We start from the raw sequence: 72,089 nt of genomic DNA on the forward strand, positions 1-72,089 counted from the left end.
TGGTCCAGCCCATGGAGCTTCTAGTTTAGTGACGTCGCCGACCGACTTCACCTTCTTCCACATGAGGTCACCGACCTAGAACGACCTCGGGATCACTCGTCGATTGTAGTTCTGTCTCATCATCTGCCTATAAGCCATTAGCTGTACAGCTGCTTTGTCGCGCGTCTCATCCATAAAGTCCAACTCCAAAAGCCTCCACTCAGCGTTGTCTTCGCTGTATTGTTGTATTCAATTGGATTCGACTTCGACCTCGACCGGGACGACTGCTTCACCACCATACACCAGGTGGAACGGGGTTACCCCCGTGCCTTCCTCGCGCGGATTGCCCATAACACGCCGAGGAGCTCGTCCACCCTGCTCCCTCCTATGTGGTCAAGCCGAACTCGCAAAATCCTCAAGATCTCCCGATTGGCGACTTTAGCCTGTCCGTTACTCTGAGGGTATGCTACGGTGGTGAAGGCCTGCTGGATGCCATACTCCTCGCACCACTCTTTGAGTTTCCGTCCGGCGAGCTGTCTACCATTGTCTAAGACAAGTCGACGTGGAATACCGAACCGACAGATGATATGCTGCCAGATGAATTTTTGGACCATCCACTCAGTTATTTTTGCTAGCGTCTCGACCTCAACCCACTTGGAGAAGTAGTCTACCATGACGAGCAAAAACTTTCGCTGCCTGGTCGCCATGGGGAAGGGTCCCACAATATCCATGCCCCATTGATCGAACAGGCACGACACAATGGGCGCCTTCATTTCTTCAGTCGGCCAGTGAGAGATGTGGTGGTATTTCTGGTAGGACAAGCAGTTGGCTACTGTCCGAGCGGCATCCTCCTGTAGAGTTGGCCAAAAGTACCCGGCCAACAGAATCTTCCTTGCTAGTGACCGACCGCCTGGATGCCCTCCACAGGAGCCTTGGTGTACTTCTTACAGTATATAGTCGGTGCCCTCCGATCCGATGCATTTAAGCAATGGCCTGGAGAAGTCCTTCTTGTAGAGTTGGTCCCCGAGTAGGGTGAAACGACTGGCTCTCCTTAATAAGCGAGCTTCCTCCCGATTGGTCGGCGTAGTTCCTGATCGTAGAAACTCTACTATGGTCATTCTCCAATCGCTAGGGAAAGTGAGCCCTTCCATCCGATCGACGTGCGCCACCAAAGATACTTGCTCAATCGGCTGAGTAATGGCGATCGGTGAGAGTGAGCTAGCCAATTTGGCCAGCTCGTCCACCGCTTGGTTCTCTACTCGGGGGATCTTCTGGATGATTACCTCCTGAAAGTTTGCCTTCAACTTTTCAAAGGCCTCGGCGTACAACTTGAGCCGCGTGTTACTGATCTCGAATACTCTACTCAGCTGCTGAGCAGCTAATTGGGAATCAGAGTGGATAGGAACCTTGTCGGTGCCGACATGCCGAGCGGCTTGTAGGCCGGCTATAAGCGCCTCGTATTCAGCTTCGTTGTTAGTTGCTCGGTATTCTAGCTGAACTGACAACTGCACCTGCTCTTCTTGTGGGTAGATAAGCAGTATGCTGATCCCACTACCCTGCCGAGCGGACAACCCATCCACATATACTTTCTAGATCGAGTCGGGTTCAGGGTTTTGTACCTCCGTGACAAAATCTGCCAAGGACTGCACCTTGATGGCCGTTCAGGGTTGATATTGGATATCGAACTCGCTGAGTTCTGTTGTCCATTTGATCAACCGGTCAGATGCCTCTGGGTTGAGCATGACTCTTCCCAGAGGGTTGTTGGTCATCACAATGATAGTGTGAGTGAGGAAATAAGGATGGAGCCTTCGAGCGGTGAGCACCAATGCAAATGCAAGTTTCTCAAGATCGGTGTAGCGAGATTCAGCATCCTTTAATATATGACTCAAGAAGGGCACTGGTTGTTCTTCACCGTTCTGTCGAACCAGCGCCGAGCCGACAACGTGCTCGGTCGAAGACAGATAGATCCGGAGTGGTTCACCAGTAGTAGGCTTAGCTAGTACAGGTAGTGAGTTTAGATATGCCTTGAGTTCCTCAAAGGCCTGGTCACACTCCTTGTCCCACTAAAACTTGGCGGCTCGGCGTAGAATCTTGAAGAAAGGAAGGCTCCGGTTGGATGACTTGGAGATGAACCGTGATAATGCTGTTATCCGGCCGATGAGACGCTGAGCTTCCATCAAGTTTCTTGGTGGTGGCATATCTTGAAGTGCCTTCACCTTGCTGGGGTTTGCCTCAATGCCCCACTCGGTGATGATATGTCCCAGGAAGCGCCCACTCTTTGCGTTGAACAGACACTTTTGAGGATTTAACTTGATTCCGTACGCCCGGAGGGTCTTGCAGGTCTCCTTGATATCTACACAGAGATCGGCGGCTCAGAGGAATTTAATTAATATGTCATCGACATATACCTCCATGTTGCGGCCTATGTACCGTCGGAACACTTTGTTCATCAGCCTCTGGTAGGTGGCTCCGGCATTCTTTAGGTCGAATGACATTACGTTATAGCAGTATGTACCATCAGCAGTGATGAAGCTGACTTTCTCTTGGTCTTCACGGGCGAGCAGCGCTTGATGATACCCTTGATATGCGTCCGACATGCATATCAGCTCGCACCCGACCGTGGAATCTACCATCTGATCTATTCTAGGCAAGGGATAGAAGTCCTTTGGGCATGCCTTGTTAAGATCCTGGAAGTCGATGTAGACCCTCTATTTATTGCCCGTCTTGGAGACCAACACCACATTGACGAGCCAGCTTGGAAACTAAACCTCGCGTATGTGTCCAGCTTCCAGTAACTTCTCAAGCTCCACTCGGATAATCAGATTCTGCTCTGCGCTAAAGTCCCTCTTCCTTTGCTTCACCGGCCGAGCGTCTGGTCGGACGTGGAGCTCATGTTGCGCGATGCTTGGGGAAATGCCGGGTAGCTCATGCGTTGACCATGCAAAGACATCATGATTCTGCCGAAGGCATCTGATCAGCTCGGCCTTCTGCTTGGCCTCCAGGTCGGATGCTATGAAGGGCGTCGCCTCTGCTCGGCCTGGATGTATCTGTACTTCTTCCTTTTCTTCATAAATAAATGTAGGAGGCTTCTCGGTTATGGCACTTACCTCCAGCCAGGGCATCTTCTGAGCGGACTTTGCTTCCGTTTTGACCATTTCGGCATAGCAGCACCGAGCAACCGATTGATCTCCTCTTACTTCTCCGACCCGATCCTCCACTGGGAACTTGATTTTCTGGCAGAAGGTCGAGACGACCGCTCGAAATTCATTGAGGGCTGATCGGCCCAGAATGACATTGTAGGCGGAGGGGGCGTTTACCACGTGAAGTTCGTGGTCCTCGTCCTTCTGAGGGGCTCCTCCCCAAGTGATATGACCAACTTAATTTGGCCGCTCGGTTGGACCTCATTACCGGTGAACCCGTATAGTGGGGTGGTTATCAGCAGCAGCTCTCCGTGATCAATTTAGAGTTGATCGAATGCCTTTTTGAAGATGATGTTGACCGAGCTGCCAGTGTCAACAAATACACGATGAATGGTATAGTTGGCGATTACCGCTCAGATAATGAGGGTGTCATCGTGCGACACTTCAACTCCTTCCAGATCCCTGGGGCCAAAGCTGATCTCTAGTCCGCTCGTCTTTTCCCTGCTGCAACCTACAGTATGGATCTCCAACCGCCGAGCATATGACTTTCGGGCCCAGTTGGAGTCTCCGCTGGTCGGCCCACCAACGATGATGTTGATTTCACCTCGTGCGGTGTTACTTCTATTTTCTTCCTCCCGAGCAGACGACCTGCTTTGGTCGCGTGCAGCTCTGGTCGAATTGGCGCTTCTCCGATGAGGTTGCTGCGGAGATCTCCTTGTGTCTTCTCGGCGATCGGAATGATGATGCTCGTGTCGTCGGTCAGGAGAGGGGGACCGACGATGATAACTCCTAGATGCCAGTTGGGCGATCGGGTTGAATCCGCGATAGTCGCGGGTGTTGTGAGTTGCAGACTGATGGAATGAGCAGAACAAAGGGGTCCATACCTTCCCCTTGGGTCTCAGTCGCACGGCGGCAAAATGTTGGATGGCGTGTGGCCTTGCTTCCTGGTGTGGGCGTACTCCTTCGGCTAGGGCCCTTTCGGAGGTTGGTGGCTGATCGGCAGCCTTCGCTTGATCACCGAGGGCGGCTTGGACGGTGCCTCCTTCCTTCTTGCTGCCTGATCTTCCTCGACATTGATGTATTCGTTGACCTTCTTCAGCATGTGGTCGTAATCGCGGGGAGGCTTCCTAACGAGTGATCGGAAGAAGTCCCCGTCCATGAGCCCTTGCATGAATGCATTCATCATAGTCTCGGACGAGACCAAGGGGATATCCATTGCCACCTGGTTGAAGCGCTGGATGTAGGTTCGGAGAGTCTACCTCTGGCCCTGCTTCATGGAGAACAGGTTGACGCTTGTTTTCTGATAGCATCTGCTGCTCGCAAAGTGGTGAAGGAAAGTCATTCGGAAGTCTTTAAAGCTTCTAATCGACCCGTCCAACAACCTCCGCCACTACTGTTGCGCCGAGCTAGAGAGAGTGGTGAGGAAAAATCGACACTTGACTCCATCTGTGTGCTGATGAAGAGTAGCGGCATTATCAAACTTACCGAGATAGTCGTCCGTCGGTCGACCCGTTATATTCTCCGATCGCTAAGGGAGCGTAGTGCCTCGGTAGCGGATCCTGCAGAATGGCCTCAGAGAATTGTCGGTTGATCCGTTCGAGCGACGAGTCAACTCGGGGCACTTTGCCCTTTCTTGCATCCCACATGGGAGTCTCGTTTGAAGAAAAACCCCTGTCCTGGTTGGCCTGAGCAATTTCTGAGGGCGTCTAAAATAACGCCCGGTGAATCGGAATGGGTGCCGGTGGAACCTCTCCCGGAGTGTCGATCGGCATCTTGTTCTGCCCCCATATGGAGAGTTGCTCCGGCCGGTCTTTGTGCACCGCCCGGCCTCCCGAGGCCGACGTCGCTTGTTGCGCCAACCGATCGGCTAGTGCCTTTTGCTGATGCTGCTTAGCTATCTTTGTCGCTCGTACCTGAATGAGCGCATCGAGCTCCTCTGGGGTGAGCGTCACAGTGTGGAAAGCTTGGATTCAGGTGCATTCCCACAGACGGCGCCAAATTTGATCCTGTCCGAGAGTGAGTCGACGGACGTTGGGGAGGTGGCTCTCACGCTGACTGGATGTCGACTGAAGATGGCATGGGCCTCCAACGAGCTAATCCTGCAACCACAAGTCATAGTGCCGAGCCAGGGAGGGGTTCCCCGGCGATGGCCCTCCGATGCTCAAGTCAGTTACCTGCGACAAACGAATGAAGTAGAGAAGAAATGAGCAACAGCGTAACTGTAGTTACAGTAGTGAAGCTACCTCCGTCTAAGTATGGGGATCCTTATATTGGGCTCCCAGGAGGCGCGTGCATGCTTCTCGAGGCACACACGCTTCTCAAAGCATATCTGGAAAGGATGTGTCAAGAAAGCGTGTCTGACGTCATACCTTAATAGCCCGAGCATATCCCTGACGTGACAGTGGAAGCTTCCACCGTACGATTCTCTGTCTGACCATGCCGCCGACCATGCCACCTGTCGATGACACTGGCCCCTAGGAAGCTATCGTCAACTGCCCTTTTTGTCTTTTATTGGGTCGGGCGAGAGAGCCGCTCGACCAGTCTATCGCCTAGGTGATATAATGGTTGGGTCGAGCGTCTGCTCGGCCAATGATCTGCTATCTGGCTCCGCCCGGCTGAACGAGGGAGCCCTGTCTGCCGGGTTGAGGCCGCGTCCACTGCTTAGTTGAGCAGGATGGTCACTCGGCCTTCGTCCCTCTCTGCTTTGAGCTTTATGAGCGTCGGAAGCTTGGTGTCTGACCGAGCTGTTGAAGTGTTGAACCGGTTACTCTTCCTGCTGATCGGGAAGGTAGTTCGCCCGATCGGACTCCTGCCTAGGACGTTGAACACTTTGACCTTCTGTCGGACGAGCCCCACCTTACCACCGGATCAATGTGATTCACCCCTCTCACGTGTGCACCGATCTACAAGTGGTATCAAAGCCCTGTTAGCTCTGAATTGGTGCAACCACCAATCAAGTAGGGGGTTTATTTTCTGTTGTTTTTCTTCTGCTTCACTTTTTTGGTTTTAAGTTTTTCGAATTTGTCTGAATTGGTATAATTACCTTTTATGATAATTTTGTCGTTGTGATTTCCTCAAACTACTCAAAATTAGTGTAACACCATTCGAGCCTAAACTTTATTTTCTCCAGCACTACTAATCCCAAGACAAAGTCTTGGAAATTGTTTAGTGTCTATATCTCTTGTGAGTATATCGATATCTTATTAAGAAGGACAAAGGATTTATGAATATCCACCATACGAAACAAACTACTTCAAAATATGGAAGTGTTAGATGGAGTGCTTCATTATGATGGGCGACTTCGACTGCGGCATGGTGTTGAAGAGATTTACCTAAAATTCGGAAGCAAACTAAAATATAATTAGTTTAATTTTAAAATTATTACCTAATAAAATTTTATGTAGAATTGGAGAGTTCAAATACGCCTTCGACTTTTGGACCTAGCTAAATAAACATCTCAAGGATCTATCACAACTGGAAGATCAAGTCAAACTCAAGCTCAAGTCTGAGTTTGAATCCCTGGAGTCATCCTTAGAATTAGACTTAGGAGAATCAGACCAGCTTCATGGTATTAATGGCTAAGGAGGAGGTAGAAGGATTTATATTTGAATCAGAACAAAAGTCCAAATCTGATACAATGATGGACAAGGAAGACAATCCTAATGAGGATTCAAAAAGTAAATTAGTAAAGTTAATAGTTAAAGATCATATAACATGTTTTAAATGTAGTGAAAGAGGACATTACAACAGTAAGTGATCTACTTGTAAGACTCAAACCACACAACCAGAGGTAAAGGAGAAATCGGTATCAAAAGTCTAGAAAGGGAAAGAGCACATCCAATACTTCAAGTGCAGAAAAATGGTCACTATAAACATCAATGTCCAAAAAGAAGACCCAAGGATCCAGAAGAGCAAAAGTTTGTAAGTTTACAGTACATGAAAACCTTTTTTTTCAATGCATATTAATAACTTAGATAATCATTATTGTTCTAGTTTAGATTTTCCTCAACAATTAGATATGCATGCTCAACCAAATAAATTAACTAATTGAAACCAAAACACAATTTAGAAAATAATTCTTTAATCTTTAAAAATTCATATTCAAGATTTAGAAAATTAAAAAAATAAAATAATCTTTTGAAAAATAAAATTTATAAACTAGAAAAGATAATTAATAATCTTACCAACTCACTAAATCTAGACTTGATTACAAATCTAAGCCAAATCTAAATAAAAAACCAAGATATAATCAAATATATTTTATTATAAAATTAATCAATAAAAATAATAACAAACCTAATCTAAATCAGAAACATAAATTAAAATTCATTAAATCTAGATTTAACTCAATTAAAATACTTAAAACTTAAAATAGAGATTCTATGATTCAGGTAGAGGCATGATAAGCTATGAATGGAGACATTACTTTTGGGTTAATTTATGGTGATCTTTATATATTTGCGTATTTTAATTTCTAATTTTGGTCATGTTTACCAAACAAAGTCTTCACGAGCTTTATGATGTTTTTCCTTTTAATGCATGATTTATTCCTCATTATTTGAAGTTGATTTTGTAGAGTACCAAAGGGGTCATTATTCAAATGAAGAATTGGTCTATTTAACCAAGTGAAGTTGTGCCAAACCACATGTGGGCTTAACCGAAACTAGACCCCAACTGACCTCAACTGAACCTGAACCCAAGTCACACCTCAATTTGAGCCAAAATCCTAAGTATTTAATCAAAAATCTGGCATGATGAACAGTGAGCTTGCGCTACTGTTCATCATGCCGTTTCTCTCGGCGTTCGATCGCTCGCTCCTCTCTGCATCCAGATCTGCGGATCAACTCTTCTTTATCGGCGTGGAGGTCCTCAGCATCTGGCGACCAGCTTCCGACCATCGGGCGTCTCCAGCGAGCCAATTCTGTGGGTGGAACACTGTAGCTGTGGATCACGATTTTCTCATCAGACCGGCGGTGTTCTTCTGGTTTGAGTTCCCATTCCTTCACAGAATCATCGGCGGCGTTCCTCCGGTGATCCTGGTCCATTTCCGATAGCGATTCATCCTTCGTAGCACTCCTTCCAGCCTTGCAATTCTGGCGCTAGTGAACCGGAGTCCAACAGTGTGCGATTTCAAAGTTCACAGTTTCGTTGAAGATTTCTATGGTTAATTGAGTGAATCTGCGTTGAGCTTGGAGCTAGAGGGTGCCATTTCGACACTAGTTGGAGCATTCTCTGTGGTTCCTTGTGCGGCGGCAAGGAGGAGAAGATTTGGTCTAAGATTTGGATTGTAGGGATGTTTAGTTTAATTGCAGCTTGATTCTTTAGAATAGATCTTAATGTTTTTGCAATTGAATCTGAATTTTTCACTTCATAGTATAGATTCGCTGTTAATTCTTTTTTACTGCACAATTTTGTTCTTCCCTGCTCTGTTCTATTCTGTATAGTTTAGTAGAAATTTCTGCAAATTCCGGATTCTAAGTTCTTGTTAGTGATTTCTGTTTTAGCAAACCATTAGATGATAAGTTAGTCAGTAATAGATTTTAGTTAGTTTAATAGATTTATTAATTTCTAATGCAATTAATTAGGCGTAGTGTTAAGCTTTTGTGGAGTTGTGTTCTGCAATGTGTAAGCAGCAATTCTATTCTTAGGTTTTCAGTAGGTAAGTTTAGTGGGTTAAGTAGAAGTAGTTTTATAATAATTTCTAGTAGCTAAAAATCCATTCTCTAGTTGTTTTAGATTAATTCAGTCGTTGATAAGTTTTATCACTGGAATTAGGTTGATTTGTGCTCATTTTCAATTCAGTTAGTAGAGTCATATTCTTGTTTGTTTAGAATTCAAGTTTGCAGCAGAATAGATTTTGGTTTATTGAATTAATTCATTTGTTTGTAATTTAATTTTAAATTCAAGAGTTTCTTCAAACGTCAAATCACATTTTGATAACTAGAAAACCCAAAAATAGTATTCTAAATCCAAGACAATCATATTTCTAGTATGATCCTCGAAAAATTCGACTTGGCCCTTATACTAAAACATTTCCTTGTGTAGTTGTGGGTTTTCAATCATTACATTAATTTGAGAGTCTATTTGTGACACACATTTGGATAGCTACCAAATTTTGGCGTCGTTGCCGGGGAACATACCTTGTTAGAATTTTTTTGTTTTGGATTGTGAATGATTTTCTTTTTCTCAGCTTAAGTTTCATTGATTTTGTTGACTATCAACTAAAATTTTTATTGTGGATTTGCTTGCATGACTAGGTCTTCCTTTGCAACATTGCTTGAACTTGACCCGGAGATTGAGAGGACCTTTTGGGCCTTGAGGAGACAAGCTAGATCAACAAGAATTCTTGAAAGTAGTTCTTTAAACATGGATAATCAAATAACAGAAAGCAATCGAACCATGAAAGAGATTGCAGCTCCAGATGTGGCATATGAGTATTCATGCATCACTTATCCAGATTTGGCAGGAGATTTTGAACTCAGATCAGGACTTATCCATCTGCTTCCCAAATTTCAAGGTTTATCAGGAGAAGATCCCAACCGACATCTACATGAATTCCATGTTGTTTGTTCGACCATGAAACCACAGGGGATTTCAGAAGAAGACATTAAGTTGAGGGCTTTTCCATTCTCTTTGACGGGAGCAGCTAAAGATTGGCTATACTACCTTCTAGTTGGATACATTACAAGTTGGATTGATATGAAGAGAGCATTTTTGGAGAAATTTTTCCCAACTTCTAGGACTACAACTAGGAAGAGTATTTATGGAATTCAGCAAGTAGTGGGAGAGACTCTTTATGATTATTGGGAGAGATTCAAGAAGCTGTGTTCGAGTTGTCCACAACATCAAATCAGTGATCAACTTCTTATTCAATATTTTTATGAGGGACTACTTCTCATGGATAGAACTATGATAGATGCAGTAGCTGGAGGAGCTTTGGTGAATAAGACTCCAAATCAAGCAAGAGAGCTTATTTCAAATATGGCGGAAAATTCACAGCAATTTGGGAGTAGAGCTCTTGGAACTAGAGTGGTTAATGAAACTCATTTGGTTTCAACTAAGCAATAAGAAATAAGAAACAATCTGCAAGAGTTGACCTCTCTAGTGAAGCAAATGGCATTGCAAAATTCTTATCAAGTTTCAAATTTTCCTTTACCAATGATGAAAGTATGTGGAATTTGTTCAAGCCAAGATCACTCTTCGGATTATTATCCTAACCTACATCAAGATGAATATGTTGCAGTCATTTCAAGACCTCAATATCAACAACACAAATATGATCCCAATTCTTCAACTTACAATCCGGGATGAAGGGATCACCCTAATTTAAGGTATGGGAACACATTTTATCAACAACCACCACAAAGTCAGTTTAATCAGTCATCATTCCATCATCAACAGAATCAACATCAACATAATCAGCATCATTTTCAGAATCATCCAGTAGTTCATTCTCAATAGTTTTAGCAATTTCAGCAACCACAATTTCAGTAAAATTTCAACCAATCTCAGCAATTACAACCATTTCAGAATTTTCAGTAGTCTAATGTTGCAATTCAACTACAATTTCAGAACCCACAGAATCAACAAACCAATTTTTAGCAGCTTCAACAACCTGGGCAGAATTTTCAGCAACCAAATAATGCAAACCAGCACCAATTTCAGCAGCCATTGGCATCTTCTTCAAGCTCAAGATCAATGCAATTTCAGAATAGCTATAGAAGTTCAAAAATAGAGGATTTGATGCAGCAAATGTTGCAACAGCAGCAACAAATGTTGCAACAGCAGCAACACCAGCAGAGGACTAATACAACATTGCAAAACATTGAAAGACAGATTGGGCAGCTGGCTAGTAACATTAATCAGATGCAGAACCAAGGATCTAGGTAATTACCTTCACAACCTACTCCAAATCCTAAGGGAAATGTAAGTGCATTAACTCTTCGAAGTGGTAAAACAATTTCAGATCTGACTCAGAATTTATTAGCTAGATCCCAGCAGATTTCACCCAGTCTAGCTGCAGATTCAACCTCACAAAAGTTCCAGAATTTTCCAGCAATTCAAGAGCAAATAGATTCTGCATAGAATGGAATTTCTGGAGCTGATCGGCTACATTTTACTCAACCTGCAACTTCAGAACTTACTTAATCTGATAGAGCAGATTTCGGCTTGGAATTTAATTCAACAGCAGTTACCCATTCAGCTTCAACTTAGTACAGAATTTGGACAAGAATCTTCACCAGTAAGTAGCCGAGCCCTCTATTCCTCTACCCTTCCCTCGAAGAAGTATACAACCAAAAAAAGATATAGAGGAAGAAAAGGCTAGAGAATATCAAGATTTGGTGAAGTTATTCAGCAAGGTTGAAGTGAATGTGCCTTTGCTAACCATGATCAAACAAATTCCAAAATATGCCAAATTCCTCAAGGATCTTTGTGTGCACAAGAAGAAATTGAAGAGAAATGAATTGATTAGTATGGGGAAAAACGTCTCAGCATTACTTCAGCCAGTTCCTCAGAAATGTGAAGATCCAGGAGTTTTCACAGTACCTTGTGTTATAGGAGATTGTATTTTTGAGGATGCAATGTTAGATCTTGGAGCCTCTATAAATGTGATGCTGAAATCAGTTTTTCAATCATTAAGAATTGGACCTCTGCAACCTATAGGTGCAGTGATTCAATTAGCTAATCGAAGTCAAGCACACCCAATTGGTTTGGTAGAGGATGTATTGGTGAAAGTGAAGGAGTTAATTTTTCCTGCAGATTTTTATATCTTAGATATGGAGGGTGATGTGCTTGCAAGCAGGTCTCCACTTATTCTTGGACATCCATTCTTGAAGATTGTGAGAACAAACATTAATGTACATGCAGGAACTCTGTCCATGAACTACAGTGATTTGTTTCAGCATTTTTGAGGCTATGAAGCATCCTAAAGAGGATCATTCTATACTTAGCTTGGATATCTCAGAGGAGCTGAATGGCATGGATTTCTCTTTGGAAACTGATTCAGATATTATTGAAGTTGATCAAGGGAATGAATTTCTGCATTGTTGGAGGATATCTTGGATGTGGGAGCAGATGTTAGCTCAAGTGAATGCGTAGGGGATTGCTTAGGAGAAGCATTACCCCTAGAATTGCTCAGGGAAGAAGAATTATGCGTAGGGGATTGCTTAGGAGAAGCTCTACCCCTAGGATCACCTTCTGTTGACCAGAAATAGGAAGAGTTGAAGTCATTGCCTCAACATTTGAAATATGCTTATTTAGGAGAGAATCAGTAGCTACCTGTCATTATAGCTCATAATTTGAAATCAGATCAAGAGGAAAGATTGTTAAAGATTCTGAGACAACATAGAAAGGTCATTGGATGGACTCTGGCAGACATTCCTGGGATTAGTCCTTCTATTTGCATGAATAGGATTTATTTGGAGGAGGATGTGAAACCAGTGAGACAGCCACAGAGGCGACTTAACCCTTTGATCTTGGGCGTCGTAAAGAAAGAGGTGACTAGACTCTTACAGGCAAATATTATTTATCCAATTTCTGACAGTAAATGGATAAGTCCCATCCATGTGGTTCCAAAGAAATCAGGGGTGACATTGGTAACTAATGAAGAGAATGAATTGGTGCCCACGAGAGTGAACAATTCTTGGAGAGTTTGTGTGAACTACAGGAAGCTGAACCAAGTGAGTTGAAAGGACCATTACCCCTTGCCCTTTATTGATCAGATGTTAGAATGGCTAGCAGGCAAGTCACATTATTGCTTCCTCGATGGTTATACTGGTTATTTTCATATTTACATTGACCCAGAGGACCAGGAGAAGACTACCTTCACTTGCCCTTTTGGTACATTCGCATATCGTCGGATGTCATTCGGACTATGCAATGCTCCAGGAACTTTTCAGCGATGCATGGTGAGTATTTTTGGTGATTTATTAAAGCATTGCATGGAAGTATTCATGGATGATTTTTCTGTTTATGGCTCATCTTTTGATGCATGTTTGGAAAATTTATCTCGAGTCTTGAGTAGATGTATTGACACTAATTTGGTTCTAAATTTTGAAAAGTGTCACTTTATGGTAAAGCATGACATTGTTTTAGGTCATATAGTCTCTAGTAAGGGCATTGAGGTAGATCCTACTAAAATTAGCACTATATCTTCTTTATCTTACCCCGCATGCGTGCGGGATGTTTGAGCTTTTCTTGGCCATGCAGGATTCTATAGGAGATTTATTAGGGACTTCAGTAAGATTACTTTGTCATTGTCTCAGTTGCTTCAGAAGGGTGTTATGTTTCATTTTGATCAGAGTTGTTAAGAGGCTTTTGACAGATTAAAGGAAGCTCTTATTTCAACACCTATTATTAGACCCTCAGATTGGTCCCAAACTTTTGAGTTGATGTGCGATGCTTTAGACTATGCAGTGGGAGCTGTACTGGCACAGAGAGTGGAGGGAGCACCACACATTATTTACTATGCTTCCAAGACCTTAGATTCAGCTCAAGCAAACTACACCATGACAGAAAAAGAGCTTCTTTCTATTGTTTTTGCTTTAGACAAGTTCAGATCATTTCTACTTTGTTCTCATGTGATTGTATTTTCTGATCATGCAGCTTTGAAATACCTCCTCAAGAAGCCAGATGCAAAGCCTAGGTTAATCAGATGGATGCTTCTGCTTCAAGAATTTGACGTAGAGATACGTAATAGAAGTGGGAAGGAGAACTTGGTCGCAGATCACTTGAGTAGAATTGAAGGAGACTTGGATCATACGACTATTGATGATGATTTCAGGGATGAGCAGCTTCTATAGCTGCATGGTTTGGAGTACCCAGGGCGATCATAAGTGATCAAGGGTCTCATTTTTGTAACAGACACATGAAAGCTTTGCTACATAAGTATGGGGTTACACACAAAATTTCTACATCTTATCACCCTCGGACAAATGGGCAAGCAGAGGTGTCTAACAGGGAAGTCAAAGTAATTCTTGAAAAGACTGTGGGACCAGATAGAAAGAACTGGAGCAAAAGACTTGATGATGCACTGTGGGCTTATAGGACTGCTTTCAAGACCCCTATAGGAATGCCTCCTTACATGATTGTGTATGGAAAAGCTTGTCATCTACCAGTGGAGATTGAGCATAGGGCATATTGGCCAGTTAAAGCATGCAACTTTGATAATAGTACGGTTGGAGAAGAAAGGAAATTGCAACTTCAAGAACTGGAAGAGATTAGGTTGGAAGACTATGAAAACTCACGGATTTATAAGGAAAAGACCAAAAGATTTCATGATAAACAAATTGAGGTGAAGGAATTCCAAATTGGTGACAAAGTACTTCTATATAGGTCTCGTCTCGAATTGATAAAAGGTAAGTTGAGATCTAGATGGGAAGGGTCTTTTTGTGTTACTAACGTTTTCTCTTATGGAGTGGTTGAGATTTAGGAAATGTCTACTGGCCGGATTTTTAAAGTGAATGGGCATAGGCTTAATAAGTTTCATGAAGGAGTTAATGGTTTGGTGGTGGAGGAAATGGACCATATGGATGCTATCTACCTGAGTTAAAGGGGAGCCTCACTCTATCTTTTTTTTTTTACTTTGAAAATGAATAAATTTTAGTATTCTAGTGGTCTTCTTATTTCTTTAGATAAAGTTCGGTTTCATTTTGAATTCTCTTTTTACATTAATAAATTTTTAGTCTCATTAGTAGTTTTTATGCTTACATGATCATTATTTCGGACTTTAAGTTTTATGCTCATTGTAATTACCATTTCCTTAAGTTTGGTATTCTTTATTTTAGGAATAAATGGTACTTCCTCCTTTTGACAATTCCTTGTATCATTTTTAGAGATTTGGAAAGGAATGTTAAATTTGATTATTGAGTTTAGAGACTTTGTGACATGAATGAACTCTAGGATTGCATGAGGTTAATACTAAGTGATGGATTCTTGATTGATGGAATGATATGATAACTTTTATTTACCTAGTGAGGTTTGAGCCTATTTGAGTGATGCACTTGTGGCTTATTTCATTCTAGAACTTGCTTTAAATCTGTTTAATACCACTGGAACAGTATTGAGTCATCTTTATGAAGTTTACTCCATTATCATATTGCCCACAACTATCTTTGCTATTTTTCTTGTCATGAATCATCATATCCTTATTCTTTTCTCATGTCTTATTTCTTTGGATGTGGTTACCTTGGATATTATGTGATGATTTTATTTTGGCCAGGATGGACAAAAGATTAAGTGTGGGGGAGGTGTTTAGTCTTTGATTGAGTTTTTTTTTTGTTTTGGTGGAGGAAGTGAATTCTGCAGGGATAGAGGAAGCTCAGTGGAAGTTGTTGGTTGTGTGTGTGTCTTATTCCAATAATTGATACATTTGAATTATGATTAGAAGTATTGTGAACAACTTGGAATTTTGGAAACTGATACTATGATGGTCTTTTATAGAGCTTTGGAAATCTACAGAATTGAAGTGCAAAGCTGGAATATGAAGGTATTATTTCATCAATGAAGCACTTGAACATAGTATCAAGTGTTGTTTCCATTTCTTTACAAATCTGCTGGACAGGATTTTGATAGTACCAAGTTGTTGGAATTCTGAAATTATAGTAAGCTTTTTAATTGACCTACTAAAGCTGAAACAAGATGGAAATCAAGCTATCATTTGATTTAATGATTGAAAAGTTCTATGGAAATGAATTGTTGAAGCTTGAAGTGAGGAAGTAGTAATTTCATAATTCTGTGAGATAAATGCATAACTGGGCAATTCTGAAAAAAATTGAAGTTGTGCAAATTCAGAGAATTTGGAATGAATGGAGTATCAAAAATTCAGAAATGATTTCAGGAAAAGGAGAAGCTTACATGAAGTTTTGTAACGTGAAGCAACAAAAGGAATTCTGGTATCATTAACTTCTACAAGTTGTATTCTATTGAAATGATGGAAGAGCAATGATATTTGATAGCAGTGAAGGATGATATCGGATGATGAGAAGACTAAAAGAAGGCAGAGATGGATTTCAAGTTGTGAGTAATACTTCATTCAAAATTGTAATCTAAACTTTGAATGGAACAAATGAAAACAAAAAGGAATATTTGCTGAGATGACAAAAATAGACAAAGAGTCAGAATTCAGAAAATGCAGAATTACACAGCACAAGTAATGTCGCATTTCTGTGCCAATTTGGGAAGAGAATTGTGATGAGTTAGAGCTGCTGGAAACTGGAAAGCTCTCGGATATGCATTGTAAAGGGTCTTAAGAGACAAGATGAAGAAGTATTGAAGTTTTCTGGGAATAAACAGTGATAAATTGATACAAAGTCCAGAATATGAAGAAACTGAAATCAGCAATTTGCTGTGCAAATTGGAGTTCAAGAGTTTACAAGACTTTTAGACAAGAAATTTGATACCAAACAGGAAAATAAAGTTGGAAACTGAAGATTGAACTAAATCTGCAGCTTTGGTATTGGACTGTAATTGAAGCAGTAGGAAGTTAAAGTACAAGCTGAATTTTTGTGTCATTGCAGGAAAAGAGCTTAAGACTTACTATCGGTCAAATGCAGAAGAGGAAGTTAAAAAAAATGAAAGAAAGAAATATGCAGCTACAAGTGGAAGTGAATTCTGATTCTAATAAAGTCCAGTTTTGTGCCATAGGTAATTGCTGATTTGTGCAAAGTTTTCTTGCTATTCTAATCTGAAATGAATGAAATTAAATCAAACTTGATTCATTATTTAATGAATTTTCTTCCAAGGTTTACTCGCTAGGAAAATTTGGCTGAAATGTATTGAAATAGAATCAGCAAACTAAAGGACAGAATCATATCATCATTGTGCAGTAGCTATAAGTTATCAGGATTTTAAAGTGTTGATGAGGAATGGATGTAATTCAGAGCATGTGATGAACCAAATCAAAGAATTTCATATTCAATTGAGGACTTTGAAGAATCTATAGCTAAGAATTTGCAGAAACATAATTTTAGTTGCTAACTGAAACAAGAGGAAGAGAGATTGGTGTTGTAAATTAAGGATTTGAAGATAAGAAAAAAAATATAAGGCTATCTAATCTACACTGAATGGATAAGCTAAATGCTAGAAATGAAGTGGGAATTATAGGATGAGTGCAGATTGGTATGTTTTCATATCAAATCAGCAACAAGATACAGTGAAAGAAGAAATGCAGAATTTCATGCTGGACCGGAATGCATCATTACATAACATCTTGGTTCCATGTCTTCTACTTATCCTTTGAAAATTTGTCTTTTTATTTTCCTTCTCAGCATTAATTCTTTCATTCACATCTTACTTTGTTCTCCTATACAAAGTTTGTAAATTTCATAATTTTGCATCTTGACATCTATGATGGAGGTAAAAATTAGATGAGAAGCAAGCTTATGGTAGTGGTTTTGCTATGAGTAGTTTGAGTGATCTCTACCATAGCAAGAATTGAGATTAGGATGAGAGCCACTTCAAATTACATTGTGAGAATTAGAAATGTTATCATTATCATTCTATTCATGATGGATGAAATTATTAAGTGTTGAACAAAGGTAAGAATAGAGTGCAGGAATGTTTGAGTTTATGAAACTTGATAATTTCAGGTAACTTCCTTTCTTTATTTTTTGGAACATGATTTAGAATAGTTAAGAGAAGGAGGTACCATCTTAGTTGTTACTTTAGTTAGCTCACTTGCACGAGGCGTGTAAGAATAAGTGTGGGGAATTTGATAAGCTATGAATGGAGACATTACTTTTGGGTTAATTTGTGGTGATCTTTATATATTTGCACATTTTAATTTTCAATTTTGATCATGTTTACCAAACAAAGTCTTCATGAGCTTTATGATGTTTTTCCTTCTAATGCATGATTTATTCCTCATTATTTGAAGTTAATTTTGTAGGGTACTAAAGGGGTCATTATTCAAATGAAGAATTGGTCTATTTAACCAAGTGAAGTTGTGCAAAACCACTTGTGGGCTTAACCAAACCTAGAACCCAACTGAACCTGAACCCAAGTCACACCTCAATTTGAGCCAAAACCCTAAGTATTTAATCAAAAATCTGGCACGATGAACAGTGAACTTGCGCTACTGTTCATCATACCGTTTCTCTCGGCGTTCAATCGCTCGCTCCTCTCTGCATCCAAATCTGCGGATCAACTCTTCTTCATTGGCGTGGAGGTCCTCAGCATCCGACGACCAACTTCCGACCATTGGACGTCTCCAGTGAGCCAATTCTGTGGGCGGAACACTGTAGCTACGGATCACGATTTTCTCATCAGACCGGCGGCGTTCTTCTGGTTTGAGTTCCCACTTCTTCACAGAATCATCGGCGGCGTTCCTCCAGTGATCCTGGTCCATTTCTGACAGCGATTCATCCTTCGTAGCACTCCTTCCAGCCTTGCGATTCCGACGCCAGTGAACCAGAGTCCAACAATGCGCGATTTCAGAGTTCATGGTTTCGTTGAAGATTTCTATGGTTAATTGAGTGAATCTACATTGAGCTTGGAGCTAGAGGGCGCCATTCCGACAATAGTTGGAGTGTTCTCTGCGGTTCCTTGTGCGATGGCAAGGAGGAGAAGATTTGGTCTGAGATTTAGATTGTATGGATGTTTAGTTTAATTGCAACTTGATTCTTTAGAATAGATCTTTCTGTTTTTGCAATTGAATCTGAATTTGTCACTTCATAGTATAGATTCGCTGTTAATTCTTTTTACCGCACAATTTTGTTCTTCACTGCTCTGTTCTGTTCTGTTTAGTTCAGTAGAAATTTCTGCAAATTCTGTATTCTAAGTTCTTGTTAGTGATTTCTATTTTAGCAAACCATTAGATGATAAGTTAGTCAGTTTAATAGATTTTAGTTAGTTTAATAGATTTATTAATTTCTAATTCAATTAATTAGGCGTAGTGTTAAGCTTTTGTGGAGTTGTGTTATGCAATGCGTAAGCAGCAATTCTGTTCTTAGGTTTTCAGTAGGTAAGTTTAGTGGGTTAAGTAGAAGTTGTTTTATAATAATTTCTGGTAGCTAAAAATCCGTTCTCTAGTTGTTTTAGATTAATTCAGTCATTGATAAGTTTTATCACTGGAATTAGGTTGATTTTTGCTCATTTTCAATTCAGTTAGTAGAGTCAGATTCTTGTTTGTTTAGAATTCAAGTTTGCAGCAAAATAGATTTTGGTTTATTGAACTAATTCATTTGTTTGCAATTTAATTTTAAATTCAAGAGTTTCTTCAAACTTCAAACCACATTTTGATAACTAGAAAACCCAAAAATAGTGTTCTAAATCCAAGACAATCATATTTCTAGCATGATCCTCGAAAAATTTAACTCGGCTCTTATACTAAAATATTTTCTTGTGTAGTTGTGGGTTTTCGATCATTCCATTAATTTGGGAGTCTATTTGTGACACATATTTGGATAGCTACCAAGGCACCAAATTAATTGTCACCTCAAAAATACAGTCTACCCAATTGGATAATTAGGACTAGGTTAAAAAGATAATTTGACTCTTGTCCAACCTAGTACCAGGGTGGGGTGAGATATTAGTACATTAAGGAAGCTTGGTCTAAGAAGTCAAGTAGGGTAAGACGTACCCTTTTTGGTCTACTTAGTTAAGTGAAACCAACTAAAATTACCTCGTCATATCTTAAACTAATTAGACTAAGGTTTATCAATAAAAAAAAATAAATGGCCAATTTCTTAAAAAAAAATTGTCTATAAGTGGTCATTGCTCTGATAGAACCATGTGCTTCGTCACAGCCTGGAAGTTAATTTTTGAAATATACATTTAATTAATTACAGTTAATCCTGAATCTAACATTAAGTCAAACTATCTTTAAAATAAAATTTAAAATATAAATCATCTCATAAAAGTATAGGACGCCCTTAATTAAAAACATAGATCGAGTGAGATGATTAAGGTTAAATTAAAATTAAATTAAAATTAAAATTAAATTTAAATTTAATTAAACTAAATTAAATTGAGTTAAGATTAAATTTAAATTTAATTAAACTAAAATTAAATTTAATTAAAATTTAAATTAAATTAAATTTTGAATTAAATTAAACTTTAAATTAAATTAAAATTTAATAAAAAAATTAACTAAACATTAAACATCATTAAAACTTAACTAAACTTTAACTTAACTAAAACATTAAATAAAACATAAATTTAAACATAAATTAAATATGAAATTCAATAATTATTTATTTTAAATTAATTATTTCAAAATTTATTTAATAGATCCTAATGGATCTCAATTAACTTTATCAAATCTGAATTAATTAATTCAATTAAGTAATAATTCAAAATTGATAATTAATTAACTTAAATTAATAAATAATTAATTGATCGTAATTTAATAATTTATTTAATAATACGAATTTAATCATTCTGAAATCAACAATTAATTAATCAAATCAATACTAAGTAAATTAATCAACAATAAAGTTAATATTAATTAATTAATAATTAATCCAATGATTATTTTACTTCAAAAATTAATCTAAAAATAATTGTAACTTATTTATTAATCCAAATTTAATTATATTCACTTAAGTTTAAACCAAATTAAATTGGAAATTAAGACATTACTTTAAAACATAAAACTTTAATTACAAAGTTTAATTAAACTCAAATTAAATCATAAATTGAAACTTAAATTAGAAACTTTAATTAAAACCCAAATTAAAGATTAATTACACTTCAATTAAAACTTAAAATTGATTTAAATTAAAATTTAATTAAATGAAATTACAGTTAATCCTAATTAATAATTTAATCAAAAATTCAACAATTAACTCAATCTTAACCTAATACATTAATAATTAATAAGGTCATTTCATCTAAAATTAATTAAACTAAATCATTTAATATGAAAATAATCTTCAACTTAACTTAAATATAACTCAAGATTAATTTAAATTTTCACTTCAAAATCCAAGAATAATTAATTATTCCATAATTAATTAATAATTTATTTAAGCAATTTTATTAATCAAACTTGATTAAAGATTCTTGGTTAATTTTGGATTATTTAAGTTAGAATTTTTATCCCAAAATTAATTAAAAATCAAATTATGTCTACCTTTGATAATACATGTTAAGCATATTTTTAACACATAAGGTTTTCATGTTTAAAAATCTAGAATGATTGAGATGTTAGCAGAAAATTTATGATTATAATTACTTGTATAGTTTTCAAAAGTTTATACTTTTGAAAATGATTATTGACCAATACTTAATGTCTAGATTCATTAGGTCAACCATAAACTTCTAGACCCCCATACATACAAGTATATAATCCTTACGGTTAATAAGAGTTTCCTAAAGGAAGTGTTAGGTTAAGGAGGCGACTATTTGAAAGACAAATTTAATCACATAAAATATTTTAGAAAATATTCTGAAAATTTATCTTTAAACTTTTGATGAAATAGTTTCAACATAATTTTTCAAAATCCTTGTGAAAACTTATTTTTGAAAATTACTATGGAAATACATGTTTTCTTTAACAAAAATATTTTGAAAATTCTTTAACAGAAATGTTTGAAAAATACTTTTGAAATTATTCTGATTTTTTTAAAAAATATTTTTAAAATAGTTTAGGTATTCTTTAGATTTGGACAAACCCCTAAGACACATACGAAGTTTTCCTTGTGGTTAACAAGGATTCCTAAGGGTGTGTTAAGTTGAGAGGGAGTCCTAATTGAAAGATTAAATATAATTTTCAAAATTAGTTTTGTAAATTTTTGAAACTGTGTTTGAAAACTCTTTGAAAAATCTTGCAAAATATTTTGAAAATATTTGAAAAATCAACTTGCCAAAACTTTGAAATAATTTTTCAATACCCTTTATAAATGTTGGTAGACAATTACTCAAAAATGTATATGTTTTGAAAAATCTTTGAAAGTTCCTTGAAAGTTTTTAAAAATCTTTTGGAAATTCTTTATGAAAATTATTCATGTACTTAACATCCTTTTTTAAATCCTTAATGTACTTTAAAATTTTTTGCAAATAATGACTTATCTCAAATACTCTAAATGCTTTCAAAAATATTGTTTTTTTTTATGTCTTTCCAAAGTTATTGTTGGTACCAAACCTAATGGAGAGTGACCTTAAGTTTATGATTTTTTGATGTATGCTAAAGGAGGAGAGTGACCTTAAGTTAGAAATATTATTTCGAAATATTATTTCGAATCTTCCAAGCTTTGGTATAAAACCTTTAAGACCCAAGCCTAATTTAAGAAACTTGTCAAATATTAAAAGGGGAGAGATTATTGAAGCAATCAACCTCTACGGTTTCGATATTTGACAATATACTAATATATGGTCAGGTTGACTAAGGGTTAATCTAAACATAACTTGATGTTTCGAAGAAAGAAGTCTAGTCAGGACTAGATGACTAGCAAGGGTAAGTCTTAATAGAAGATTAGGCAGGTGAGAAGTTTACTGAGTGACTAGTCCTAACTGGAGGATAAGTAAGGGAAAGTCCTGGTGAGTGAAGTCAAACCCTAGTAAGTGAAGCTAGGTGGTAGAAATTCTAGTAAGTGAAGTTAGGTCCTAGTAAGTGAAGCTAGATAGTAAAAGTCCTGGTGAGTGAAGTCAGACCCTAGTCAGTGAAGCCAGGTGGTGAAAGTCCTGGTGATTGAAGCTTGGCCCTAGTGAGTGAAGTTAGGTGGATAAAGTCCTGGTGAGTGAAACCAGGCAATGGAAGTTCTAGTGAGTGAAGCTAGCCAACCCTAGGGGAGGTAGGTAAAGAGAAGTCTTGGAGGAGTAGACTCCAAGTATGTGTGATTGACGCGTGGTTAACTGAACCAACTAATTCTTAATACTGCTAACATTGTTCTACCTTACTATTTTATATATATTGTGCTAACTCAGTGCTGCAGGAAGCCTTAGTAGATCAGGTTAATGGGACACTAAATAGGACCAAAGAAAGTTCAAACAGGTCTGAAGGACCAGATGTTTGGCAGGTGATCCAGTTTATGTCCATTTTGAATGACTAAACTGAGACCATGACTAGATCATGGTTGTAACGCCCGCCCTCCCTGCTACTCAAAGGGACGGGGCTACTGACTTACTTAACTATTCCAGGATACATACATATTCAAAAATTCTTTCTTATAACATAAAGCAGCGGAAATGTCATAGAGTTATACTAGAATGTAACATAATTACAATGGTTCATGTCAAACATAACAAAATATTATAGCAGGTCTTATTTGTCGTAGCCGAGCCACTGCCACACACACCTCCTTGTCTCTCCTGCAGCTTCCTTAGGTCATCCATCCCTTGCCTTTATCTGTGGTACAAGGAAGTAAGCTATGAGCACACGAGCTCAGTAAGATTCTTTCCTACTCACAAAATTCGTATCTCAAGCATAATCATACAAGCATATCATCAATGAAAAATCATAATCATCCATAGGTGAGCATAGTTTCTTATCATAACATATTCTTATGAATCATGTTTCTAACATATCATAAACAAAGTAATCATATGAGGTAAATCATGAGAAGCACAACATATCATGAAACATAGAAAGGAACATATCATATAAGCATGGGTGCATTATGCAAAATGCCTTTTTAAAACATATGTCATGTTGAGTGCAAAATGTCTTTATACATATCTTTTAATACTTGAACATAATATCATCATCATGAGGGCCCGGCTTGTACCACATACATAAATAAATGTGCGCAATCCCTAGGACAGGGTAGCTAGCCCCGAACCTACTAGGGATCTAGACCCGTTCATAGTCCGTCGGTCTAGGGGCGTACTAAGGAGCCCATCCCTTTTTACTAGACCCGTTCATAGTCCGTCGGTCTAGGGGCGCTTATGGAGCCCACCCTTGGTACAAGCCATACAAAGTAAAGTACATGTCATGCATATCATATCATCATAATTGTCATATCATATCATCATAAATGTCATGCTCTTGTCTTAATCATGAAGGGTGCTCTTAATCCCAACTTAAGGGAAGCAACTCCTTGCCATTTTCTTATCATATCATAAGGCATGCATTCTTGGCACATGACCATCATATAAAACCATTATCATGCTTGGTTCATAAGCTTACATGGATGAGCATGCAACATATTAAAATCATACATGCTTGAGTACATAATCATCATAAGGATCATCTCATGCATAATTCATAACATACATAATCAACATGTTACTGATCTTATCATAAAGCATGCACACTTAAACATAAAACATATCATAAACAAATTCATGGCTTGCTAAGTTTAAGTTTAAAACTTTCTTGAATTCTAAGTTATAGTCATGGCCGAAAGTTCATAACAAAAGAATACTCCTAAGCCACATACAACATGAATACTTAGCAAATCTCATAACATATCATAAGAAGTCTATGAACATACTAAATTAGGTTTTGAGTTTCATGAACCCTAGCACCTTATCATAGCCGAAACATCATATAACCAGAAGTAAACTTCTAAGCAACACATGAACATAAATACTTAGCCAAATTGCTAACATATCATAAGGAAGTCTATGAGCATGCTAGATTAGGTTTTGAGCTTTATGAAACCCTAAATTCTTATCATGGCCGAAACTTCATAAGCCAAGAATTTACACTTCTAAACAACATGTAACATGAACACCTAGCTAATTCCATCATATAACATAAAGAAGTCTATAAGCACACTAAATTAGGTTTGGAGCTTCATGAACCCTAAGGATTCATCATGGCCGAAACTCCATCATGTAGGAAATGAACTTCTAAGCAACATATAAGTACAAGTTTCTATCCCATTTTATAACATATCATCAAGAAACCTATGAGCATACTAACTTAGGTTTTGAGCTTCATGAACCCTAAAAATTATCATAGCCGAAACATCATGCAACAAGAAGTAGACTTCTAATAAATCTTTTAACATGAATACCTAGCCAATTTGATAACATATCACAAGGAAGCCTATGAACATGCTAAATTAGGTTTAGAGCTTTATGAAACTCTAAATCACTATCATGGCCGAAACTTCACAACTAAGACATGAACTTATGAACAACATGTAAACATAAATCTTCTTAGTAAATTTCATAACATATCACATGGAGGTCTATGATCATACTAAATTAGGTTTTGAGTTTCATGAACCCTAATATTTCCATCATGGCCGAAACTTCCTCAAGCAAAAACATAGCTTCTAAACAACATATGAACATGAATCTCTAACAAATTTCATAACACATCATAAATAGATCTATGAGCAAGTTAGATTAGGTTTTAAGCCTCATGAACCCTATATTTTTATCATGGCCGAAACTTTCTTCAAGCAAGAACATAAATTCTATATAACATATGAACATGAATCTCTAGCAAATTTCATAACACATCATAAATAAATCTATGAGCAAGTTAGATTAGGTTTTAAGCCTCATGAACCCTATATTTTTATCATGGCCGAAACTTTCTTCAAGCAAGAACATAAATTCTAGATAACATATGAACATGAATCTCTAGAAAATTTCATAACACATCATAAATAAATCTATGAGCAAGTTAGATTAGGTTTTAAGCCTCATGAACCCTATATTTTTATCATGGCCGAAACTTTCTTCAAGCAAGAACATAAATTCTAGATAACATATGAACATGAATCTCTAGCAAATTTCATAACACATCATAAATAAATCTATGAGCAAGTTAGATTAGGTTTTAAGCCTCATGAACCCTATATTTTTATCATGGCCGAAACTTATAAAAAAAGAGAGAAGGTTAATAAACATCTTAATAAGAAGATCAAGCTTAACATCACACACATAATTTCCTTTCTAACTAAATTCATATCATAACCTACTAAAGTTCATAAGCATGGTTTCTTCTCTTCTTTTTATTTCTAATTCTAAGAGTTCAAATCTTTCGAGAAATACCGTAAGCAACTTGTACCACAGGTGAGGGAATACTTATATCCTTATTCGCTTAAGGAAAAGGGATTTTGCTTGTGGAGCCTTCCTAGAGAGGGGTCTTCTTTGTTTTTGGGTTTCGACAAGGAGAGGTAGGGGAAGGTCCTTGGTCACGGTGAGGAAGAGGAGGGAGGAGGAAGAGAAGAAAATGAGTTTTCTTCTTAAATTCCCCTTTTATTCATCATGAGAGGAGGAGGGGAAAATGTACTTTTCCTTCTCCTTTCTTTTACTTCTCCTTAATGAAAAAGAGGAAGTAAAAATCCTCTTTTCTTTTGAGAGGGAGAAGGCAACTCTAACTTCTCCTTTTCAATGAAAAAAAATCTCTTTTCTTACCCTTTAACTATATTGTCACTTCTTTCTTTAACAATAATTTCTCTTGGTCTATTGGTTAACACATGCATATATCTAGTAAGAGATCCAAGGTTCAAGCCTTGGTCATCTCTCTTTTTGGTTTTTTTTTTATTTTTATTATTTTTGCAAATTCCACATAAGGCCTATTTTTATACATGATAAAAATATCTAAAATCTCGCTAAGTACTTTATGGGTGTTACAATGGTCTTATACAAATAGGATCTAATTAATAATATTATTTTATTATTATGCTAACTCTATTTTACAGGATATAATCTGTTATTGGGACTAACGTATTTTGTAGGGGGGAAAAGCACCTCAAGCCTCGGATGGAGGTGCCTCTGTTATTAGGACTAACGATCTGAGGTGCCTCTTGTTCGAGTGGAGGTGCCTCGGCTGCTTTGGCCGAGGACTCGCGCAAAAAGGTACAAAGGCGCCTCTCATGTGGTTGGAGGCGCCCTGGAGCTTGACATGGAGGCACCTTCTGCATGGTTGGAGGTGGATAATGGCGAAGGATTCATCGATGATAAGAGGTCGAGTCTTCGAGGATAAAGTTCAAGGTTGGAGGCGCCTTGAGTGGCATTGGAGGCGCCTCGAGTGCTCTATATAAGGCATATTCGGCCAAGGCTTATTACAGAACTTCTATATAAGTTTGGACGATCCTTCTGTTACTTCGACTGCATTGAATCTACTATTCTACTGTAGCGCTACCACTCTGCTACTTCCGACCACTACCGACAGACCGACACCAACACCAACACTCGAACTCTCGACTTTGATAAACCTTGTGTTGGTAATAATTTTGTTTAAGTTGTTTATTTTTGTTGCTAGGGCAGTGTATGTTGTTACACTATCCTTTACATTGTTCTTGCATTCGATTCCCTCTTTCGGCAGTTTTAGAAGAGGTTTATAGTAAATTACCCATCGATACAATCTGAGAGATCGTGAATCTTGGAGTAAGAGTCACCAGAGGCTCCGAACCAAGTAACCGATCGCATACTTATGCTTTTCATTTATGTTTTGGTTTGATTCTGCTGCATACTTTATTTTTAAAAAAGAAAAGGATAAGTTTTCAAAATACACGTGATTCACCCCTCCCCCTCTCACGTGTACATCGATCTTACACAAGATACTTTTGTAAATAATCTGGTCCATTAACTTCATTGGTATAAGACTAAAGAGATCATAACTACTATATATGATCGTAACAAGCCCCAACAGTAATCAGAATACCAATGTCATTAATGACATAAATCAAGATGTGGATGTGTAGAGTAGAAATGACATGAAATATGATCAATATATGTCAATTTTCAACTGGTTCTAAGTAATCCAAAAGGATCTTATTATATTTATAAATACTATATGCTAAACTGCAGTAGCAAATCATGATCTAAACCTTATGATTCCTAAATGGAATCTATATTATATTTACAAACATCAAATGCTAATTAACAGTAGTAAATCATATTGTTGTATTTCAGAGTGTGCAACAAACAAATAAAATACCATGAATATTTTAAACTTTAAGTACGTAAAATAATCAAAATAAAATATTTATCTTTATTATCAAATATAGAGTAATAAAATAAATACAAAATCATACTAGATGAGTTCTTCTTCCATAAGAAGGACTCCCATATTCACAACATGTGTATGAAATATCTTAGGCACTAAGCCTTTGGTGAGTAGATCTGCCAATATAGAATCTGTGTTGATATTCTCTATCATGATCCGACAACTCTGAACTCTTTCTTTAACTGCTAGAAACTTGATGTCGATGTACTTGGACTTCAACGAATTACGGTTGTTCTTGGCATAAGTTCTATGTGTTATTATCACAGTAAATTTTCAGTGGACTGTTAATGCCATCAATGATTTGCAATGTTGTGATGAAGTTCTGCAACCAAATCCCGTGATTAGATGCTTCATAGCATGCTACCAACTCTGCATCCATAGTAGAAGTGGCTACTAGCATCTGCTTGATGCTCTTCCAAGATCTAGCTCCTCTAGCAAGCATGAAAATATAGCCCAAAGTTGACATCCTACTATCTAAGCATCCAACAAAATCAAAGTCTAAATATCTAATCACCTCCAAATGATCTGATCTTTGATACGTGAGCATGTATCCTTTAGTTCTTTGCAAATATTGCATCACTCTCTTTACCGCTTTCTAGTGTGACAGTCCTAGGTTACTAACATATCTGCCTAACATCCTCACTATAAATGTTATATTTGGTCAAGTATAAACTTGTGCATACATGAGACTTTCCACTACTGACGCATATGAGAATTGTTCCATCTCCTTTATTTCAAGTTCAAGTTATGGACATTGCTGCAAGCTAAACTTATCATCTCTTGACACAGGAGTGCCACCAGGTGTATAATTTTGAATATCATATCTTATAAGCATATTTTCAATATAGCCATGTTGTGAAAGTCCAAGAATACCTCTTGAATGATCATGATAGATCTATATGCCTAAAATAAAGGATGATTCACCAAGATCTTTCATTTTAAAATTACCAGATAAAAATAACTTGGTTTCATGCAGCAGATCCTTATTATTACTCGCAAGTAATATATCATCCATATACAAAACAAGTATAACAAACTTGCTATCACTAAACTTGACATATATGAATTGATCAATGGAGTTCTCTTTAAATCCAAATGAGATAACCACTTGATCAAATTTTCGGTACCATTGACGGGATGCCTGCTTCTAACCTTAAATGGACTTCTTTATCTACATACTAGGTGCTTTAAGTCCTTAGACTCAAAGTTCTCTAATTGCACCATATATATAGATTCATTTGTCTCCATTAAGGAATGTAGTTTTTATGTCCATTTGTAAAAGAATTAATAAACTAATTGATGAAAAAAATGCACAGAATTTACTTGGTTTGCAATCAAAGAATTGTTAATCAAAGACTATAAAAAGCTCACTAGAATTCTTCTTTGGGCGGAGTAGCCTCTTACAGTATTGAAAACTCACAATCAAAGTAGTAGAATAGAAAAGAAAATAAATTCGTGTACAAGTGTTGTTGTCTACTACTGAGACTAGGGCTCTATTTATAGCCTACTGGTCAAATCTAATCGTTTGTTGATGTGGCAGCTTCGGTTGCCTGGAATGGCTCTGGGCATCTGGGAATGGATAAAACTTTATCCATGTCACAACGATTTGTAAAAGATAGACTTATCCTAGTCCGGTGCTCGGACTGGTCCGAGCACCTGGACGTCCTTGCCCAACCTCACGTCGAGGACCCCTGGGGGTGCCGAGGGGGTCTGGAAGCTTAAACTAGTCCAGGCATCTGAACGGTCCAAGCGTCTGGACTTGGTCCAAGCTCCCGGATAGTCAACACTATGTTGACCATCCTATTTCTTCTCCGTTCCAGCTTCGTTTGCTTGGATGATTTTGGCCATCCAGAATTAGGCTCACTCAAACCCATCTTCCGATCTTCTCCTTGAGCAATCTTTCACTCCGACTTCTCGTCCCTCAAAAATGCCGCACACTTCCTTCTTGTCCACCAATGTACTCTCCCGTAGCACCTCGTCCCTCGAACATACCAAGCTCGTCGACTCTTTTCCGTGTCATCACTGTTGGAGCAATCCCAATGGTCCGCAGGACCATATGTTTTGGTGTTTGGGCAAAGGGTTTAAGTTAGATTTACCCTTGTTATTTGATATGTGTACTTGAGTTGTCAGGACTGCAGGTGACACATATGACTCAGGTTGACAGCTTCGGGTCCGGTGAAGGATGGAGCATCCGAGGGACCGTGGACAAGGCAGCGAGGACAAGGGCCGAGGGAAGCGACTTCGAGGCATACGCGAAGGATGGCATTGGAGACGAGCCGCGGGCTCGGATGCATCCGAGGGACGAGAGCCAAAGGAAGTAGGCTTGAAGGCAAGAGGTCAAGGCTGTAAAGAAGAGTCAAATGAGTCGTGAGGGTACGAGTGCATGAGAGATTGTACCCGGAGTAAAATCATAGTTTTAGGGTTTTACTGTAGCGGCACTGTAGCAGTTACTGTAGCGTACTGTAGCAGTCGACTGGTGTATGGACTAGTCGACTGATGCACTGTAGCAGAGAGCCGTTGAGATAGCCGTTGGGCTGGCATCAGTCGACTGGTGCAAGGACCAGTCGACTGGTAACGGGCAAATCAGGTTCTGATTTGTTCCAAGCTCTATAAGAAGGAGCTTGGTATGGTCGGCCAAGGCGACGAAATTAGACTTGGTTAAAGCCTAATTAGTAGTCACCAAAGTGCTCAAGGTTCCCTTGTGTCCAAGTGTTGTTGGTGAGTGTTGTGGTGAGGTTTCTCCACCCACAAGGAGGTTGAGCTAGCCGGAGTTTCCGGGGACTAATCCACCGACGGATTGAGGGATCGTCCACCTTACGGACAGCCGTGGAGTAGGAGCATCATCTCCGAACCACGTTACATCGAACGTGTTAGCGGTTTGGTTTGCATTTCCTTTCTTTGTCTTGTATTTAGTTTAGCTTGTTTGTTTTTATTTGTATTCCGCTGCGCAAGCTAACAATAGTGTAGGAAGCTAACGATTTGGGGGTGCCGTCTATCCAACCCCCCTTCAAGCCGGCCACCGATCCTCCAACAAGTGGTATCAGAGCGAGGACGCTCTTCGTTGGACTAACCGCCAAGGAAGCATAAGATGGCCGGGTTGATTGTCCCTCCAAAATTTGAAGGAGGAAGCCTTGGGGACATCACCTATTGGATGAAGAAAATGGAGATCTTCTTCAACACGGATTGGGACACCATGATGGTGGTAAATGAACCATTCAAAGTCCCAAAGGACAAGAAAGGAAAGAAGCTCCGAACACGACATTGGACGGAGGAGCAAACCTCACGATCGGAGGCAAACTCAAAGGTAATAGCAATTTTAATTGATTTATTGCCTCCCAATGTGATAAGTGGTGTAGGTAAATATGAGAACGCCCATGAATTGTGGAGCAAAGTGAAGAAATTTCCATGGGAGGAATTTTTGCCTACACAAGAAGAAAAAGAAAAATCCGAAGAAAGTGATGGAGTGGTCCAAGAGGAGAAGAAGGACCAATCGGATGTGGAGCCCAAGGAGATGGTTTTAATGGCTCAAGAAGAGGAGGAGGAGCAACCGGAAGTTAACTCATGCTCAACTTCCGAGGAGGAGAAGGAGGATGAAGAAGCATCGTTAACATCCTCAAGGGTTGAAGAAGAATCCAAGACGGAGGAAGAAGAGATCTTGGAGGTCAACCTAGTGAGCACCTCCACCGAAGCAATGTCAAAAGATCACATAGTATGCTTCGGTTGCAATGAGAAGGGACACTACAAGAGTAGGTGTCCATTGGGTAAGAAGAAGGTAACTTCTAAACCCAATCAAGTTATTTTGAATACTAACATGGGTTGTAGGAATAAAGAAACCCAAAAGAAGAGGATGCACATTGTATGCTTCACATGTGGAATGAAGGGTCACTTCCACACCAAATGCCCAAAGAAGAAGGAGCTTAAGAAGCTTGCACATTTAAAGAAATGGGAGAAGAAGAAGAGGAGCTCAAATCAAGGGGGAGCTTCAAGGGTAAGGGAGGTATACCCTAACTTGAATCGTAATTCAAATTCTTATATTCCCATGCATGCTAGGATAAATAATGATAATCATTATGTAGCAATGCAAAATTTTGGATTTAAGTATCATGATAGGAATAGGGTTAATGTAGATCATAACCCTAGGAGACCTATACATGATAGACCTAGACACGTTAAATTCTCATTACCTAAGGAGAAGAAGGTAATGGAGAACCAAGGCATTAATCCCAAAAAGGGGAGACACATGCCTAGAAAGGGTAGGTCTAGGAATGTCCAAGGTGGACATGTTGACTCTAAGGTTAGGAACCTAGAAAGGGAGAATCAAGCTTTGAAGGCAAAGCTTGATGGTTTAGAGAAATTCCTTAAGAGATTCACTATTGGATCTAAGGAATTAAGGATGGTGTTGGGTACCCAAAGACCCAACAATGATAGATCGGGTCTAGGATACCAATCTAGGGTCTCCAAGGCTAAGGGAAAGTCTTATGCTAGGGTTGCATATGACTATAGCAAGGAGAAGTCAATAAATGGCAAGGGAAAGCCATTTAATGGTAAGAAGAAATTAACCAAGGACAAGGTGTCCAAAGTTAAGAAAGTTACGTTTGTAGGCCAAGTGTCACCGGAGGTGCACCGATGTGGCCTAGTCACAATAGATGAGTCACCTAGGGAGGTGGCTAAGGCTAAGAGCTCTAGGGGGAGCTCTAAGAGTCAATTTGGGACTCATGGCCAATGGATCTCAGGTGGGTACTACTTGGGAGTCTAGAGGAGCTATGGAGTGTGCCAAAAGGTTTGGAGATGGATTTGAGTCTCAAACCTAGGGATTTGGCACACATGGTTTGTGTTTCATGCAAGAAATATGACATTTGGGGTCATATAGCGTGATAATTGGTTTTGGATGTATAAATTCCATATAAACCAATGCTAGGGATGCATTGTGGGTTGGTATGGGCAAATACATCAAGAGGAAGCCAAAACTAGGACTTTAGGTCAAGGTTCAATTGAACTTTTTAGCTAGTTTTGTGTTTTGTGTCAATCTTGGGATTGGTGATAGATATATTTTTTAATATATTTTTCCTAGGTAGACAAGGGTACAATAGACCTCTCCACAAAATTTGAGGATTTTTGGAGGTATAAGGAATTACTGGTACATTTCTGAAGTTGGCCTGAAAAGACTGATTTTTTCAGAAATAGGGTACCAGTCGACTGGTACAGATACCAGTCGACTGGTATCAATGTTTTTGAGCACAGAATGTCTCTGTAAGCTCATTTTGTCGATACCAGTCGACTGGTGCCGATACCAGTCGACTGGTAACAGTGTTTTTCGACCACAGAATGGTTCTGTAAGGTTGTGTCGAAGGGGGCAGTCGACTGTCACTTAGGGCAGTCGACTGATACCAGTCTGAAATTGTTTTCAGCATTGGTTTGTGACCATGTCAACTCGCTTAGATGTATGGGATCCAAGGGGGATTAATACATGAGTTTAAGGTCAATTTAGATGACAAGTTTTCAACAATTGAGATATTGTTGGAGAACTTTTTAGATGTTAGGCAAAGGGGGAGAAGTAAGGTTTAGTTGGGAAAACCTGAAAGTGCCTTTGAGTAGGGGGAGCCTTGGGATAGGTTCTTAAAAAGCCCTGTGGGAAAATCCTATCTCAATGGGGAGCTTAGGTGTAGGGGGAGCCTTGTGATAGGTTCCAATGCTTGGTGCATTGTTTCGGCGGTTGCCAAGTGTGTAGCCTTGGCAATGTAAGTCCATTCGGCGGAGTAAGTCCAAGTGTGTAGCCTTGGCATCGTAAGTCCATTGTTTTAGCATGTTTATTTGCTATTTGTTTTCCCTAACTTAATCGTATTGCCAAACACCAAAAAGGGGGAGATTGTTGGAGCAATCCCAATGGTCCGCAGGACCATATGTTTTGGTGTTTGGGCAAAGGGTTTAAGTTAGATTTACCCTTGTTATTTGATATGTGTACTTGAGTTGTCAGGACTGCAGGTGACACATATGACTCAGGTTGACAGCTTCGGGTCCGGTGAAGGATGGAGCATCCGAGGGACCGTGGACAAGGCAGCGAGGACAAGGGCCGAGGGAAGCGACTTCGAGGCATACGCGAAGGATGGCATTGGAGACGAGCCGCGGGCTCGGATGCATCCGAGGGACGAGAGCCAAAGGAAGTAGGCTTGAAGGCAAGAGGTCAAGGCTGCAAAGAAGAGTCAAATGAGTCGTGAGGGTACGAGTGCATGAGAGATTGTACCCGGAGTAAAATCATAGTTTTAGGGTTTTACTGTAGCGGCACTGTAGCAGTTACTGTAGCGTACTGTAGCAGTCGACTGGTGTATGGACTAGTCGACTGATGCACTGTAGCAGAGAGCGTTGAGATAGCCGTTGGGCTGGCATCAGTCGACTGGTGCAAGGACCAGTCGACTAGTAACGGGCAAATCAGGTTCTGATTTGTTCCAAGCTCTATAAGAAGGAGCTTGGTATGGTCGGCCAAGGCGACGAAATTAGACTTGGTTAAAGCCTAATTAGTAGTCACCAAAGTGCTCAAGGTTCCCTTGTGTCCAAGTGTTGTTGGTGAGTGTTGTGGTGAGGTTTCTCCACCCACAAGGAGGTTGAGCTAGCCGGAGTTTCCGGGGACTAATCCACCGACGGATTGAGGGATCGTCCACCTTACGGACAGCCGTGGAGTAGGAGCATCATCTCCGAACCACGTTACATCGAACGTGTTAGCGGTTTGGTTTGCATTTCCTTTCTTTGTCTTGTATTTAGTTTAGCTTGTTTGTTTTTATTTGTATTCCGCTGCGCAAGCTAACAATAGTGTAGGAAGCTAACGATTTGGGGGTGTCGTCTATCCAACCCCCCTTCAAGCCGGCCACCGATCCTCCAACAATCACTAGCTGCGTCTTTCGCTCGACTTTCTGTGCTCTTAAGTTCCTGCACACTTAAACATAAGACATCAAATACACACAAGACCTAACTTAACTTGGTTGACCACATCAAAACTATCTTGGGGTACCTACAATCATTGCATAATTTTTATAAAATTTTGATTGTACTTATTGCAAAATTATTTCTTGTACTTATTGACAAATTTATTTTCTTAAAATGTTTTTTTGCCCTAACATAATTTGGGTTGATGCAGTTTAAAAAAGGAGAGATTGTAAATATCCCGGGTTAGTTTTTGTTAGGACCAAAAGTAGCTAGAGGGGGGGGGGGGGGGGGGGAATAGCTCGTCGCGTTCGCTCGTTGCTCGACGTTGCTCGGCGTTGCTTGTTTCTCCAAGAATATGCAGCGGAAAATACAGAAACAAATACAACAACGCTAACACGGTTGGTTTACTTGGTATCCACCTCACAAGAGGTGACTAGTCCAAGGATCCACACCACGCACGCACCCTCCACTATGAAAACACTCCTTTTCGGTAACTACCGAGGGCGGAGAAGCCCTACAAGACTCTCAGTACAAGAAGAAAGGAAAGGGAAACAAAATACAAGCGCAAAGCTTACAATGAGTACAGAAAACCCTAACCCTAGCTTCTCTTCTTGCCTTTGATCCGCCTCTTGACTTGGAAAGCTTCCAGGATCCTGGCGATCTGATCTTTGAGAGCGCTGTGGAGGAGCTGGCGAGTAATCTGGAGTGAATCGGAGAAGCGATGCCGCAGCCATCACACGCCTGCAGCTATAAACGACGCCAACGGTCGGATCCCGATCGATTCGAATATTCCCAATCGATCGGGGAGGCTTTGGATCGATCCACGGATCGATCCAGAGCGCCTCTGTGCTCTGGAAACGCGCCTGGATCGATCCACGGATCGATCCAGCGCTTATCGCGCGAAGCAGCCGCGTCCCAATCGATCCACTGATCGATTGGGACCTCTGGATCGATCCACGGATCGATCCAGAGGCTCTCTGTTCGCTGGGACAGGTCTGGATCGATCCACTGATCGATCCAGCACTTGATTTTTGTCCAAAACCAAGTCCCAAACCTCCCAAACCAACATCCGGTCAACCTTGACCTGTTGGTATGTCATGCCTAGCATCTAGTCACTCCCTTGACCTGCTAGGACTCCCTTACTAAGTGTCCGGTCAATCCCTTTGACCCACTTGGACTTTTCTCTGTGCCAAGTATCCGGTCAATCCCTTTGACCTACTTGGACTTTTCTTTCATGCCAAGTATCCAGTCAATCCTTTGACCTACTTGGACTTCCCAGCACCAGATGTCCGATCATCCTTGATCCATCTGGATTTTCCCTTGCCTGGCTTCACTCACCAGGACTTTCACCTAGCTTCACTCACTAGGGTTTTCCATCTGCCTAGCTTCACTCACTAGGACTTTCACCTGGCTTCACTCACCAGGATTTCCATCTGCCTAGCTTCACTCACTAGGACTTTCACCTGGCTTCACTCACCAGGATTTCCATCTGCCTGGCTTCACTCACCAGGACTTTTCTTCTGCCTGGCTTCACTTACCAGGACTTTCCTTCTGCCTGGCTTCACTCACCAGGACTTTCATACTGCCTAGCTTCACTCACTAGGTCTTTCATTTTGCCTAACATCCCAGTTAGGACTTCCCAGTCAAGTATCCGGTCAACCTTGACCTACTTGACTCTTCTTCAATCAATATCTTATTGTCAAACATCTAAACCCAAACCAAGACTCAGCTTGGTTACCCAGGTCAACCTTGACCTGAGGGATATTGCACCAACAATCTCCCCCTTTTTGATGTTTGACAATACCACTATAACACTTACAATCCCATATGTAAGTTAGGCTAATCCCATAGCCTCCTTCTTCATGCCACTAGGTAATGAAAGCATAAATTAAGTTCTTCATTCTCCCCCTAAGAGGGCAAACTCCCTCTAGATAATGAAAGCCTAACTTACTCCCTTTCATGAGTCTTTTCATTCTCCCCCTATGACCTTCCCATAGGTAATGAAGGCCTAAGCTTAACCATACATTCTCCCCCTATTGGCACACATCAACCCATCGTTGGACACACATCAACCTATGCTCCAATTCTGGGCACACTTCAACAAATCCATTTGTTGAAGACTCTCCCCCTGAAGAGTTGCTCATCGTTGTTCACAACATCACTCGTTGTGATCAACACGATAATGAAGGTCCCATACCCTTCATTTATCCTTAACTTCTCCCTCAATGTAGACAACTACCCAACCTTGAGCATTATCTACCACTTGAGTGTCCACTTGAAATAATGAGGATATCCACTCCCCATTTTTCCCCATTTCAAGTTTAAATGCTCAACCTTGAGCAAGTTCACAACAGAAGGTTAACCACCTTCCAAGGTTCATGAAAAATAATTTTCATGTCTTTAAAGAGTCCCTCCCCCTAAAGACATGGTGGTAACTTCTGTCATTGCACCAACAATGACTTGGAATCCCTAAACCTTTAGGAAACCCAAATTTTAGAAGTTTTGAGGTTTAAATGTTCAATATTTGAAACAACCTCAATCTAAACTTCTACTTAGTCTTCGTTAGTCAATCCATCCTTGTTTTCAACATGAAAACACCCTTTGTATGTATACAAATGTATTTAAGGGGTTTGGAATGGTTACCTAGACTCAAAGAGGTTCAAAGATGCTGAAATCAAGCCTTCCCAGCCAAAATCAGCAACTTGGATCGATTGGAGTTGGGTTCCAATCGATTGAACCTTTCTGAATCGATCCACTGATCGATTCAGACTACCTGGATCGATCGGCTGATCGATCCAGCGATCTTCTGCTCGCGGGAATTACCGTTTGAATCGATCCATGGATCGATTCAGGAACTCCAATCGATCCATGGATCGATCGGAGCTCTGATAGTTGCTGAAATTCCATTTCAGTCAACTTCAGAAACCCCTAGAAAATTCTACAAAAATCCAAAACTTATGAAATTTCGTGTAGACATTATTTAGGGCGTTTACTATCACGGAAAAATAGTTTTCTATGAAAATACTTCATATTTTCAAAGATTGACACAAACTTGAGAACTTGCAAAAACTTTAGTGTTTTATTTAAGTTTGTGTCTAACTATTCAATGGTGATTACTATCAAAAGATAGCCTTCACCAAGGTTTTCCAAAATCATTTTGAAAACATTTTCAAAACCAATATCCCATCATGTTCCTTGGGCATAATGCACATGACTTGTACATTAGCTTTCCCAATGATGGAAAGACACATAACTATGTGTTTTGATGAATTTAAAACTCAAAGGAATGCACTAAATCAACATCTTGAGTTTTGTTCATCATCCTAACATCTCACTTGTATCTAATGTGCACTAAACCACATACAAGTCACCTTATAGTCTTTGTGAGATGTAGATTTTGGTTTTTTTTTGCCCTAATCTAGGGATCATGCATATCTATCTAGGCATTTTAGAAATATTAGACATCCACCTAGAATGTCACTTGTTAATAAGGGTTGTTAAATGCCATTTGTCCTTAGTTACAAGGGAATTAAACTAAGGCATGATAATGTTATGGCATACATCAAAATAAAATAACTTTCAAAAGAATGATTCCTATAATTACATGATGTATGAATGTCATGACATGGTATTTTTGGATTTTTCATAATAAAACATGAATGTAAAAATAGACATGATGTCATGGCATATGATGGGCAAACAATCATGGCAAGGTTTAGCATAAATAAAATATACCTAGATTAACTATCTAAGTATCCTTAAAATCTTTGCTAAACTTACGACTTAAACCTAGATTGCCCTAAAGTGCTTCAAGAAAATGCCAAAACCTAAATTGGCATTTCTAATTTCCTTGATTAATGTATGCCAATTGAAAATAAATATGTCCTCAAATGTTGACATATCCCATTTTTCCACAAGAGTAGCACTTTTAAATTAAGGCTTAGTTTGCCTTTAATTTCCTAAGAACATACCAAAATCCCAACTCGGTAGTTCTTGTGTTTTCTCAAATTTGTGCCACTTTAAAATAAAATCAATACTTCTCCAATTTGGCACATTTTACTCTTTCAAGGAGTAAATAATAATTTCATTTCATTTTTAAAGGTTAACAAAAACCTTGAAAATGCTCATTGAGTGTCAATTTACTCAAAGTTGGGTTAACTACCCTTCTAATCGGAGTTGACACTCTCTAACCCATCTATGGGGTAGAGAAGATGCTCCTAGGAACCCAACACCTATTGGTGCTCCTTGGATGCTCTAGGTACTCACTAGGGATAACTTCCCTAGATACCTTCCTAGTGACCTTGTTGGGCTTCTTAGAAGCCTTGGTCACATTTTCTAGGTCAATTCTAGGGATAGCCTCCCTTGTAACCTTGTTCGTGACTTTCTTAGACTTCTTAGAAGTCTTAGTCACTTTGGTTGCAAAGATACTTCTAGGGATATCTTCCCTTGTATCCTTGACTTGACCTCTAGACTTAGGGTTCGTTCCATAACTATATGGAACCCTATGATAACTAGGCACATCCTTCTTAGCTTTTGGTTTGTATCCCAAACCTTTATGGCCATTGGATGGCTTTGATTTTCCTAAACCTAAGTTATGCTCACTTTGCCCTAATAGGATATTTTCCATCATTTTTAGGGTCTTCTCCATTTTATCAAGTCTTGACCTCAAGACTTGATTTTCTCTCACTAAGTCCTTAGTATTTGATCCATGAGCATTTTTGTTTCTAGGCTTGTATCTTAAATCCTTAGAGTTATCGCCTAGGTTTATACTTACATTCCTAGCCTTAGGGATAGTAGTTTTGGCATGTAGGGCCACATGCTTTTCTTTAAAGCCCTCATGCTTCCTATTCTTATGGTAAATCGCATTAAAATGATAAAAATTTGACCTAGCATGCTTTTTACCATTTTGCAAGGGAATAGGCTCAACGAAAGTTACCTTCCTTTTTACCTTGGAGGCTCCCCCTTGACTAGTGCCTCCTTGAGCCTTGACCATCTTCTTCCCCTTGGGGCATTGACTTCGGTAATGCCCTTTTTGTTGACACAAGAAGCACACAATGTGCTCCTTGCTCTTCTTTGTCCCGGGGGTGGTCTTCTTGAGCTTCTCTTTGCCCTTTTGTGCCATTTGGCCCTTCTTCTTGGCCAATTTAGGGCACTTGCTCTTGTAGTGCCCATGTTCCCTACATTCAAAGCATATAATATGATTTTTATTATTAATTGAAATATTTATACCTTTGCTTGTAGGGGTGGCATCTTTTTCTTTGGATCCGGAGGTAGAAGCTTCCTCTTGATCGGACCTTGATTCTCCTCCATTTGATTTTTCTTGACTTGTGGAGGTAGAAGCTTCTTCAATCTCTTCATCTCTTGACCCGGATGTAGAAGCTTCTCCTTCTTCTTGATCCAGCGTCACCAAGGATTGCTCCCCCTCAATCCTAGAGGTGGAGGCTTCATCATCTTGAATATGAAACAAGGAGTATGCTCCCTCCTTGTTCCCTTCGTTGCATTCCCTTGAGGATGAAGCTTCTTGGATTTCTTCTTCTTCGGAGGTTGAGCATCTCTCAACCTTGGAGTCCTCCTCTTGATCTTGCTCCAAAGAGTCACCCTCTCCGGATTCTTCATGATCTTGTACAGTGGAGGGGATCTCTTCATGAAGCTTGGCCAATTTGCTCCAAAGCTCCTTGGCATCTTCAAATTCTCCAATTTTGCAAAGGATGGTGCTTGGCAATAAATTGACCAAAAGCTTGGTCACTTTGTCATTGGCCTCACATCTTTGGATTTGGTCTTTGCTCCACTTGCTCCTTTTGAGTACTTTGCCCTTGGAATTTGTGGGAGCTTCAAAACCTTCCATGAGAGCAAACCATTGCTCTATCTCCATCATAAGAAAATTTTCGATTCTTGATTTCCAAGAATCGAAGCTTGTAGATGAATATGGTGGAGCCACCCTTGTGTCAAATCCAAGTCCATCTTGGAATTGCATCTTGAAGTTGAGCTTGATAGAATCTTGAACTTGAAGAATTTGCTCCAACTTCTTCACCCTTTAGCTTTTCTTGATATGTTTGCCCCTTCCGGCGGTGATTCCGGTGAAGAGCAACCTTGCTCTGATACCACTTGTTAGGACCAAATGTAGCTAGAGGGGGGGGTGAATAGCTCGTCGCGTTCGCTCGTTGCTCGGCGTTGCTCGGCGTTGCTCGGCGTTGCTTGTTTCTTCAAGAATATGCAGCGGAAAATACAGAAACAAATATAACAACGCTAACACGGTTGGTTTACTTGGTATCCACCTCACAAGAGGTGACTAGTCCAAGGATCCACACCACGCACGCACCCTCCACTATGAAAACACTCCTTTTCGGTAACTACCGAGGGCGGAGAAGCCCTACAAGACTCTCAGTACAAGAAGAAAGGAAAGGGAAACAAAATACAAGCGCAAAGCTTACAATGAGTACAGAAAACCCTAACCCTAGCTTCTCTTCTTGCCTTTGATCCGCCTCTTGACTTGGAAAGCTTCCAGGATCCTTCAAGAACTGGCGATCTGATCTTTGAGAGCGCTGTGGAGGAGCTGGCGAGTAATCTGGAGTGAATCGGAGAAGCGATGTCGCAGCCATCACACGCCTGCAGAAATCGACGCCAACGGTCGGATCCCGATCGATTCAATATTCCCAATCGATCGGGAGGCTTTGGATCGATCCACGGATCGATCCGGCGCTTATCGAAGCGCTGGATCGATCCACGGATCGATCCGGCGCTTATCGCGCGCAGCAGGCGTCCCAATCGATCCAGCGATCGATTGGGACCTCTGATCGATCCACGGATCGATCCGACCTCTCATTGTCAGTGGATCGATCCATCGATCGATCCAAAGACTTGATTTTTTTCAAAACCAAGTCCCAAACCTCCCAAACCAACATCCGGTCAACCTTGACTGTTGGTATGTCATGCCTAGCATCTAGTCACTCCCTTGACCGCTAGGACTCCCTTACTAAGTGTCCGTCAATCCTTTGATCCACTTGGACTTTTCTCTGCCAAGTATCCGGTCAATCCCTTTGACCTACTTGGACTTTTCTTTCATGCCAAGTATCCAGTCAATCCTTTGACCTACTTGGACTTCCCAACACCAGATGTCCGATCATCCTTGATCCATCTGGATTTTCCCTTGCCTGGCTTCACTCACCAGGACTTTCACCTAGCTTCACTCACTAGGGTTTTTCATCTGCCTAGCTTCACTCACTAGGACTTTCACCTGGCTTCACTCACCAGGATTTCCATCTGCCTAGCTTCACTCACTAGGACTTTCACCTGGCTTCACTCACCAGGATTTCCATCTGCCTGGCTTCACTCACCAGGACTTTTCTTCTGCCTGGCTTCACTTACCAGGACTTTCCTTCTGCCTGGCTTCACTCACCAGGACTTTCATACTGCCTAGCTTCACTCACTAGGTCTTTCATTTTGCCTAACATCCCAGTTAGGACTTCCCAGTCAAGTATCCGGTCAACCTTGACCTACTTGACTCTTCTTCAATCAATATCTTATTGTCAAACATCTAAACCCAAACCAAGACTCAGCTTGGTTACCCATGTCAACCTTGACCTGAGGGATATTGCACCAACAGTTTTGATATGGTTAACCAGGTAAAGTTAGGTCTTGTATTATTTTGATACATTGTTTCTAAATGTGTAGGAACTTAGGAACGCAGAAAGTTGAACGAAAGACATATCGGATGAGAAGGATGACACAAGAAATGAGTCAATGGGTTCGGTGCATCCGAAGGATGAGATGCTACGGAAGAGCATACTGGTGGATGCGAAGGACATGTGTGACGTTCGAGGGACAAGAAGTCGAGGAGGAAGCCTGCTCGAGGAGAAGGTCGGAGTTGGATTCGGGTAAGCTCAACTCCAAACGGCCGAAGCATCACCCAAAGAAGACCAGTTTTGAGGTTAACTGATCAAATTGGCTGGTGGAAGGCACCCTCAAGGTGATAGAAGGTGTCATCAATCTGGTTGGAGGCACCTCTAATAGCTGTTAAGCTACAGTTTAAAGAGGATAAAACTCTATTGGAATGAGGATAAACTATATGCTATTGGAGGCACCTTGGACCTCTTTAGAGGCGGATTACTTAATGAGTGGTCAGTCATGATCTAATGAAGAGGGAGGATGCTACTATCCAATCTAGGGAAGAAGTTCTTCTCCTCAATCGATGGAAGCTATGGAAGATGAATCACCGACGATAGGAATTGAGTGTCGCTAGATCGATGGAAGAAGAGCTAATCGGAGGCGTCGATGGAGAGCTTGACATTGAGAGGATTGAGGAATAAGGAAGTATGCCAATGGTAAAGATGAGATGAGATAAGGGAATTCCCTTGAACCCTGGTGGAAGAATATTTTGGTGTCGTAGAATGTGGATGAAGGTAGATCGTCAGAGCTCGGCGGTGGCGCGTGGATGAAGTAAGATATCCCCTGAGCTTCTCCGGTGATTGCTGAAGGATGGATGGATGAGGAAAGAAAATCTCTTGACCTCGAGGGATGAAGGTGGATAAGCTTCAGTGGCTGGTGTCAATGGAGATGATCGGAATTGTCAATCCTCTGCTTTGTGCCCCTCCTCTATAATTGACGATCTTTTCGATTACTATAGCTTCCCATTTGAATCATATCAAATCTCCATCAATGACCGAGGTTATTCTAGATTTGATCCATTAGTGGGAGCCAATCTAGATCTGATCCAAGGGCTCAGATCTAGATTAAGAGTGATAATATATTCTCTCATTGACTTTGATAAACCAGATCATGATGGATGACCTAGATTCTTTTGGATCTTAGATGCATGGTCTAGATTGATCTAGATTAGTTCTCCTCCTTTAGCCCTAGTCTTAATCTCATTTTGGATCGATCTAACTCGAGTTCATGGCCCTTTTATTGCCTAAAAATACCACATTAACATAATTAGTCTTAATTCCATAAATAAAAGATAAATTGTATTAAAGTTCAAAATGAATCCAACTAATGAAATATAATATCAATGTGAATTTACCACAAGAGAGGATCAAAAAGCATAAATATAGAAACCTACACATCATGATAAAATGATAGTTATCAGTGAGCGATCAAAGCAAAGCAACCCACTACACAAGCAAGGCAATCCACACAAAAAGCAAAGCAATTCATCCCAAAAGCAAGTAAGTTTTTGGGCATTTGGCCTTTAAACATGTCGGGGGAGAAAGTGAAAAGGTCATTTATGAGCTTTTCAAAAGCCTCCCCAATATCCAAGTCTTTGAGGCCTTGCCGGGTGGCCAAACTCCCAAGTCTTCACACTGGTACTTACACCCTTCAAAGCATGCTAAAAAAATGTGTATATCCGCTCTCCCATCTGTTGATTTGCTATTGGGTCAGTCCAGAAATCGACTCACTATTTCTTAACCCACTCTACCTCAGTGTGACTAAGTGAATCTATTTTATTCTAGAGTTCAACCACTTCATGGGGTTTTTTCTATTAGGAGTTCATGCAACTCAACCCGAAGTCTCTCCTTAAAATAGTTACAGCCTCCACCTGAATAACAGTTTCTTCTACTTGAGATGCTCGATGGGCTGCCTCTTCCACGGGTGCTTTTTCTTGGATTAAGGTTACTTTCAAGGTGTTGACTGGAAGTGGTTTTCCCGTCTTGTAGCTATTTCACTTGGTGTTAGAACTCATTAGACAGATGCAAGGCCGTTGACACATATTCATCCAAGACATTAACCTAGGCTTTTAGTCGTAGAATCTGAGACATAGAAGCAAGATGCAAGATGGGGTTTTCAAGGAACCTTTTCATAGCCTCGATGATCCTAGTTATGTATTGCTGAGGAAAGAGATAAATAGTAGACCAATGCAAAGGGAAGAATTGAAGGATACCTTTATTGTTTCCTCAACCACATAGTCTGATAGATCCTTCGATGGTGGTTGGTTGGTAGGGACATGTTTGCCCTTCTCAGAAGCAATTGGTTGTAGAGGAGGGAGCCCAAGAGGAAGAAGCGAGAGGCTTCTGCTACTGGCACCAAGGCAGGACCACATGCTCCAACTAGTTCCTCCGTGATCATATACGATGCAACCTCCATCCCAGAAGGAAGTGCCCTCCCGAAAGACACTACAAGTCCCCACCTTGCTACGACCGCATCTGTCATTCCCTCTTATGGGATTTTGAGTCTATCCTTGCAGCCACTAGGTCTCTCTGTTAGAAAAGCTAAAATGGATAGCTACCAAGCCTTCACGCCTAAACCACCTGTCCCCCCCCCCCCCCCCCCCCCCAAGATTTCCTTCTCCGGAGCCAGCCTCGCCAGAGTTGCCGACCACTGACACCAGCCTATATCAAACTCCTCTTCCAGCCTCCTTGCCACTGACACTGACACCACTGTATCCCTCTGAATGTGACTCCTATGGATAGCCACCAAGCATAAGCCCTAGACCCCGCTTGTGCAGCCATGCCAAGAAAAAGATTGTTGATCTCCCTCTCTTGCCACATTGGAAACTATGAAGTTGATTACATTCTTCAAGAAATCCATCAAGGGGCATGTGGAAGTCACATCAGAGTAAGGTCCTTGCTCAAAAGGCCCTCTTAACCAGATACTTCTAGCTGACAATGTAGAAAGATGCAAGGTTGATGGTATAGGCATATGAAAGTTTTCAACTACACCAACCCGAGTCCTTTCTTCTGATAGACTTCATGAAGTCATTGGTGGGAGCCTACTCTTTTGACCAATGGGGAGTAGATATTGTTAGACTCTTCCCACTTGGCATGGCACAAAAGAAATTTCTTATTGTGGAGGTGGATTATTTCTCCAAATGAGTAGAGGCGGAGCTGTTAAGCGGAATCACAAGGAGACAGTATTAAAGTTATTATATAAAAATTTAGACTATTACTTTGGAGTTGCACCCAAGCTCATCTCTGATAATGAGAGATAATTCCAAGGGAGGAAGCTACAGACTTGGTGTGTGGAGCTGAACATCCTGCAAACTTTCACTTCAGTGGCATACCCATAAAATACTGGACAAGTGGAAGTTACTAATAAAGATTTGGTGTAGGGATAGAATACCAAGATGGGACATGAGGGCAAGATGTGGGTTGAGGAATTGCCAAGTGTACTTTCCTATCCTTATACCTACTCGGAGTGTGTGAGGGGGACATTCGATGGAGAATTCAAAAGGGCTAGGTGAACGTATGAAGAAGAAAAACTCTTTCCAACCCTTCTATTTTGAACCCCTGTCAAACATTGGATCTTTGATCTAGATGCAAAATAGAACACCCCTAATTCTGACATCTTTAATTAGAAAAAATAGTGGAAAAGTGTGGTCATGGGGTCTACCTTCAAATGGGTCATAACCCACACCTCCAGCCATTTGAGATGATCTAGTTAAGGGGCAAGGAGAAGTACATAGAGATGGAGGGGAAGAAAGGGTACAACGGAAATCATAGACCCCGATGGAGCTGACCTAGGAAGAAACCTATGGACCCTGGTGAAGGTAGATGGGTTGGGTGTCTCTACGAGCATTTTAAAATTTTGTTTTCAAAATAAGCAGCAGAAACATAATAATTTTCTAAATGTAGATCCACTACATTAATGCCCCCCTAGTGCTGGCCCCACAGATATGGAAGGAGGTACATGCAGGTACACAGGCGTCGGCGCATGCTGGGGTAAACATAATAATTTTCTAAATTATTACAACATGCACACCCTACACATATAAAACATAGCATGTGTATACATTATATAGGACATAAATTTCATAAAAGGAAATTATAGCTTTTGGATGACATTAAGCGGGAACAACATCAACTAGCAAACTTTACGAAGTTTGCCTGTATCGATATCCATGCCGAGATATCTTCAGGACAATTTCATTAAGCCATAAGTTTTTTTGTCTCCGATAAGTACTAGACAAATGTGGAGATGAAGTGATTTGAGAGAGATCTCCAGCTCGACTTTGTGTCTGAAAGTGAGGGAAGCTCGATAACACAAAGTCATGTCTGGACAACAATTTGATCGGCACAAGGGTGAAGATGTGGCCATCACAAGCTGCTATTTGGTAGCTTGTGTTGTTGTCCGACAGTGGCTGATGTGCTGCTGGCGATGGCTGATGTGCTGCTGGTAGTGGCTGCTGTCAGTGGTGACTGGCTGCTATCGATGGTGGCTGGCTACTACTGGTGGTGGCTACCTGTTGTCGATACTAGCAGTTGTCGGCGATGACTGGCTGTTGCCGACGACAACTGGATGATGACTAGTTGTTGCCAACGACAACTGGATGATGACTAGCTGTTGACGGTGGCACAAAGAGGTGGGAGCACCTCTTGGTCGGCGACAAATAGAAGGGGATAGGAACAAGAGAGGAGGAGAGATCATATTCCAATTAAGTTTTCTCCAATTCAATTCCAATAATAATTCTCCTTATCGAGGGATATATGTATACACCACTTCAATAACTTGGATAGAAAGTCATCTTCCAAACCTAATAACCAATTACAGCCAAATCCATTACCATTAAGTTTGGTTCAAAACTAAACCAACTTAGTTCATAATTAAATCAAATTTCTTTTGGTTTATCATTAAACTATCTTAGTTTATAACTAAACCAAACCTTTTTTGGTTTATTATTAAATCATAATGAATCTAACATTGCATACAAGAGGCATGACCCACCATCGCTTCCATTGTGCCAAACACCTTCCATATTTGTTCCTCATTTAGTCCTACTAGACTTACTCTTTCTCAATCTGAGAATTTAATTCTCAAACTTATTTTAAGTCTTTCAGATTATTCGTAGTGAGTGTGATCTAATAGGTTCCCAGTTTATATTGATCGTTCATAATTAGTCATTAATTATAAAATGATCATAAGTGACACCTAATAGTACATTTAATTTTCAATTATTCAGAAAATCATAGATGGATTAATCTAGAACTACTTCTGAACACTTCAGCTGCTATAGTAATTTGTGTGTCTATTCCTTTCACTCATCTTATACCTACTTGATTCAGAACATGATATATGTATCAATCCCCACTAGGTTGACTATATCACACCTAACTCAAATAGTAGTTCCATATTCTGTGAATTTAAATTACTCGAGCACATGTCCAAAAAGATCATCCTCTTAACGTATAATGCTTTGGTCAAAGACTTACGAGTAACAATCCTGAAAAAAGACCATAGGGTATACATCTCCTAATTAAAGGAGTCGTGAATTTATCAACTAGAGTATATTTCGATACATTCATAATTACACATGTTGAAATGTCCACTAATTGTGATTCAATCACAAGCTCTCTCATACTATAAATTGTACTATGGATATTTAGTAAATGAATTATATATATATATATATATATATATATATATATATATATATATATATATATATATATATATATATATATATATATATATATATATATATATATATAATGTACACTCAAATAAGAAATTTATTTATCCAATAAATAACATAATATTTAAGGTGATTGCCTTAGGACACCTCTCAAATATACAAGATGAATGTGATTAGTCTAAAGGGGAGTGACCAGGACATGGTCTGTAGGGACATACCAGTTAGCATAAAAGGACTGGATCCTGGTCGACCCTAGGAGAAAAGATTTCTCCTCAAACCATGGATCCAAAGAAGGCCAAGAAAGGAAGAAGCATCCTTGGATGAGGTTTTACGAGGCATGGGTGCCCAAAATCAAAGGACAAGGAAGGAAGAGAAGCATACGTGGAGGGAATAGAGGTGAAGGACATTGATTGGTTGAGGCGATGTGGGGGTGACAGGAGTACAATGTAACCTTTCTTCCCTTTGTGATCCTTCCCTTTTTTAAAGGGGAGTGGAAGTGGCATGCTCGCGGAAGTGGTGGAGGGTATTAAACCCTTTGTGCTCCTTCCTTCAAGCTTTCTCAATGGACAAGGATCCAACAGTAGAATGAGTGTCATGTGGCTTCGACAATGGCTTGTATAAGCAGTCAAGATCATCCTACAGAGAGAAAGTGGTGATTTGTGGCTCACATTGGTAGGAACGATTTTATTGCTAAAGTCAACCATAGCAAGCGTTCCATGCTAGATGATGATCTACATCCTTGTAAGAGGGGGACCAAAATGACCGCTGAGAACTAATTGAGAAGCTGACTCGACGTTACCAGTTATTAATGTCTTGTTACATTACCATCACCCATGCCAAGCTGCTAGCGATATGACCCAAATTATAGCTCATGCTTCCACAACTTGGGATGTTGCAGTCTGGGAACAATCCCTTGGGTACATCCTCGAAGTGACTCAAGCTCCCATAACTTGAGATGTTGCAACTTGGAAACAACTCCATTGGATACATTCCCAGAAAGACTCAAGCTTTCACAGCTTGGGATGTTGCAGCCTAGGAACAATCTCATTGGGTACATCCTTAAAAAAAGACTCAAGTTTCCACAACTTGGGATATTGTTGCATGGGAACAACCTAATTGGGTACATTCCAGAAAGACTCAAACTTTTATAGCTTGGCATGTTGCAGCATGTACATCCCTAGAATGACTAAAACTTCCATAGCTTGGGATGTTTCAGCCTAGGAATAACCTCATTGGGTACATCACTGGAAAGACTCAAGCTGACACAACTTGGGTTGTTACAACCTGGGAACAACCTCATTGGTTACATCCCAAAAAAACTCAAGCCTTCACAACTTGGGATGTTAATGTAAAGACTCAAACTTTCAAAACTTGGGATGCTGTAGTCTGGAAAAAACCTCATTGTATACATCCTCGAAAAGACTCAAGCTTCTTTAACTCGGGATGTTGTTGTCTGAGAACAACTCCAATGGGTACATCTCTAGCACCGCCTAAGAGCATCCTATCAAGGAACATCCTCGATCTGTGTCTCAAGCTGTGAGAGCTTCATTTCTTATAGAGATCTCCCGTGGACCCCAACTGTCCTAGGCTGCAATAGCCTCCCTACTCTTTGGGATCTCCCCTGGATTCCGTCCAACCCAAACTACGAGAGCCTCCTTACTTGTGGAAATCTCCCCTGTACCCCAACTATCCCAGGCCACGAGAACCTCCCTGCTTGTGGAGATCTCCCATGAACCCAACTATCTCAGGCTACATAAACTTCCCTGCATATAGATGTCTCCCCTGAATTATAACCCTTCCAATTATTCTACTTTGTTATTTGTCATTAACAATTATCACTCTCATTGATATATCTTTAGCTAACAATCTCCCAAGTGATGTTTGTGCTTAAGCTATGACTAAACTATTATTGACTGTAGAAGTCATGCCAGGATTTGAATTCTTTCTGTCATCGGATTTAATCATTCCCACCAACTTACTTGATGTCAGGCACTGACAGGAAGAGGTGATGTGTGTTAGTGACAGGTGTGATTTGTGTGATTCAGAAGCCAACTCAACAGCCGATTTCATATTCAAGCATACTCACTAACACCACAGCAGTAAAAGTTCATTCCCCTAACACACGACCGGACATGTCCGGTCCATTCCTCCCTCTCACCGCATGGGAAATACACACGGAAATGAGTGGCAGCTGACGTGGAGGCTTTACTAAGAGATATATAATCAAATGGGTGTTGGCAAAAGAGGGACACCCCTGTTTCTTCTTGCTCCCTCTCGATCACAAACCCGGTGAGTATTCTTCCAATCAACGTGGTGGTTGACTCTCCCAAATAATATTTTTCTTCTTCCTCTTATCCTACAAAAAGCCCTCATCCAATGGAAGACCACCACTTTAGTATCTTGCACAAGCTCTTCCCCAACAGAAGATCCTTTCTTTCCAAGCTCAAGTCCTTCTCTTAGGATAGGCAAATCCTATTTTTGGCATTGTGCTAACTTAAGCATTGAAGAGGTAAAGTCGGCATCGCTGGCCTCTGTTGATGTGAGTTAATATCTCATATTGGAGGTTTGAGTAGCTGCAGTAGACTGCTGATGAAGGTCAGTTTTGGTGTAGAACAGAAGAGGCTCTACTGGTGCAAACCCGATTTTGACAACCACCACTTCAATGCTCCTTGATGGAGAGCCCTCTAAGCTCTTTTAGCCCCAACACTTGTTCCTAGCCTATAAGTCATTGAGCACAAACCAACTCAATTGGTCGAGTCACCAAGTTTTATGTTTCATTAGCATTATTTTGAATCTTTGCACACTTGATGCACATATCAATAGCACATGATAAACATAAATTAAACTTTTTTTAAACATATCAATACCCCATCTTACCACCGGATCATATTACTATTTCTGTTGTTGGATCTCATGGATCATGAAAGGCTTCTCAAACACTAGAAGGTTTCCTCGTCTTGATTAATTAATAAAAGGCAATTCTAGAATTGTTATTTATCTATTTATTTCTAATAAATAAATTAATTAAATTTTATTGATGATGAAACACTCGTCTCATCTTGGCGTCAGCAAGGCACTGAAGGAGAATTAGGATGCAGTTCCTTCTGTCCCGATCTAACAAAAGGATTTGACAACGAACGCTCTTTCAAATCATCTAGTTAAATGTTAACGTTGCACTAATAAAGCACCCACCAAGAATTAATTAAGAAATCAATACAGCCAAAACATGAAACCAAAATGAGTGCAGTGCCTTGGCACTTCTCCATCGACGCAATGTTGTTGGGTCGGTAATTTAGGACATGTAAATTCCATAGAAACGGACCAATTACCCAAGCTAGCTGAGTTTATTTATTTATTGTTTTGATTGGCAATTTGGAATTTATTAAGAGTGTTGCACTGATGGAAGGCTGGTACCCTAGAATAATAACAACAAATGTTATACTGATTAAATCAACTCATCGTTTTCTTCGGCCATTCTTGGTGCATTTGTCTGCCTCATTAAAAGAAATTATTATTACAATTTTAATATTTTTAAAAGGGTCAAAATTATAAGGACTTTTTTTTTTTTATGGGAATAGTAAAAAATAAAAAAATAAAAACACTGTTTTTTATTCAAAGAGCACCTCATCCGTATCGGTATGTACAATTTACTTTTTCAATTTTTTTTTAATTTTTGATGCTATTATCACCACTATAATTTTATAATTACTATAACTGGTACGCTTCAACTTTGATTGACATGAAAAAATATCCTAGAGCTATAGTGTAATACTATAATGATAGGAGGCATTCTTAGTTTACTAAATATTTAAGAATTAGTTTTAATTTTCATAAATTAATGGATGAATTTCTCTTAATAAATGGTTAATCTAAGAATATTATATTAATAGATTATCAGTTACGAGCACTTCCCTATTTACCTTGGTACTGATGGAAAACCTCTATGAGGCCAATGTCACACATAGGATTAGTTGGCGTAAAATAATGATGTGCCTATTTGATATAGGATTTTGATATGATTTGATGCATTTTTGACTTATTTTACATGCATAAACTCATGATATTATATCTTTATGTTTCATTTTGACATTTTCCTATTTTAGAATACTGCTCTTGTATATTTTTTTATAATAGGGCATGTAAATGAGCGAAAACGGAAGCTGAAGATCAAGTTTGAGGCTCCTTACCCCGACACGGGTGCCCATGTCTAGCGACACAGGTCGTGTTTCGTTCAGATACCCTATCATTGGTGCCCGTGCCTAGCGGCATGGGCCATACCCAAGCAACCGAACCGGCCATGGGCGCCTTGGCAGGCAGTCATGGCCCGTGGTCACCCTCACTCTGAAGTCGCCATGCCCGTGTCGCCTGGCATGGCCTGTGTCGGGCAATAGCCCATTTTCCTATTTAAGCTGATTCAAATTTCTGAGTGAGAGATCTCGACCAGGTGCCATCCAAGGGCCCCAAAAAAACTCCAAGAGGTGATCTAGAGCTGATTCGAAGCCTTCTATGCAAGGAGGGAAGATCGATAGCCACATAGAGGAAGATTGATTGCATCAAACTTAAGCTTTTCCTTCTCTGAATTTCTAAATTTGTATTCGAATTTTTGTGATTTGAATATGATTTGTAGTTGTTACCTTGTTTCTATGGAATAAACTTAGGATTCTAGGATTAGGGATTAACCCTTCATGATGTAAATAATATTTTGATCAATCTATGCATGTTTAATTTCTTCTATTTCGATGATATATTGAATTGTGGTCCGGATCTATCATGTAAACACAATCTCGATGCCAAAAGCATGAGATTAGTATCCTACGAAGATTCAGGGATGGACTGAAAGAGGAACCCGATCCTATGACCTGTAGAGAATCTAGACATGGAGAGTCAGCTATGAAAGTATATTGATGCTCTGCGAGGAATCCTAGGTTGTCATAAAATCTAATGGAGCAACCATAATTCATCGTCACATAGTAGGAGATCGGTCACTTGGGGGTTGTGAAATCTCGTGACTGGGTCTCTCTTTAGGAAATGATCTTAAATTCTAACCGTTCCAAAAGTATATGATAATTGGGATTAGTACGCTGATATAGTTCCAAAAGTTTACATCAAATTCACATGATAGTCTACTTATACAAATCACCGTTGAGAATAGGAAACTCAAACATGGATCTAGTGTTTACTAACAATGCGGTGAAACTCAAATCCTAGAATCGCTTTTACTAATTCTCTTCTTCTACATTCTACTGCTTAGTATTCTCTTTCTTTCACTCTCTTCACTTTGTCATTGCTCCCTTACTTTTCTCATTTACAATGCTCACATTATCGATATTCTAGACAACTAAGTTTGATTAGTAAGCTAACACTTGATCACTAGTCCCTATGAATTCGATCTTTTATTACTTGACGATATTTTCGTGCACTTGCGGATTTATCACATTAAGTTTTTGACGTCATTGCTGGAAACTGATCTTAATTGATATTAGCTAAAATTTAGATCGGTTGGATTAAACTATCTCTTTACATAGTTTTCTATTTGTGCATTTGTTTGGGATTAGATTTACTTTGTTACTTTGTTTTACCTTTTCAAGGATCACTCTAGTATATGCACAGAACCACATGGCTAGGAGATTTGTTTCCCTTTGATCCGAAAATTGATCGCATATACTATTAAAGATTTAAAGAACACCAAGCAATGTAACAGAATCAGAATCTCCCTAACTTATTGATGGCAAACAATAACATGCCACTTAGTAATTATGCATCATCAAGTGTGAGAGGATTCAGATCAAGCATCGCTCGACCTACAATAGAGGCAAATAATTTTGAGCTCAAGCCAGCTTTGATCCATATGGTACAATAAAGCTAATTCAGTGGAGCGTCGATGGAAGAATCGAATCTACACTTAGAGATTTTTTTTTGAAAATATGTGTACTCTAAAACAAAATGGGGCTTCTTCTTACACTATCCGGCTTATGTTGTTCCCATTCTCATTGAGGGACAAAACCAAATTTTGGCTATCATAACTTCCCCAATAATACATATCAACTTGGAATCAGTGTGAGTAGAAATTCTTAAGAAAGTTCTACACGCCAAGCAAGACATCCCACATGAGACACTTGATCATGAATTTTATGCAAAAGGATAGGGAGTCTTTGTTTAAGTCTTGGGACAGGTATAAAAGCCTTATACAACAGTGCCCACACTATGGGTTTGAGAGATGGTTGGTCACACACACCTTTTACAATGGGATTTCCTACCATGTGAATTTCTCTTGAATCAGCTGCTGGAGGGGTCATAATGAACAAGACACTCGATGAAGCTGAAGAGATCATAGAAAGTGTGACCTTTAACCATCATCAATGGTCCAATGAAAGGAACACTCTAGTGCAAATCGCGGAGAAACATTCAGTGAATTAAGTGGACTACATGACTACAAAATTGGATGTGATGAGTAAGAGCCTTGACACTTTGTATCAACCCTATAAATGCTATCATTACTTCTTGTGAAATATGTGGAAACTCTCTCCATATTTGGGATAATTGTTCAGCATTGGCGCCAATGCAAATAAACAACTTCAATGTGATACTAAATAACCCCTATTTTACTACATACAATCTAGGGTGGAGGAACCATCCAAGTTTCTCATTTTGAACAAATCAAGGGAAATTTCTAAACCAAGGGGAATACAGCAAAATTCAAAAACTCAACTACAAAAATTAAGTCCAAAAAAATGATAGAACAATTCATTGCAACATAATCCTAAGCCAACAAAAAGTTTAGCAAGCAACATTCCAATCATGAGGTCATGATCAATGAATTGAGGACTTCAATTGATACTTTGATGAATCACATGAAAATGATGGAAAATCAAGTTGCTCAAGTGGCAAGTTCAGTTTCAAGGACCCCTGGAAAGTTCCTTGGACAACCAAAAATAAATCTGGTTAAACACTACAATGTTGTGAACTTGAGGAGTGGGAAGGTGTTGCAAGACTAAACAAGAAAGGAAATAGATAAACCAAAGAGTCTTGCTAAAGAAGTTGATCCACTTGAAACACCCAAGTGGTGGGGGAAGAATTAAGCAAACCAAAGGAGCCAAAAGAAGATCCCCTACTAAAGCCTCCAATTCAAGTTTACCAACCCCTAATCTCATTCCCGCAAAGGTTGGAAAAAATGAAGTATGATGAGAAGTTTGGCAAATTCTTGGAAATGATGAAAAAGATCTGCGTGGAGGTGCCACTACTAGAAGTCATACACCAAATGTCACAATTTGCCAAGTTAGAGCTCCATCAAGAGAAGAAATTTTTAAATTTGGAACACTTAGAGGAGGGTAGAGGAACCCCCTCAAAACTAAGGCTCCAAGTTGGGATTTTGAGAAGAGGTCGAGCTAATGACTTTAAACAAACACTTTTAGGGAGGCAACCCAAGCTTTTTTGTTTCTTAGATTTTTACCTTTTTCATTCATTAAACTTTATTTTTGAAGTATTTTTGATCCATTCATTTTGTTTTGCAGGTCATCAACCAGATATTGGAGTGAAAAACTAAAATTTAGAGGCTGACACGGGTGACTGTGCTCACCAGCATGACCCATGCCCAACTCACTAAACGGAACATGGTCACCTGTGTTCTCCAACGGTTATGTTGAAGAGATGTTGAACCCACGAAACGTGACACGAGCACTAGTGCCCACTAGAATGGGCCATGTCACGTTAACCCTATTTAAACTCCACAACCATGCCCTAGCTATCCACGCCCCGTGTTTGCCCGAGAGCCCTCCAAACCTTCATCTGCTTCCTCAGATCCTCTGCCCTGACCCCTAAATCTTCATCTCCACTCATTTCCCTTCAAGATCACACCTTCCCCTTGCCCTAGATCTCCATTTCCTCAACCCAAGCTCAACACAAGGATGAAAAGATCAAGGAAAGGAGAGCCTTCATCCTCCAAGGAGAAAGGAAAGGAGAAAGTGGTAGAAAGGACACGCGACAAGGGTAACAATCCTTATAGTATTCATTTTCAAGATGAAGTTCAAAAATCACATTTTGAAATACTTGTTAAGTGAAGGATTGCACTCACTAGATATATAGATGATCATATGATGGAGGTCCTAGGCAGTAAAGATGATATAGATTGGTTAATAAGTAAAGTGAGTTGAGAAAATTTGATGAGTATATGATGTCCCACTTACGCTAGGACCACACTTGATTTCTTGAGTGTACTAGACATCGAAGTCCTAATGGGAAGGAATTGTGTAGAGGGATTGATAATATTTAGATTGTTTGATGATGAGTATAGATGGACTCTAAAGTAATTTAATTATCAGTTTAGGTTACCTTCTAGCGGGACATTTTCAAAGATAGGAGGCACATTATCATGAGGCTGAATTACATTTCCAAGCTGAGTAAGGAGGAGAGAAGAAGAGGTAGTAGAATGGGAAGATCAAAGATAATTTTGAGGCAAATTGTGGCAATTCATGAGTGAGCAAAGGGAGCAACGGTAATGGGAGCAGGGCCATCGTGAAAAGGAGGAGACAAGAGATGCTTAGACTAAGCATGTATACATTTGGCACCAACAATATAACTACCAAAACTCCGATAGTGGCCAAGGGGCTCCTTTTCCCCCTTTTACTCCTCCATCTCCACTTTGAGGTTTGTGGTGAGCCTTTCTTTTATAAATATGGTTTGGTGATGCTTGCTTTAGACATTTCCTTTATTTTAGTAATATTTCATTTTTGTTTTTTGCACCTGAATTGTTTAGGCTTGTTGATTTTTTGGACTTGAGATGAAGTATAACTTGCATAGTTTTGTCCTTTGAAACATGTTTTTCATGATTTGTGTTTGGTAATGTCATGTGAATACATCCTCTCAAATTTTTGTGATTCATATCTTCCTATCTTATAGTAGAATTTTACAATAGCTTTGTTGAGTTGATTTTGTTTCACTAAGAGACTACTTAATAGTTCAACCTTTACACTTCACTTATGGTTTATTTCTGAAAGGTGGATTTAGTACAATAGTCATGATTCATTGTATTGGACTAGTACCTTGGTGACTATAGGTGACCCTTTTTCTAATATTTCAATTACTGGACTATGCTCCAGTTGTGATAACTTATTTGGAAAAATCAAAATCCCATATGAGAGAAAAGAAAATGGAAGAAAAATTGAGATGCAATAAATGTTTGAATAAAAGGAAAAAGGGCAAATAAATGATAGAAAATAATTATCGTGGATGGAAAGGATAGAATGTCCCTTTGAGACCAATTAGGTTACAGAGAAAATATTTATTTCATTTCTCTTAATACCGAGTATGTCTTTGAGACTTTATGTTGGGAAGAGAAAGAAACCTCGCGTATGGCAAGTAGTGCCTGTAAATACCCCGTGGTAGTTTTGATGTGATCAACCAAGTCAAGTTAGGTCCTGTTGTATTTTGATATCCTTATGTCTAAGTGTGCAGGAACTCAGGAGTACAGTAAGTCGAGTGAAAGACGCAGCCAGTGAAAATGACGGCACGGGAGAGAGTCGACGAGCTCAATGCGTCTGAGAGATAAGACGCTACGGAAGAGTACACTGGCGGATGAGAAGTGTGGGAGTGTATACTGAAAGCCTAAGCTTTTGTAAACATTTATTTGGAATAAAGAATCACATTTGGTCAAATTATCTACATTTGTTTGTAGTTGTTCAATTAATTTATATTGTAGATAACATAGTATGTGGTGTCACATGCAGAAGATGATGTTATCAGTACCTTATAAATTATAAACAGTAGCTCACGACCAAAATGGAAAGGAACAAACCGTTAGAAGGTCGTAGTGTAATTAGGTATTAGTTTATCTTGACTATATAATTACACTAGTACACTAAGAGTGTATTGAGTAGGACCATTTGAGGTCGTTTCTTTTATACTGACTTTATAAAGGAACAAAGACCTCGGTTATTATGGAAGTGTGTGCTCTTAATCATAATATAATAACAAGCACATATATTTGATATTTATTTCTTTAATTTATCAATGGGTGAGATTTAGTTAGATGAATCAATAAACTCGATAAGTTGGGAAATGATATCACTTATAGTGTGTGTTGTTGATTATAGAAGGAAACTGTGTCCTAGAGATACTAGGTTGATAATGTCCCCAAGAGGAGCTCATAAGGATTGTCATGTTAAATCCTGCAGGTGGACTTAGTCCGACATGACGATAAGGTTGAGTGGTACTACTCTTGGACTAAGATGTTAATTAAATGAGTTGTCAGTAACTCACTTAATTAGTGGGCATTCGATATCTTAAACACAGGGAGACTAACACACTCATAATAAGAAGGAGCCCAAAAATGTAATTTAGGATTGGTGCGGTAGTTCAATAATAGTTCTCTAATGGAATGAATTATTATTGATAAAATTAAGTTGTGTGTTCGGGGCGAACACGGGATGCTTAATTTTATCGGGAGACCAAAACCAATTCCTCCTCTCGGTCCCTATCGTAGCCTCTTATTTATAAAGTACTATACCCACCTTCTATACCCACCTAAAGGGGGCCAGCCAAGCTAGCTTGGGAATCAAGCTAGGGCTGGCCTAAGCATGGTTTAGGGTGGCCGGCCCTAGCTTGAACTCAAGCTAGAGGGGGTCGGCCATAATTAAATTAAAAAAGAATTTTAATTTTAATTTTTATTATGTGGAAGATATAATTTATTAAAGATAATTAAAATTAAAATATCTTTCTTAAAAGGATCTACAAAAGATTAAAGAAAGAGATTAGATCTCTTTCCTTATTTGTAGATTGGAAAGATATTTTATTTTCTCTTTAAAAATTATTCACATGTTGAAAAATTAAAATTATAGAAATTTCTTTTTATCAACCATGAAGGGATTTTTGAAGAGAAATTTTATTTTTAAAATTTTCGGAAACAAATTAGGAAGTTTTAATTTGTTGATTGAAACTTATCTAATTTGCCTCTCTATGATGTGGCCGACCATTAAGAGTTTATTTGGGAAATTTTATTTTATTTTTCTCAATTAAATCATGTCAAGGAAATTAAGGAAATTTTATTGTAATTAAATTTCCTAATTTACCAAGGCTAAGGAATATAAAAGAAGGGGTGGGGGTGCCTTCATTGTGTACAACCTCTATTATTTTTCCTCCCTCTCTTATTCCTTGGTGTGGCCGGCCAACATCCTCTCCCTCTCTTCCTCTTTGTGGTGGCCGAAACTTCCCTCTTGCTTGGAGCTCTTGTGGTGGCCGGATACTACTTGGAGAAGAAGAAGGAGGAGAGAAAGCTTGCATCCTTTGGAGCTTGGTTGGCGTTTTTCTTCTTCCTTGGTGAAGTTCTCTTGTGTTGGCCGAACCTAGCTAGGAGGAGAAGAAGGTTCATTGGTGGTTTCTCATCTCGGAAGATCGTTGCCCACACAACGTCTGAGGTTAGAAGAGGAATACGGTAGAAGATCTAGAGGTCTTTCTAAAGGGTATAACTAGTAATTTTTCTTTCCGCATCATACTAGTTATTTTTGGAAATAATACCAAATACAAGAGGTTTACGATTCTAGTATTTCGAATATGTTTTTCGATGTTGTGTTCTTTTGTTTTATTTTTCCTTGTGATTTGATTGTTCCTTTCAGTTAACCTAAAGTTATTTTAGGAAATTAAATATTAGCTTTCCATAAAAGGTTTTGTCTAGTCGGTGGTGGTTGCTCCCATATCCAAGAAGGTCATGTGCCTCGCCACGTCAGTACTGGGAACCAATTATGGAAATTAATATTTAATGGAATTAATAACTTAAGGTGATTTGGATCGAACGTGTTAAGTTCCGCAGGAGATCCAAGTCTAAACCTAAAAGAACATATAGATTAAGTTTTGGATCAAACGTGTTAAGTTTCGCAGGCGATCCAAAATTTAATTTAAAAGAACACATGGTAGCTAGGAAAAGGTTCAGACCTTTGTACAAAATTTTTGTACAGTGGAACCTCTAGGTTTTCCGAGTAGCAACCTACAATTGGTATCAGAGCTAGGGTTTTGCCTCTGTGTATTTGGTATTAGTTTAATTATGCACATGTCATACATAATTTAGGCAGGATAATAGTAGGATGTGCTAACTTTGTGGATGCATGATCCAACTATTATGACTTATAGTTTTATGTGTGTGATTGGACCCTTGGACATGTCAAGGGCATTTATATGTGTGTGCATGATTGTATTATAAAAATACAGCAGGAGCTGTATTTAGTTTTATTAGGATTTTATTTTTGATCTAGATACATGTACATTCCTTTTATGGAATATAGGATCAAAATTGTAAAATTCTATTTATGTCACGGATCGAATCTTGCAAAGCGTGGAACCTTCTGAGGACCAGAGGTGCAGCGGAACAAGGAGCAAGATGGATGCGACAGCTAGACCCGGTGGCGGTGGCCAAATATGGCAGCAGCTTGGGATGACAACATACGGAGGACAACCATAGATAAAAGCCATAATAGTTGAAAATTAGATTTTCTATTTATTACTTTTATATTGTGCTGTGTGGGTATGTTAGTATACATGTTTAGTAGGTTAGCATAGTTAAAATTCCTCATTTATAAATAACTAAGTGGGAGAGGGATTTTTAAATAAAACCCATGGTCTCCATTACTGATTTGTAAGTGATGCAAATAAGCTTGCGCATTGGCTCTAAGTGCCTTCCTCCATATCGGATGAGCTTGTTTGTGGATCACTAGAACAAACTTCCATTTGGGATGACTATAGGAAGTTAATTAAGAGCGTGTGATCTTCCCCATCGGAAGGGGCACAATCTTATTAATGGACTTAGTGTCAAGTAATGGTATACACTTAGGCACAACTAATAATATCCTCCCCATCGGAGTCACTGCTATTAGTTGTGTGACCAAAGGATACCAACTATTAATTTTATTTGTCAAAAAGTTAGGTTGAGAAAATAATAAAATTAATGGGTTAAACCCCTCCTTTTACAAATGTTGAATTTGTATACGTCCACACTATCGTGGCATACAAAATTCACGGTGGTTTGAGGTGTTGGTTAATTTAAAATAGTATTGTTTGAGGAATCAATATTATTCTAAATTTAGAGTTCTGACCAAAAGTTATTTGTGATTCTTAGGATGACTTTCAACCCACTGTCCATCATACTTTAACAAAATAGACTTACTGGACCTAATTACATAGATTGGAAAAGGAACCTGGACATTGTCCTTACTGCTGAAAGCTATAAATTTGTCTTGGTGAGCCTTGTCCTCAAGCACCTCTTGGTGAATCTACCCAAGAGGAGATTGAATATCATAGGAAATGGGTAAAAGCAGATGAGATGGCGCGGTGTTACATTTTGGCTTCAATGTCAAATGTATTGCAACATCAGCATCAAGATTTACCAACAACCTATGATATTATGAACAATCTCAAGGAACTCTTTGGTCATCAGGATAGGGCTTCTAGACAAAAAGCCATGAGAAAGATAATGACAGCCACCATGCAAGAGGGTACTCCTGTGAGGGATCATATCCTAAAGATGATGGCTTGTCTGAACGAGATACAGATCCTTGGAGGAGAAATTGATTGGGAAACCCAGATCGATATGATCCTCCAAACACTACCTAGAAGTTTTGAGCAATTCCGCCTGAATTACAATATGAACAAAAGGGTATATTCATTGGCGGAACTACTGACAGAACTTCAGGCAGCAGAAGGGTTATTTCGTCACAACTCTCATATTCACTATGTTGAAAATGGTTCTACTTCTAAGCCGAAAGGAAAGAAGAAGAAGAAACAAGTTGGTTCAGCAAAGAAAGTGAATAAATCTCAGAGTACAGGACCTAAAGCTGGAATGAAGAAGCCGAAGGGAAAGTGCTTCATCTGCAAGCAGTCAAGGCATTGGAAGGCGGACTGTCCTCGTAGGAATCAGAACAACAAAGGTATATCTCATGCTCTAGTTGTTGAAACATGTTTAGCGGTGTTATCTACCAGCACCTGGTGTGTAGATACGAGAGCCACTGATCATGTCTGCAATTCCTTGCAGGGGTTCCAGGAAACCCGACGACTATCTGAAGGAGAGATTACCGTCTACATGGGCAATGCTACTAAGGTGGCAGCTGTTGCAGTGGGAGACGCCTACTTATCTTTTAGTAGAAATAAAAATTTGGTTTTAAGAAATTGTCTTTATGTACCCAGTTTTAGAAACAATTTAATTTCAGTTTCTAAATTGTTTTTAGATGGATATTCAGTTTCCTTTAGTAACGATGTAATTATTAAGAGAAATAAAGTGATTATCTGTTCTGGTACATTAGTTGGCAATTTATATATTTTAAATCCAATTTCTCCCACAAAGCAAAACATGAAAATTTATAACTCATCTTCTAACTCAAATAAGAGAAAAGAACCTTCTGAAATGAACCAAGCATATCTTTGGCATCTAAGGCTTGGTCATATTAACTTAAGTAGGATTCAGAGGCTAATAACCGATGGACTTTTGGGTTCATTAGAGTTGAAAAATTTTCCAACTTGTGAATCTTGCTTGGAAGGTAAAATGACCAAGAGGCCGTTCAAGGCCAAGGGGTATAGAGCCAAAGAAGTGTTAGAATTGGTTCATTCTGATTTGTGTGGTCCTATGACGTCCGGCAAGAGGTGGTTTTGAATATTTTGTCTCTTTTATAGATGATTATTTAAGATACGGATACATTTACCTATTGCAAGTCAAAGTGCTTTGATAAGTTCAAAGAATACAAGGTGATGTGGAGAAGCGACTAGGTAAAAGTATCAAGACACTACGATCCGATCGTGGTGGCGAATACCTCTTAGGAGAGTTTAGGAATTACTTATCGAGGCGATTCAATCCCAATTGTCTATACCTGGAACACCCGAATGGTGTAGCAGAACGAAGGAATAGGACTCTTATGGAGATGGTTAGATCGATGATGAGTTATTCAGAATTACCAAATTCGTTTTGGGGATATGCTCTGGAAACAGCAATATACATTCTGAACTTAGTACCTTCTAAATCAGTTTCTTCTACTCCCACAGAATTGTGGAATGGGCAAAAACTCAGTCTAAGACATATTCGGATTTGGGGTAGCCCAGCACATGTGCTAAAACCAGATGCTGATAAGTTAGAATCTCGTACAGAAGTTCGAGTGTTTATGGGATATCCCAAAGGAACGAAAGGAGGTTTATTTTATAGTCCTAAAGACCAGAAGGTCATTGTTAGCACCAATGCCCAGTTTTTAGAAGAAGACTATATAATGGATCACAAGCCCAGTAGTAAAGTTGTTTTAGAAGAACTAAGAGAGGACACATCTACTTTAGTACCAACAGTACAAGATGAAGTACCACAAGAAACTACAACACATGTCACACATGATACACAACCACAGACAGTGCCTCGTCGTAGTGGGAGGGTTGTAAGGCGACGAGAGATTCATGTTTTGGGAGAGTCTTGGACTTGATCCGGTAAACATGAACCCTGATCCCTGATATATGAAGCACTCCAAGATATAGATCAAGATTCTTGGCAAAAGGCAATGAATTCGAAATAGAGTCTATGTACTCTAATAAGGTGCAGGAGCTTGTAGAACCACCTGATGGTGTAAAGCCGTTGGATGCAAGTGGATCTACAAAAGGAAAAGAGGATCAGAAGGTAGAAACCTTCAAAGATAGGCTTGTTGCGAAAGGGTACACTCAGAAAGAGGGAATCGATTATGAGGAAACCTTTTCACCGGTAGCCATGCTTAAGTCTATCCGGATACTCTTATCCATTGCTGCTCTTATGGATTATGTGATTTGACAAATGGATATCAAGACAGCTTTCCTTAATGGAAGTCTTGAAGAGAACATCCATATGAAACAACCAGAAGGGTTCATTGAAAAAGGCAAAGAGCATCTAGTGTGCAAGCTCAATCGGTCCATTTATGGACTGAAGCAAGCTTCAAGATCTTAGAACATCCGGTTTAATAAAGTAATCCAGTCATATGGATTTATTCAAAGTCCGGATGAGTCTTGTGTATATAAGAAGTGTAACGGAAACGTGGTGGTATTTCTTGTACTATACGTAGATGATATTTTGTTAATTGGCAATAATGTCAAAGTATTATCAGACGTAAGGGTACGGTTGTCCAAACAATTTGATATGAAGGACTTAGGAGAGTGTGCACACATTCTTGGGATCAAAGTAATAAGGGATCGCAAGAAAAGAATGTTGTGTCTGTCCCAAGCTTCATATATAGATACAATCCTTGCTCGTTTTAGCATGCAAGATTCCAAGAAAGGTTTCTTACCTTTCAGGCATGAAATAGCTCTATCTAAAGAGATGTCTCCTAAGACATCAAAGGAGATAGAAGACATGAAAGCAGTTCCTTATGCCTCGGCTGTAGGAAGCCTTATGTATGCAATGCTATGTACGAGGCCTGATATTTGTTTTGCCGTGGGCATGGTCAGCAGATATCAGAGTAACCCTGGACAAGGACATTGGACTGCGGTAAAGCATATATTAAAGTACTTGAGAAGGACTAGAGATTATATGCTAGTTTACCAAGCAGACGATTTGCTCCCTATGGGTTACACGGATTCAGATTTCCAATCAGATAGGGACAACAGTAAGTCTACATCAGGCTATGTGTTTACTTTAGGAGGTGGAGCCATTTCATGGAGGAGTGTTAAGCAGAAATACGTTACGGACTCAACCATGGAAGCTGAGTATGTAGCAGCCTCTGAGGCAGCTAAAGAAGTAGTATGGCTCAGGAACTTTCTAATGGACTTAGATGTGATTCCTGGTTTGCCCAAAATCATCACAATTTATTGTGATAATAGCGGTGCAATCGCAAACTCGAAGGAACCACGAGCCCATAAGGCAAGTAAACGTATAGAGCGCAAGTACCACCTGATACGAGATATCGTGAAGCGAGGAGAAGTTGTCATCGCCAATATTGCATCAGCGGATAACCTGGCAGATCCTTTCACTAAGGCCCTTCCAGCGAAAGCTTTCGATCGGCATGTGGAGGGAATGGGAATCAGATGTATGGTAGAAGACATGGCAGCTTAGTCATTAGTATAAGTGGGAGATTGTTGGAGTATATACTGAAAGCCTAAGCTTTTGTAAACATTTATTTGGAATAAAGAATCACATTTGGTCAAATTATCTATATTTGTTTGTAGTTGTTCAATTAATTTATATTGTAGATAACATAGTATGTGGTGTCACATGCAGAAGATGATATTATCAGTACCTTATAAATTATAAACAGTAGCTCACGACCAAAATGGAAAGGAACAAACCGTTAGAAGGTCGTAGTGTAATTAGGTATTAGTTTATCTTGACTATATAATTATACTAGTACACTAAGAGTGTATTGAGTAGAACCATTTGAGGTCGTTTCTTTTATACTGACTTTATAAAGGAACAAAGACCTCGGTTATTATGGAAGTGTGTGCTCTTAATCCTAATATAATAACAAGCACATATATTTGATATTTATTTCTTTAATTTATCAATGGGTGAGATTTAGTTCGATGAATCACTAAACCCGATAAGTTGGGAAATGATATCACTTATAGTGTGTGTTGTTGATTATAGAAGGAAACTGTGTCCTAGAGATACTAGGTTGATAATGTCCCCAAGAGGAGCTCATAAGGATTGTCATGTTAAACCCTGCAGGTGGACTTAGTCCGACATGACGATAAGGTTGAGTGGTACTACTCTTGGACTAAGATATTAATTAAATGATTTGTCAGTAACTCACTTAATTAGTAGACATTCGATATCTTAAACACAGGGAGACTAACACACTCATAATAAGAAGGAGCCCAAAAATGTAATTTGGGATTGGTGCGGTAGATCAATAATAGTTCTCTAGTGGAATGAATTATTATTGATAAAATTAAGTTGTATGTTCGGGGCGAACACGGGATGCTTAATTTTATCGGGAGACCAAAACCAATTTCTCCTCTCGGTCCCTATCGTAGCCTCTTATTTATAAAGTACTATACCCACCTTCTATACCCACCTAAAGGGGGCCGGCCAAGCTAGCTTGGGAATCAAGCTAGGGCTGGCCTAAGCATGGTTTAGGGTGGCCGACCCTAGCTTGAACTCAAGCTAGAGGGAGCCGGCCATAATTAAATTAAAAAAGAATTTTAATTTTAATTTTTATTATGTGGAAGATATAATTTATTAAAGAGAATTAAAATTAAAATATCTCTCTTAAAATGATCTACAAAAGATTAAAGAAAGAGATTAGATTTTTTTCCTTGTTTGTAGATTGGAAAGATATTTTATTTTCTCTTTAAAAATTATTCACATGTTGAAAAATTAAAATTATAGAAATTTCTTTTTATCAACCATGAAGAGATTTTTGAAGAGAAATTTTATTTTTAAAATTTTCGGAAACAAATTAGGAAGTTTTAATTTGTTGATTGAAACTTGTCTAATTTGCCTCTCTATGATGTGGCCGGCCATTAAGAGTTTATTTGGGAAATTTTATTTTATTTTTCTCAATTAAATCATGTCAAGGAAATTAATAAAATTTTATTGTAATTAAATTTCCTAATTTACCAAGGCTAAGGAATATAAAAGAAGGGGTGGAGGTGCCTTCATTGTGTACAACCTCTATTATTTTTCCTCCCTCTCTTATTCCTTGGTGTGGCCGGCCAACATCCTCTCCCTCTCTTCCTCTTTGTGGTGGCCGAAACTTCCCTCTTGCTTGGAGCTCTTGTGGTGGCCGGATACTACTTGGAGAAGAAGAAGAAGAAGGAGAGAAAGCTTGCATCCTTTGGAGCTTGGTTGGCGTTTTTCTTCTTCCTTGGTGAAGCTCTCTTGTGTTGGCCGAACCTAGCTAGGAGGAGAAGAAGGTTCATTGGTGGTTTCTCATCTCGGAAGATCGTTGCTGTAACGACCCACCTTCTACCACTAGGCTGTAAGGCTGATCGTCACATTATGCTGTGCTAAACTATTCCCTGACCATTTAGTAAGTCTAGATGCGGAAGCTGTACTAATTAAAATTTTACTAAAACACTGACATTTCTTGGTTCTATACATGCTAAGGAAGATAACTAACTACTCATAACATGTCTTACCTTCCCCATGGCCAAGGAACTGGACTTAGACACTTCCATGCTGATACCAGACCTCCCAATCAATCCACGGATCGATTGGAATAGTCGGATCGATCCAGTGATCGATCCAGCCGGCAACTGTATGCGGGACATAAGTTGGATCGATCCAGTGATCGATCCAGCATGCTACTGTGGTCGGGACGATAATTCGGATCGATCGGCTGATCGATCCAGGTTGATCAATCGATCCAAAGGCCTACTGTTCGCGGAGCAAATTGCCCAATCGATCAGCTGATCGATTGGAAACCCTCGAATCGATCAGCTGATCGATTCGAGTTACTGATTTCGTGCCAAATGTCTGATTTCAGCACTATTTCGTGCCTCAACCACATTACAAGTCCTAAAATGACTAAGAAACACTCTAATGACAACAACTAACATTCTAACAACATAAAAGAGGTGTTCTAAGCATAATAAAGTGCATGGTTAACTAATTCGTAATGAATAACATACTAAAGTGCAAGATGATAAAAAGAAACACTGAAAAGTTCTAATGTTTGAAATAAAGCTTGCTAAGGTTCCCTAAGATCTTCTTCCAGGTTCCATCCACACACATCCTTATCAATGCATTGACCTCCAGCCTCCGCTAGTCCATCTTTCCTTTACCTTTATCTGCAGTATAAGGAAAAATAGAATCTGTAAGCTTAAAGCTTAGTAAGAAACCATCTACCTCACAAAATCATGCATTCGATGCAGTATGCTTTTAAATCATGCTATTTGAAAATATGCACTGAACTTACTAAGGCATGGTATACTGAAATCATAAGGCATAACATATAAGCATGACATAAGCACTGAATCATGGCAAAGCAACCAAAAGAACACTGAACTGAATATAGGCTAAACTAACTGAAACTGAATCTGTAACTGGAAACAAACTCAACTATCATAACTGATTTTGAGTTTTGAAATTTAATACGTAATAAGTGAAAATACTAAACATGCTGTTGGGCCCGGCAACTGTACTTGCTGTGCGTGCATCCCGAATTTAGCAGGGTTGTCTAGGCTATCTGAACCTAGGGACGACTGTGGGAGTCCAACCCAATGGATATCTAATCCGATGCAGTGCCACTGAAAATAAAATACTGATATCCATAGCTAAACTGTTCTAGGTTATTGAACCTAGAGCTAGGTTATCTGAACCTAGAGGCGACTGTGGGAGCCCACCCATTGGACCGTAGTCCCATAAAACTGAACTAAACTAATGTGCTGGTTTAAATGCCTCTAATGCATTTAATTGAGCTATTAAACATAACTGAGGTGGTATTTAGCTACACTAACATTTTACCGAACACTTGGTGTGCTTCAACTCTCTCCTCTAATAGGGAGATCACCTCTAGGCACAACGTCTAGAATCTCCAACTAAAGGAGAATAACGTGTCCGGCCCGTCCAGAGGTGTTCAACTAGATCCCTAAATCCTCGAGGAGGGTTTAGCATACCCTATGTGCCGGAAAAACCTGCATATAGCTAAAACTAATGCATAGGAAACCAACCGGAGCTATTATACTGCAGGTGAGGGGTTTCTTACCTCGTACGCTAATTTTCTTACAATTCCTTTCGCTAGAATTCCGGTGGAGATGACCTCCTCGACGATCCGATCACGTCTTCGCGTTCCTCTCGCGGAGAAGAACCTCTTTCGTGTTGGAGTCGTCGCCGGAAGATGACCCGATGGTCCTTGGGCTTGGGCGCCGAGAGAGGAGGAAGAGGAGGTGTGGGCGGCGGTGAAGTTTTGGAAGAGGAATAGGTCACGGTGAAAATAAAACCAAATAACTCTTCACCCTATTAATCTTCCTATTTAAATCAAGTGATTAATTCGGCCAACCCAACTATAAATGTACCTGATTCCCTTTCCTTTCAGCACGGCCCTGCTGGGTTCAACCGGTTACTGACATTATCCCGAAACCATAGGTCTCGGGTTCGATTCCCGCCTAAGCTATTTTGCGGTTCTAATTATTTTTGTTACTTCCGCTACTCGGAAAATTCCGGAAAAATATCTAAAAATTCCAGAAAAATCATACTATATTTCTAAAACAGTTTTGAGAATTTTCGGGCTTTACAATCCCCATACCTTATAAAAAGTTCATCCTCGAACTTAAAACAAGTCTGGGTACTTCTGTCTCATGCTGGCCTCTGTCTCCCAAGTCGCCTCTGCTGTTGTGATTTGACTAATGGTACTTCCTTGTTCCGTAATTTCTTTCTGCTCGGTCTATTATCTGAATAGGCCGATTGTCATAGCTGAGATCATCACGGACCTGTACCAACTGGGGCTCAATCACCTGGGTGGCGTCTGGAATATGCTTCTTCAGCATGGAGACATGAAATACGTTGTGGACAGCTGACATCTCCTGAGGTAGCTCTAGCTCATATGCTACCTTGCCCACTCTCTTCGTGATAGGGTATGGTCCCACATATCCGGGAGCTAGCTTGCCCTTCTTCCGAAAACTCTAGGGGTCTGCGTCGTGTATCAGCATAGCTTTTCTGGCGGCTCTGTGCTGTCTCTATCCTCTGGCGGATCTGCTGGATGGCTGCTGTGGTATCTGCCACTAGATCTGTCTGAATCTCTAGTTCCTTCTGTTCACCACTCTCATACCAACAGATTGGTGATCTGCACCTCCGCCCATAGAGTGCCTCATAAGGTGCCATGCCGATAGTGGCCTGATAACTGTTGTTGTATGCAAATTCTGCTAAACTCAGGTATTTGCACCAACTTCCCTTGAAGTCTAGGGCACACGCTCGGAGCATATCTTCGAGTACCTGATTTACTCGCTCCGTCGACCATCTGTCTGAGGATGGAAGGTCTTGAATTTCAATTGTGCCCAATGTACACACAGTGTGATGTGAATCTGTCGTCTCTGTCGAAATGATGGTTCGTGGGACTCCATGTAGTCGATCTCCTGAAGATACAACCGAGCTAGCTTCTCCATGGAGTAGGATATCTTGATAGCTAAAAGTGGGCTGATTTAGTCGTCGACTATTACCGGATGGCATCAAAACCATTTGTGGTTCGGTAGCCCCACTATGAAGTCCATCGAGATATCCTCCCACTTCCAATTCAGCCTTGACCCTCTGACAGGTGAGGCGGATGCTAACATATCTGGCGATGTCTCGCTCCATCCCGGCCAAAACGTTTCTTCGTGTCTTGATACATTTTGGTGGAGCTGGATGCATCGCATAAGGAGTCTGTGAGCCTCATCTAAAATCTGTCTCCGTAGCTCCTCCCGATCCGGGACACGAGTCTATCACCAAAATACAACACCCGCTATCGGACACTCAATTCTCTGATTCTGTTAGCCCTTGCTTGATTTTTCTGAATTTCAGGATATCACCAAGCAAGGTAGACTCTAAGGTCATAGTAGAGCTGTCCGACGATGAGTTCGAGACCAAAATCCGCGATCTCCTATAGGGGTGGTGACATGGTCGCTAGAGATAATAAGGTAGCTCTGGATTTTGCTAAGTGCATCTGCTACCCTATTGGCTTTCCCAGGTGGTAGAGGATGTCTATGTCATAATCTTTGACTAGCTCTAGCCACTGCTGTCGCATATTCAGATCCTTCCGAGTGAAGAAGTACTTGAGACTCTGATGATCTCTCTGCACCGAGCTCCATACAAATAATGTCTCCAAATTTTGAGAGCGAACATCTCTGCTGCTCAAGATCATGAGTAGGGTAGTTCTTCTCATAATCCTTGAGTTGTCGGAGGCATAAGCGATTACCTTGCCATCTTGCATCATCACTGCTCCTAATCCCAATTTAAAGCTGTCTATATTTTCTGGTATTGTCAGAATAGGTGCACTAGTCAATCTCCTCTTGAGTTCTTGAAACTCTGCCCACTGAAATTTCTTGTTCTTCCCGGTGAGAGCTGGGAGGCTATCCTGGAGAAGTCCTCTACAAACTTTATGTAATATCCTGAGCTCCCGATCTCGCTGGCGTTCCTAGGTCTCCTCCAGTTACTTACTCTTGCTGGGATCCACCATAATACCATCCTTTGAGATTACGTGACCCGGGAAGGACACTGATTTAGCCAAAACTCACATTTTGTGAACTTGGCGTATAGTTGTTCTGCTGAAGGGTCTGCAATACTAGTTTCAGTGCTCTCAGTGTTCTTCCTGAGTTCCGAGTAGATAAGAATGTCATCGATAAACACAATAACAAACTTATCTAAATACTCCTGAATACCCTGTTCATGAGATCCATGAATGTAGCTGGAGCATTTGTCACGCCAAAAGGCATGACTACGAACTCGTAATGTCCGTATCTCCTGAATGTTGTCTTCGATATATCACCCTCCTTGACTCGACTTGGTGGTATCCTGATCTGAGGTCAATCTTTGAGAACACTTCTGCTCCCTTTAATTGGTAACAGGTCATCTATTCGGGAAGAGGATACCTGTTCTTGATCGTGACTGATTCAGTGCTCTGTAGTCTATACATAATCGCATGCTTCCATCCTTCTTCTTCACGAATAGCACAGCGCTCCCATGGTGAGTGACTAGGCGTATGAAGCCCTTGTCAAGTAGCTCTTGTAGTTGTTCCTTCTGCTGGAGCCATGCGGTGGGCGCTTTGGATATAGGATTGGTCGGGAAAGAGCTCTATCTCAAATTCAATCTCACTGTCTGGTGCTAGGCGAAGACTGCTGGGTAGTCACATACAACTCGGACCTCTGCTAGCTTCTGGTCCTCGCCGGTATTGACTACATGTGCTAGGTACCCCGCACATCCCATCATCTGTGCCTTCATGGCTGAGAGAAATTTCTTCGCTTT

General features: G+C 39.7%; 1 long non-coding RNA gene across 4 annotated transcripts; it reads left to right on the forward strand.

Annotated features, from left to right (window-relative positions):
- Positions 1 to 7,888: 7,888 nt before the first annotated feature.
- LOC121980330 lies at positions 7,889 to 18,796 on the forward strand. Of its 4 annotated transcripts, none has more exons than XR_006111495.1 (4): positions 7,889 to 10,450; positions 10,692 to 13,027; positions 15,340 to 16,763; positions 18,007 to 18,796. It is a non-coding gene; the product is annotated as an uncharacterized LOC121980330 (long non-coding RNA). The 4 variants fall into 4 exon arrangements; XR_006111493.1 differs by having other exon boundaries at positions 7,889 to 8,406; positions 9,377 to 13,027; XR_006111492.1 differs by having other exon boundaries at positions 7,889 to 13,027.
- Positions 18,797 to 72,089: the final 53,293 nt, after the last annotated feature.

The sequence above is a fragment of the Zingiber officinale genome, chromosome 5A, assembly GCF_018446385.1.
Source record: "Zingiber officinale cultivar Zhangliang chromosome 5A, Zo_v1.1, whole genome shotgun sequence".
In the NCBI taxonomy this organism is placed as follows: Eukaryota; Viridiplantae; Streptophyta; class Magnoliopsida; order Zingiberales; family Zingiberaceae; genus Zingiber; species Zingiber officinale.